General features: G+C 28.8%; 1 protein-coding gene across 2 annotated transcripts; it reads left to right on the top strand.

Moving 5' to 3' along the window:
* Window positions 1-11,884: 11,884 nt before the first annotated feature.
* Window positions 11,885-71,359, top strand: LOC123296832. 2 transcript variants are annotated; one of them, XM_044878500.1, is made up of 8 exons: window positions 11,885-12,209; window positions 64,107-64,263; window positions 64,352-64,484; window positions 65,146-65,276; window positions 65,392-65,647; window positions 66,752-66,959; window positions 70,894-71,010; window positions 71,203-71,359. In XM_044878500.1, exons 2-8 carry the CDS (start codon window positions 64,192-64,194, stop codon window positions 71,318-71,320), a joined length of 1,035 nt encoding a protein of 344 aa, XP_044734435.1. In that variant the 5' UTR covers window positions 11,885-12,209; window positions 64,107-64,191; the 3' UTR covers window positions 71,321-71,359. The 2 variants fall into 2 exon arrangements, with proteins under 2 accessions (XP_044734435.1, XP_044734433.1); XM_044878498.1 differs by lacking the exon at window positions 11,885-12,209 and having other exon boundaries at window positions 64,096-64,263.
* Window positions 71,360-72,089: the final 730 nt, after the last annotated feature.

The following is a 72,089-nucleotide window of genomic DNA, read 5'->3' as shown; positions in this document are numbered from 1 at the left end:
TTATTTACAGTTGAACTAATCTGTTAGTCTACTATATGTCTACCATTTACTAACGTTCCCACATGCCATGCCCGTGCGCCGAGTTAACATGCAGAGCCCTCACAATGACGAGCCGGCATGGCATGGCTTTCCATACATGGACGTGTCAATAATATGTACAAAAAGTTGATATATTTGGTGGACTTTTGAATTAGTAATTAGTCTATCACCATAATTCCTTTGGGATGTGTTTATATTCCTTTTCCATCAATTTTATACAAGTGATTTTTAAATTAGTGACCATTTAATTTAATTGAACATAATTTTAATGGAAACCATGATGGTTAAATTGCAGTAGCGTTAAATTTTGAAAAGTATGTCTCAAAATTAGTGGAATTACATACTTGGTTTATGAAAATAGGATCGATTTTGGGTGCGAAGGAGCTATTTTCCATTTTTCGTGTTGTTAAGTTAATTTACCACTTCTTGGGCCAAATGTCTAATCCATGATAGTCAAATTTTAAAAAGTATTGCAGAAACCTTTAATTTGACCCGAAATTTGAAAAGTATGACCGTAAATTAGTGGGATTGCATACTTGGTTTATGAAAATAGGATCAAATTTGGGAGTGAAAGAGCAAAATCAAATTTTTTGGATTTTTGTGACGTCATAAAGTATAAAAATCAATTTTTTTTGATATCTTGGCCAAATTTTGTTCGATTTGAATGAAATTTATTTTGAAACACACTAATTTTGGGTCGAATTTTCTATTTTTTGTGTTTTTAAGTTACTTATACCACTCTTTGGACCAAATGTTTAAGCCATGATGACCAAATTTTGAAAAGTATTGCAGAAACGTTTAATTTGACTCGAAATTTGAAAAGTATTATTAAATAATCGGACAACCTGTCCTTAAATTTTCAAAATTGATTTAGACTTAGTAGAAAATTGCGTTGCCGCTGGTACATCCTTAATAATAAATAGAAATAAACAAAGGTATTTTATGTTTATCTACTAAATCAATGTTGAAAATACGAATTGAATTTACTTTAGCGTTAATATGATAATTGGATTAGTGAATGCCATTAGATAAGTATAACTATATCTACATAAAATTATTTATTTAAATTTAGTGTATGATGATATGTATACCAAAATGAAAATTATTTAACACAGAAAAGCTTTCATTTGTGCCTAATTTTATAATAACTTTTAAGTAATCAAAGCTAGAAATGAAAGAAATACAACCTAATCTATTTATTTATTATACAAGCTTTTATTTAAACTTGCAATGTATGTTTGTTCGGGTGTATCTACTTAATTTTGAAGCAGATATCTTCAACTAATTTAGATGAAATTTTATATACACGTTTAGTTTGGATAACGATGAACATTTGAGGAATGTTTTTCATTTTAACCCGTCAGCACTCGCATTGAGTGTATTCTATTTTTTCTATTTCTATATAATTTTACTAGCTGTGAACTACCCGCTTTGCTGGGCAACATCCCCACTTGCACCCCTCCCTCCACATTTCCTTGCGTGGGATAACAGTTTTGTAATGTACACGTCATGCTCTTTTATTTGATACCCCACTTAGGTATATTTGTAAATATTCGATAATTCCTTCCCACTTTCTCGCTACACCTTTCTATCCTCCGAAGGTTAAAAGTAGATAAAAACAATAGATCTTTGAAGCTGGTTGTATATCGTGTCAATATTTGAGCTTAATCGATGCATAACTTTTTTAGTTTTTTAAGCATATCCCTTTCAACCCCTATTTCAACCCCTTACTCTACTATAATATGGATGTATTATACATAAAAACCTCCCTCTTGAATCACTCTATCTATTAAAAAAAACCGCATCAAAATCCGTTGCGTAGTTTCAAAGATTTAAGCGTACATAGAGACATAGGGACATAGGGACAGAAAAAGCGACTTTGTTTTATAATATGTAGTGATGATGATTTGCTTTCGAATTTTTCAGATTTGTTAAACCTATCTACAATTTTTATAAATATAGTTTTTTAAAGTCCTTTCAAACTTTTTTTAATTAGCTAATGCATTAAGAAAATAAATTTATATAATTTCATTATGCCCAAAGCATAAATATTACCGAATGGTTTACGTGAGTACTGAAGGGTTAAGATGAAAATAATTCTGATATGTATAAAGTTTTATGAAATATATTTTTCTGAAATATTAACAATACATAAAATAATTAAGTTAATTAGAAAGGTTATTTTCAGTATTTAATTTTTCTGTCTGATGAGATTTAATTCAGAAAGTTAAAAGCCAGTTTTTTTTTTTGAAGACATTCTATATAATAAGCTCTATACAAATATTAATGTCGCTATTATAATGTAGGTATATGTATATGAATTTAATATTATAGATACATATTTTAATGACCCTGACATTAAAAACGTGTTCAAAATACATAAAATATTCATAATACGCAAACAAGTATACCTTAAATGTAAACGGTATTTTTACTTCTATATAGGTACCTAACTAAACGTAATACATCTAGTTATGACGTTATATATTCATTTATTATAAGACGGTCGGCTATTAGCTCCGTCCATGAGTTTTATTTCAGGGAGTTACCATTGTAACAACGATGATGGCCATAATTATATGGACGACCATATTATAAGTTTATGGTTTGTATGCCATGTTTTACAAATTTAAGACTATCTTATATTATTTATGTAATTTTGTTTCTTATTTTCACAATTTCTAAAACAAGTTTAATTAATTGATATTTTTCAATAATTTTAATTTGATATTTACTATACCATTTACATGTAAACAATTGAAAATTAGTCATATTCTAAATAAAACTTTATATAAACGATTTATAGCAAGTTTTATAAGATAAGAGCGCTGCAATCGTTTTAACTGTCTGCTCTACTTATTCTGCACCCCGCCAATATGTGTTTCATATGAGTGTACCTATATGATTGACAGTCCACGTACCATTGAATAAGTCACAAAATAATCAATAGGTTAGGGGGTGGCAAAAAATATTAAAATTAATATTTTTCGATAAATACCATTGTTTTTGAAATATTGATCCCTAAAAATTTAGAGAAAAATTCATTTCATCATTTTAAATATATTTTATTCTTAAAAATTTGCATGGATACTTAAGCTGAAATTTTAAGCACGTATTCTTTGAGTAAAAGTCTACCTATAAACAAATTTTGAGCTTTTAAATCAAACATTGTTGTCATGCTCATACATCCTTAATGGTATAAATGCTAAAAATGTCAAATGAAATAATCTTTTTCTGAATTTTTTTTTGACAATGGCCATTAAAATAAAAATGAAAAGAATAAGTATTTACCTATAATTAAAATGTTGACAAACTAGTATTGCAAGCAAATTAGTCAACATTTTAAAATGATTTAAATAAAACATCAAATGTAAATGTATATGTGAGAGTACTTAGTGTCTACTATTGTGTACAAGAGTGCTGAAATATTGTTCAAAATTCGATTACAGTCCATTATTCGATTACAGCGGATCTAATAACTAGTTTTAAGCCATATGTGACTGACAATACATTTGATCCCAAAATGCGTCCTATTTTTGCCTTATTAGACAGAGTATTAAGTCGACTATATGGTTAAATCAGCTGATGGGTGATTCCATATGTGACTGACACTACATTTGATCCAAAATGCGTCTTATTTTGTGTCATATTATGTCTACTATTATGATAACAGTTTTATGATAACATCCTTCTGTAGTAAAAAAATATGTAATACAGTACACCCGCAGTAATCCGGCCCCTGTCTAATCCGGCACACCTTGTAGTCCGACATAACTATAACGGTAATTACAATGCAGATTTCTTATAAATACATGAATTCTTCGTGGCTGAAATTAGAAAATCTTAATCACTTTGATATGTAATTTGTCGGATTACAAGGCATTCTTTTTCAAAAAGTTCCGGATTACAAGGAGATTTGTGGCAGTACTCTATAGTCCGACAAATTCGATAATTCGACATTACCTTGCAAAACGTTTGTCGGATTATCGCGGGTCCACTGTAAAAATTTTATGATACATGATTTATTTAAATAAAATATAAATGTGATTGACACTACATGCAAAAGGAAGTCACGTTTGATAGTGTTTTTAAACTTCGAATATCTTGCTGGATTTATGGTTTTAAATTGTATCTGGGGACAAATTATTGGAAAATTATAAAATAAAGAACCTTTGTATCTTAGAATCAAATTTATTATAGAAAATAAATCGTAACTGAAACTACCGTACAAAATGTGACGGACACTACCATCACTTTGGATTGCAAAAGAGTTTTATTTTGAATTGTGTTTCATTATAATTTTCAAACTGTTTTTAAAATTTAAAAAAAATATATTTATCCTATAATGATTTATAATAATCATTAATCAAATTGAATTATAAATAAATTATACCATTTTTTTTGTCCACGATAGTACCTATTATTATGATACAAAACTTATAAATATATATAAATTTAAATATTTTATTTAAAATCAATCATTTCTTGTCATTCAAAAGAAATATTTGCATACATATTAGAAATATATTTATATGTAAACGATTTATAATAATTTAAATAAATTTAGCTTGTGTCTAAATCGTCCACCTACAAAAATTTTTACCGTTTTTGAATATATTTTTTTTACTTTTTACTGATGTCGAATGGAATGTTGAAGTAAATATTAAAATTTCAAGGCTATAGGTAATTCAATTTGGATGGAATCTATCTTCTTGAAACACATAACATTTTTTTTTCGAATGAAAAAAATTATGTCTAACAATTTTCTTTTCATACAGTTTTAATTAAATGTGCCTAATTCACACAAAAAAATCATTCTTCTAGTTGTAGTCGTTTGAGGCTAACGTTTCAAATTTTGACGGTGATTTTGAGAAATTTTGATTTTGTTAGAACTTGAGAAAATTAGATAAAAATTAAGAGTAAAATTTTTCGATAAGTACCATGGTTTTTTGGAAATATTGATGCCTAAAGGTTTAGAGAAAATCACTTATAGAAGAAATAACACACAAATGATCTTTCATTTCATCACTTGTACTGTATTTTATAGAAAAACGAGTTCGCTTGTTATAATAGGAAAATAATTTTCATGCTTTTAACTAATGAATATTAGTTTTCGAAATTTATTTATTTTAGCCTTGTAACATATACGCCAGTCAAAGCTGCTTTTGGGTATGTTATTTGGACCCCTTAGGGGATGTGAAATAACGTTTTTCTAGTTAAAAAAAGTTGTGCTCCAAATTTTCGGGCTTTTTTTCAGTTTTTCAGTTATTACGCAGGTAGTACCACTTTTTATAAAGAACATTTTTTATATTTAAACTTTTGTTCTATCTCTAATGATTTAACATAAGCAAAACTCAACATTTTTAACATTTTAACTGAAAATCTTGTAAATTTTTCAAGCATTATATCTCAAACACTATTAGATATGCGAAGCTGTGCCAAAATAATCCCAAAAGCTCGTCGTTTTTTTGAATTGAACTGCAAAAACTGAAAAAAAAGTCCGAACGTCTTTAATTTAGAATAATTGTCGCAAAACACGCAACAACTCAATAAAAATAAAAAAAACTTTGAACGCCTGCTGCAGTGACAATGTTTATGTGATGGCAGGTTACCTTCTTAAAGATTAATATTGTTATACCATGTATATATGAAATATACATAGTATATTATTAAGTTTAGTCCCAAGTTTGTAACGCTTAAAAATATTGATGCTAGGAAAAAAACTTTGTCATAGGTGTTCATAAAATCACCTAATTAGTCCATCCGTCCGTCTGTGGACACGATAACTCAAAAGCGAAAAAAGATATCGAGCTGATTTTTACATCGTATTCAGGACGTAAAAAGTGAGGTCAAGTTCGTAAATGAGCATCATAGGTCAATTGGGTCTTGGGTACGTAGGACCCATCTTGTAAACCGTTAGAGATAGAACAAAAGTTTAAATATAAAAAATGTTCCTTATCAAAAATTAAACAACTTTTGTTTGAAACATTTTTTCGTAAACATCACTGTTTACCCGTGAGGGCGCCAATTAGGCTGAAATTTTATAATATGTACTATACTTGATTATCTGTGATGTATGTGTCACATGTTTGTATGTGTAATGTGATAAAGAAATCAACACTGACTATGCATGGTATTTCAACTATTAACTCAGTCAATTGTTTGTTTTCACTTGTTTTTAATTGTCATAGTTCTTTCTTTTCCAATGACAACAAAAACAATAATATTTCAAAACAAATAATAATAATCATAATCATAATAAACATTAATATTCCAAACTTGTATCCAAAAATACTTAACAAATATCTTCTACAGGAGCTTCATTTTATATTTATTTTATAATTATTGATTTGTATTTTTAATAAACACACATAATTAGCAGTCTTTAAAAAATAAAGATATTTTTTTGCCAAAAATAAAGTTGGCAATTCTGTTGGCTATCATTTTGTATCTTTCAGAACATTATAACTCTTGGAACTATGTTCCTCATCGCACGTTATAATTTGTTTACTGGTTGGAAGGTAATACCAAAAAATGTGCAACAATTTAAAATGACTAAAAAATTCGACGATGTGTTACCTAGGAAACTTAAACTTATATAAAAAAAACTTTTAACAAAAAGAAAACCGATTTCAAAAGAAAAACTTTTCCAAAACAAATTAAAATGCACTAAAAAGTAAAAAAAATAACGATAATATAATGTAGTTAAAATTATTGTTATTTTTGGAGTCGGTGTCAGCCAAGGAAACAACTCTGACAGAACAATTTGCAACATTAGCATGGCTGACACCGACTTCAAAAATAACAATAATTTTAACTACATTATATTATCGTTATATTTTTACTTATTAGTGCGTATTAATTTGTTTTGGAATAGTTCTTTTATTTTTTTGAAGTTGGTTTTCTTTTTGTTAAAATTTTTTTTTATTTTGTGATTTTTAGTGAACCTGAAGTGCACTATCGGTTGGCGTGATATTGAGTTATTCGTCCTTTTGTCGTGCATACTTAATGCAAATTTAAGACTTTTATGATTTTCTCATGGATACCGTTATCAGAAATCAACCAAAATGAAATGGGACCACACGGGAAGCACTATCTTTCAAATAGATAAAGCATTATCAAAATCGGTTCACCCAATCAAAAGTTCTGAGGTAACAGACATAAAAAAAAAATACAGTCGAATTGATAACCTCCTCCGTTTTTGTTTGAAGTCGGTTAAAAAAGATAGAACGTCCTGTATTGAGATTGTATGACTTTTTTTATATGAAAAAACAGGACGCATCAAATCTCGCTCGATTGTACAGCAAGCTCATCATATCTACCATTTTGATATGAACAAAAAATTGCATGAGTTATTTTGCTTACACATACATTCGATGATTGTTTTTGTATGAAAATACAGGAAAAGAGAAGCAGAAAAAAGTTTAAAAAAAGTATTAGAATAAACAAAAAAGATTGACGTATATAAATACAGTGGAACTTGGTTAAGTGGGACCTGAATAAGTGAGAAACGTCCTTAACTGGAGGTCACAACAAACCTCTATATCTTGTATTTCTTCTTTCGATTTGATTTGGATATCTGAGACGGTGAATAAGTGGAGAATACCTTTATAAGTGAGACAAATTTAAAGGCCTCTAGAGGTCTCATATAACCAGGTTTCACTGTACATATTATATGCATAATCTAATATTAATGATAAATTATAGTATTCAAATTGTAAGCACTAAATTGTGTAAAACATTATTTTTTTTAAAGACAATATTTACAGAAAAACAGAACCATATCATGTTGACAAAATGAATGAGAACATTTTGCTCTTTGTTTTTTGATAAATGTATTAAAAAAAGCAAGAAAAAAAAACATAACTGTAGAGATTTTTCCTCCAACTTTACATATATTTGTTCCACATATATTCATGTAAACATATCATTTCATGTATTTCATTCATTACTCATTCTCTTATTTTTTCAGTGTCTATAATACAGGTGGTCCGTCAAAAATATATTTTAAACTCAATGGACTTGAATGAAAAACAAGTGAAAACAAACAATTGACTGAGTTAATTGTTGAAATACCATGTATAGTCAGTGTTGATTTCTTTATCACATAACACATACAAACATGTGACACATACATAACTGATAATCAAGTATGGTACATATTATAAAATTTCCGCCTAATTGGCGCCCTCACGGGTAAATAGGGATGTTTACGAAAAAATGTTTCGAACAAAAGTTGCTTAATTTTTGATAAGGAACATTTTTTACATTTAAAGTTTTGTTCTATCTCTAACGGTTTACAAGATGGGTTCTACGGACTCAAGACCCAATTGGCCTATGATGCTCATTTACGAACTTGACCTCACTTTTTACGTCCTGAGTACGCTGTAAAAATTTCAGCTCGATATCTTTTTTCGTTTCTGAGTTATCGTGTCCACAGACGGACGGACAACCGGAGTTGGATTAATTTGGTGATTTTATGAACACCTATGGCAAAATTTTTTTCCTAGCATCATTATTTTTAAGCGTTACAAACTTGGGACTAAACTTAATATACTATGTATATTTCATATATGCATGGTATAAAAATAATAATTATTAGTTGATATTATATGGGTAATTCCATGAAAAAGTATATCATGAATGGGAAAAATAACAGTACATGTTTTTAATGATAAAAATACTTTAGTATGATGCCAAAACTGTAGTACTTTAAGGTGGTCCGGCTGTTGTCAGCCCACGATTAATTTTTCTAAAAAATTTCATTCTAAAAAACTAATGTTCTTTATTTTACCTATTTTCCAAAAATTTATTTTATGTAATTTGTCTCCACATACAATTTAAAATCATAAATCTTGCAAGATATTCGAAGTTCTTAAAACACTCTCGAACACGACTTCGTTTTGTATGTAGTATCAGTCACATTTATATTTTGTTAAATAAATGATATATCAAAAAGTTTTATGTGTACATTTTTACTACAGAGTGATAAATGTAGAATCAACCATAAAACTATAATAAAACTAAGAGCCTAAATGGCCGAGAGGTCTAAGGTGTTTGCCTTGGACTGTTTGTCCATTTAAACTTAGGTTGCGGGTTCGAATCCAGGCAGCGGCAGTGTGAACAATTTGTGTGAACAATCTGAGTCCAGAATTGATCACATTGTCGTCGCTTGCATAAGAACGAAGTAACCGACTCCACCCACATCAAAATTTAATTGTAAATATGTTTGTAATTAAATAAATAAAGATTAACAAATAATGATGTGGGTGGCCTCTGTTATAGGCGTATATGTCAGAGAAACGGAGGTTAAACCCCATTATTATTATTATTATATTAAAACTAAAACCGTTAAGTATGCAAAATATGACGCAAAATAAAAAGGCATATTGAGTCAAATGTAGTGTCAGTCACATATAGAACCATCCTGTATATATAAATTTAGCTGTAGTCGTTATGTCGTATAATATAATATAATATAATATATAATATATAATATATATATTTTGTATTATACAAACAAACATTAATCAACTTCTGTGTGTCTGAATATTTTAAGAAAAAAATATTACAAGAAAAAGAAAAATTATTTTTAAAATATCACATGCAATTAGCATACATCAATTTTTTTGTTTATTATGTACTAAACATATTTCCGATGAAATTCCAAATTTTGATTTCAAAGAATTTTATGTCAATTGGGATTTTGAACCAAATTTTTGTTTGACAATTTTCATGATAATTTTAAAGTTACAGACAGTGTTAAAAGATCTTTTTAAAAGAGAAACGAAATTCATTGTGACGTACACGATTTTTACGAAGATTTTTTCTATCGGGCGTTTTCGTTTCTCTTTTAAAAAGTTCTTTTAAAACTGTCTGTAACTTCTCAAGTTCCCAAGTTTGTAACGCTTAAAAATAATGATGCTACGAACAAAATTTTGTTCAAGGTGTTAATAAAATCATTTAAGTAGTCAATAAAATCATTTAAGTAGTCAATAACTCAGAAACGAAAAGAGATATGAAGGTGAAATTTTTTAGCATGCTTAGGACGAAAAAAAGTGTGGTTTAATTCATAAATGAGCAAGATAGGTCAATTTCTTGATACAAACTTTTGTTTGAAACATTTTTTCGTAAACATCTCTGTCTAGCCGTGAGAGCGTATATTATAGGACAAAACTTTCATGTCCATTTTCTCCAAAGCTGTAAAAGACAGGGAGGTGAAAATTTGCAAGTAGCTTCAACTAGTGGTTTTGTAAAATTTTAAAAAACTATTTTCGAAAATTTTCGAAAATCAATTAAATGGCGAACGGAAGGCTACCATAACTGTGTTCATTTTTCATACTTTTCCAATTAAAGAAAAAAATGTAAGTACTATCATTCAAGACTTTCTGTATACAGGGTATTTCAACAATTCATTCAGCCAATTATTTGTTTTGTCCTGTTTTCTGAAATTTGGAATAACTTTCTTTATTCTTCATTTTAGACCCATAAAGACTATTTTTCTCGACATTAGGAAACTAATTAAAATAAAAACTTGACATTTAAAAAAATATTTTGTTAATATCTGTTTTTTTTTTCGATAAAATCATTTAAGTGTTTTTAATAATAATACGTTACACATATTGTGTTTTTACTTTCTATTTAAAACTTAAAGTGGTTCGGCTGTCACGTAACTAGTCAGTTAGGCAATTTGTATGACGTAAATGTAAGAAAATGCTATGAAAATAGCGTAAAGTAGGCAATTTTAATATCGAAAAAGCGTCGAAAACCAAAGTTTTTTTTATGTTTTCTTTTTGGAAAACGCTGTAAGGTATTGTTTTTTTTTTCATAAATTTTCTTTTATGAGTAAAACTTTTTTGGAACTCATTTACCGATCAACTTTTGTACAATTAACATTCCTGTGAGTTTTTCTATAAGATGGATATGGGGTATGGGCATGGAGGTTCGCGGGCCATGCTCGAGCATCGGGCCTCGAAGCAATGGTTCAGAGCACCTATCCAAATAGACCCTTGTACTCTATCCCCGCTACGCTTTTCAGTGGCTATTATAACCAACTGATGTACTGAAACCTAGAATCTGCCTAACGCTGAGTTTCCTAATTTCTTCTGGTTCGACTATGGCCGGACCAAACCATTTCCTTCGCTGCTGTATGAGCGCCGGGCAGTAACAGAGAAAGTGGATCGATGTTTCTTCTGAGTTTCCTCCGCATCTGTCACACGCGGGAGATAGTCTTTTCCAATCTGATGTTGGAACTTGTTCAGGTTATCATGCCCTGTCAGTAACTCTACGATGACTCTAATATCAGCTCTGTTTAGTTTCAAGATCTCCTCGGCTCTGTTACCGAGCGAGTTTCACCCTACAGGCTTTTGGCGATTTCCCCCCCCCCCTCGTAGCTGGTCCATGCCTTTAATTGTTGGTTTTTCAGATTATCTCCTAATCTGTTAAGACCTTCTTGGTATGGCATCCTCGCAAGCTTTTCTTGAGTGGGAGTCATGGTGGTTCCCAGTTTGGCCAGCTCCATAAGATACTGTGTCAAAAATCACAATTTAAAATGAAATAATTCAAAATTTTGCACTGCAAGAGTCCTCAAAATTGTGTTTATTGTGATCAAAGGGCTTTGTACTACCATTTATCGTTTAAAAAAATGAACATTCATCGTACTTGCTCAAACAACCGAACCACTTTAGGTGTTAAAATATTAATTATGAATAGCTATAGCTAATCAATTAAAATAATCAAAAATAAAATACATAAATTGAAGACCTTGTACAATTTTTTTTTGTCTTGACTATGTCTACTTGACTATGTTTACTGTTTTTCTTCATTGAATACAATGTACCTGGTAGATAGCAAGGTAGCCGACACTCTTGAGGACCGCTATAATTTAATTTTGCGATGTCCAAGTGAGCCAGGCCAAACATCAGGTCCTGTGTGTAGTCAAGACTCTATCAAGAGGTCGTGATACTCCTTCATTGTTATTAGTTTTTGTTTTTTTGTTAACACTATCTACATATATTGTCAATAATAGTTGTGGTTTTTTGTTTCAACAAAATAGTTTTACGCGAAGAATCCGCGCTCCAAAGTGTTTTTTTTTTTTGTATGTTTTTGTGTTTGATTCTTTTTTGTGAATTTTAAACGGTTTTGGATTAATTTCTATTTAGTTTTTGGTGGTAAGAATTTTTTTTTTAACAAATTTTTTTTGGAACTATCTTCCTTACATATCGTTCAACCAAAAAAAAATGACACCAAAAATCGACCATTTTCATCTAGTTTACCTAGGAACCTAAAACTTTTTAAATCGATTCAGCTTGCTATGAATTTTCAGAAAATATTTTTAAAAATTGTCAATTTGTATTTTTTGTCAAAATTTTATGTTTTATCATTTCATCAGATGTTAAAAAAGAACAGAGGTAATTTAAAGTAAGTACAAGCAAATTTTTATGTTATGTCATAATAAATATCCTGATCAAACCAAACGTAATAAGAGCACATATTAGGTTGACTACTAAAACAGAATTATGTTGTTTTTAAATTAATATTACAGTTAATTCACACAGTCAAAACAAAAAGTAGCTATAAAATTCAATTCTTTAAAGAATCAAAAAAGTATTTGACTTATTAATACCTTAAATTTTCAGAAAAATGTCTTGTAAATAAAAAAAGTAAAGTACGAAATGAATATAGTACCTACCGAGTGTCCCACAACACCTCTCGTTATTTAAAAAAATTATTTTCTTGTTTGTTAGTTTCAAAGCCTTACATCTTATACAAATATTGAATTCGATCGTGAAGTTTAAAACCTTACTCTGATTGGTAAACATTAGATGAACACTTTAAATTAGAAAGTGATTCTTTATAAAAATGCCACAATATTCTTTGAGTCAAAGTCTACCTATACAAAAATGTTGAGCTTTTTAGTCAAACATTGTTATCATGCTCAAAGCTCATACATTGTTATTATCCAAAAATAATATAATACAGTGAATCTTTTATGCTTTTCATACCCAACAAGACTATAAATCATATAGAACAGGAGGCCATCGTATTTAAATTATGTCATTTGTAAGCTACTGTTTCATTTTGATGATTGAAGCGACTAATTCGCTAATTTAATTATTGATATTTTTATTTTAAGCTCTTAACAAACGTTTAAACAAATAACATGTAATTTTTTCGTAAAATTTCATGATTTTTAACCTGTGAAACATCTTGATAATATTTGGGTATTGCATGATACACCGTACAGTTTTCTAGTTTCTTTGCAACCCGAAATGGAAGCGAAAATGTCTTAAAAAAAGTGTTAATTTCCCGGTTTGCCCCCGAAATTTTTCAATTAATTTTATTGTAAATAATATTTTTGAAATTATTATTTACCAAATTTTAAAAGCCCCCGACAAATTTTATGAAATATAGCTAAGAACACTCTCCATAAAATTACCTTTCGGAAACAAAAACAATTAAAATCGGTTCATTCGTTTAGGCGCTACGATGCCACAGGCCGACAGAGAGACACACACACATAGTGGTGAAACTTATAAAACCTTTTTTTTAATTTCTTTAGTTAAAAAAAGAAAGCATTAAATAAATTAAATTAAATAAAAAGTTACTGCACCATATTTCAAGAATACACCGAAAACCATAGATAGTTTTCATGGAAATGAATCGGCCACGAAAACTGGATCAGCGGCTGGAGTAATCTGGCTCTGTATAAATATAATTATTATAAACAAGGATTTGTGTAAATACTAAATCCTAAATATATGCTTAGATACAATGTTTAGTTATATAGAACAAATATATCAGCATCGAATATCACTTATATCCCGTCAGCTATTGTTACCTTGCTGTATGATACTTTATTTCAACCAACGCAACTATTCTAGCGAGCATCGTATATCATCAGCTTTTACATTTGATTTATTTATCACAATTGTTTCTATATAATATGTTTTCTCTACTCTATTTCGAACAAATCCTTTATTTGTTTTGCAGTACCTACATGTTTTGTTCGAATATATCTTTATTTCTTCTCCTCCTTATACTAAAATAGAACGCATAGTGATTTCGTTTCAAGTTTTTAGATATTAATAGAATAGTAATCAAGTCGGTAAATGAAAATTATCAAGGAAAATTTCTCTCTCAGAAGAACAACTGCGAGTAGTTGTTTCATACTGATCACAAATACATTGCAGTCGAATAACGTATTTGAAATTTTGAAACTATGTTCCTTATCGCACGTTATCGTTATGATTTGTTTGCAAGTTGAGAGGTAAAACCAAAAGTGTAACAAAAAATAAAACGACATTTTCATCTAGATCACCAAGGAAACTAAAACTTTTTCAATCGATTCAGCTTGCCATTAATTTTGAGAATATGCCAAAATATTTTTATAATTTGTCAATTTGTATTTTTTTGTCGAAATTTTATGTTTTTTTTCATTTAAAGAACTGAGTTGTGAAAGTGAGTTATCGGAAGTTAAAGATAATAACGAAAATGTAAAGTACAAGGAAAAAAAATGTAGGTAATATATATGCATATTGGGTTGACTACTAAATGAAAAGTATGTCTTTTCTAAACTAATATTACAATTAATTCATAAAAAGTAAAAGTAGCTAAAATTAAATTCTTTAATAAAAGAAATATTTGACTTCTAAAATTAAAACCTTAAATTTTGAAAAAAATATCTTGTAAATAAAAAAATAAGCACTACATTTATAATGTAAGAAGTTACAAAAGGAATATACCTCTTACCAGGTGTCCCACGACATTTCTCGCTCTTTTTTATTTTATCAATATGGAATAGTTGAGAAATTCATTCAACATGTCTGCTAATTTAATATTAAATTAGGGTATAATTTTTTTTTAAATATTTGAGAGGAAAAAATAAAAATTTCTCGAATTTCTGAATAGAAACTTTTCTTCATACGGGATTAAGTTTGCAAAATTCTCTGCTGCTAATTTTTAACAGGAAGGCTATAATTTATTGATTATGTAAATGCTACTAATTGAATTATTTTAAAATATTAGACAATTTGAATAACTTTCATTCTATTAACGTGATTAAAAAAAAAATTTGGAATTTCTTGTCTGCAAATAGAAGTGTTTAATTTTTTTTATAACTTTTTTTTTTTTTTTTTTTTTTTTTTTAAATGATGTGTTCATTTAAAATATAATTGATTAAATTTTTTTAATGTAAATAACCTTTTACACAGAATAAATAATTTTATCAAAAACACAAGAAAAACAAGTTTAATCATTTTATAGATAGAAATAAATTTGAATATTGTAATAAATCTTTCTTTAATAATAGGTACACGAGTCTATAGCTAACGAAACAAAAGTCCTATAGAATTTATTTTCATTTAATTTTCTCAAGTTCTAACAGAATACAGCTTCCAAATTTGATATGTAAGTCAAATTTTTCATGCATTCGTTTTTTTGGGAGTCCTTAAATGATTATTTTTGGTAATGGTTTTTTAAAATCCTTAAAAATAAAAAATTTTATTTGGATTTCTGAACTCGATATTTACGAAAGTCAAGGTTAAAACCTCATTTTTCTTACCAAGCTTGTTTTTAGCCACCGTACATATAGCTTACCAAAATAATCAAAGAAATTTCGCTTATTATGAGCATTATGAGCTCAGGGTCTTTAACATTGCACAATGATAAAATTCAGAATGAATAAATAAATAAACCTTATCTTTCAAACAATTTATTGAGAACATTTTGGTCCTGTTCATAAAAAAACCAGTTCTTATCCTCTCAATTGTCTGCGTGCTGTATTAAAAACATGATTTTCGAAGACATTACTTTCTTTATAAGTCTATATATAGGTAATTTTTTTTATCTTAACTAATATAATAAAGCTGAAGACTTTGTTTGTTTGTTTGCTTGTTTGTTTTGTTTAACGCGCTAATCTTAGGAATTATTGATTCGAATTAAAAAATTCTTTTGGTTTTGGATACCGCATTTATCGAGGAAGGCTGTAGACTAAGCGCGATGGACCATTTTAATATATTACAGCTCGTTTCGTAGTTAACTAATCAAAAGGGAGCTTAAACAAAAGTCACAGATTGATATCAGATTGGACGTAGTTTTTCAGGTTCCTTGAATAGCATACATTTTTTCTCTAAAACATTTTTTCGAAAATCGTTAGCCCTCGGAAGAAATGTGACTTAAAAAATTTGTCAATAGCACTCAATCTGATGTCAAAACATGATGTCCCGTATCAAACTCTGCAACTTTTGTTAGCAAGTTAACAAGTTATTTTTTGATTGGAGATATTAGACAAGATACGAGATATTAGCCATAATGGTCCAGCCATAACTACAGTAGATTATTATATGTAGGTATGTATTTAGTCGAAAGAAAACACGCACAAATAAAAAGTAACATATATTTCAAGTGTTATGCACGGGAGAATAAATGAGATTGTCCAACGAAGCGGGCGGGATACTGCTAGTTATATACAAATATCTTATATATTATTACTCTAGTAAGTTTTTTTCTGTCTTACTCTAATCTTTCTTATTCTTTGATCAAATTCCATGATTCACCTCTCATTTTCAAGCTTGTTATATCGAGGTTGGACAAAAAATATACTCACGGTCCAAAAATGTACTAAAAACACGCTAGACAAATAATTTGTACGAAAAAAATATCCTAAATTGATATTTAAAGAATAAGTTTACTAAGCAATACAGATGCTCTCTTAATACTCTAGACATATAATTGCTATTTATATTACATGTTCATCTAATATTAATTAAAGAACTTTTGACTTTTTTCATCTCTTTCCCACGAAATTTCAGGGGCTACAGTAACTGCGGAAGTGGTATTCCGCACGGGACGGCTAGTATTTATATATAAGTTGAAGTAAATCAATAAGACAAATGATTTGAATTGTTTAACAAATTGGCAACTGAATAATTTGTTGAAATAAAATAATATAATAACATACATAATAAATTTATTATCGTGATTCATGTCAACAAACAAATTACAATGAAATAAAAAGTTATGTGTTTTTATTGGAATGGCTGAAGTTACACACTTTACTTACCAACTTACCACTTACTTACCATATCATCAGTAACAACACGTAAATTTTAATCAGATGAAATTGAAAATAAAACCTTTATTCAATGAAATGTTCATCATAATACATAACTTCAAGAATATAAAAAAAACCAACCCATTGGACATTTTAAAACTTTAACTTATCTACACTTACATATTACATGCTGTTTTATGTAAAGAGTTACAAATGTTTAATATAAACAAGCGAAATAAACGAGAGATGTCGTGGGACACTTGGTTGAACTGTGTTCCTATCATATCTTCGGCTTCGAGACAGATTTGCTTTGATTTTTTTGCTGGTTTCAATGATTGATTACGCACATGTTCAATTTTGAACATGATCATTTTGAGCTTTTTTCTTCCGTCAATTTTTTTAAATATTCAATGTACTTGTAGTCGATTTGCTATAAAACAATTAAAAAAAAAAATGAAAAATATACAACAAGATAAAAATTATTTAATAATACAAATAACTGCATGAGTAATTAATTATAAATATTAGTTTTCTGGTACGCTACCTTCCTGGATTAGTGTCTTATAAAAGGGTTTTTTCAAATTTTTAGCCCTAACGATACTGTTAGCGTTTCCTTGCATTGGTAATTCTTAAAATTAAAAGTATTAATTTAAGAAGTCAAATATTAGTTTTATTGTTTAAAGAATTAAATATTAAAGCTACTATACTTTATGAATTAATTGTAATATTTGCTTAAAAAAGACATACTTCAGATTTAGTAGTCAACCCAATATATGCGTACACTACCTTCATTTAGCTTGATCAAGATATTTACTATGCTTAAACATAAAATTTCACTATTCTTACTTGAAATAATTTCTATTATGTTTAACTTTTTCTGATAACTCACAACTCATTTATTTGAATGAAAAACATAAATTTTGGATAAAAAATTTAAATTGACAAATTGTAAATTATTTTCAAAATTCATGGCAAGCTGAATCGATTAAAACAGTTTTAATTTTCTAGGTAACATCATCGGATTTTGAGGGCACACATTTTTTGGTTTTACCTCCTAACCAGCAACCAAATTATAATATGCGATAAGGAATATAGTTCCAAAAAACCATAGATTCTTTAATTTTTTGTAATTACTTAAGAAACATACTGTATACAAGAATACAATAGGACTGACTATATTCTGTTGTAATGCAAATGATCATGAAAATGTTTTTATATCAATTTATTACTTTTAAAAAATAAAATTGCTTTGGGATGTTTTAACAACAAAACAAAAAAAAACGTAATTGATGAGAAATAATTTTAGGCATAAAATATGAAATTCTCTTAAATTCTCTTGTGACTTGCGGCTGCCTTTTTATACCATTAATTATAAGAAATAAATTTTATAAAATTTAAATTTCACTTCTGTAATTAAAAGACGATTTACTAAATGTTTATATATTTTGTTTTTAGCGAATTTTCTTCTAATAGAAAATATAGCTATTGTAAAGAAATTATTCGAAGCATGATTCCATGAAAAAGTGTACCATGACCTATTTTTAGGTCAAATTTCCTTCAAAAGCTAACGTTTTTCGAAAAAATGTTTTAAACAAAAATTGTTAAATTGACTATTCATCCCGAAGAACTAGCTCCAATCTAATTGCCAGAACATGAGATATATTCAATCAAATTCTATATCTTTTGTTTAAATTATTTTTTTATTGGTTAACTACAAAACGAGATATTTAGGTGTATAGATTAGAATGGCTCACTCTGTACATGTAATATTCTGTATAATTGTTTTCTTTTGTAAGTGTATCTGTCTGTCGGATTATTCTTTATTCATTTTAATATTAAAAGAGATAAATAGAATATCTGTACTAATACTTATATAATGATGATTTGATATGAAATTGAACTTCACAATAAAATCGTTTATTTTTCTTAGAAACTTGTATATTTATTATGTCTGATAGATATTTATTTGTCTTTCGATCTCTTGCGTAACTTCAAAGATAAAATAATAAGAAAATTCTTAAAATGATAAAAAAGTGTTCCAAGTTAGCTTACAATTTCACGTCAAACAAAAAATTGAATTGGTTGAAGACTTCAAGCACCTATATAATCAATCAGTGTTGCTAATTTTCAATTCTCAAGACTACTAAATAGAAGAAAGTAAATCGCTTAAGAAACCAGAATACAATGGACAGTAGTGTTTATAAGAACGTTAAAATTGAAATTAATTTATAGCATTTTAGTACATTTTTATATCTTTAAAATGGTTTTGAAGTTTGCCAAATAAAATATAATTATTTTGCAATCGAAAGTGACGGTAGTGTCAGTCACGAATTTTTCCTAATAAATTTGGTTTTAAATACTAAAGTTCTTTATTTCAGCATTTTCTGATAATTGGTTTTATGTAATTTAATCCCAAATACAATTTAAAATCATAAAACTTGCATAGAGGAAAATACTCATAGTTTAAAAACAATTTCTCGCCTGCAATTTTCTTTTGCATGTAGTGTCAGTCACATATGCATTTAGTTAAACAATTCATATATGATAAAGTTTTGATGAGCACAGTTTTTACTCTTCAAATTTCCCGGTTGCTTCAACTCGCTGTTACACGTTATAAAAAAAAACTTTCTATAAAAGTTTCTTCATATTTTTATTTTAAATCCGTAAGAAAGCTTTGTGCCAGAACGGCATTGAAAATGAAAAAAAATCTGTGTTATTGACAGGATTATAAACTTCTTTGTTTGTAAAGTTATTTTAATTTCCTTGCATTGTTTAAGTGTGTTGTTTAAGTGATATATTAGATGTCTAGAAAATGAAATACAACTCTACAACATTCATTTATTATTAAAATACATTATTATACCATGTATATATTAAATATATCAAGGTATATTAAGTTTAGTCCCAAGTACACTTAAAAATATTGATGCTATGAACAAAATTTTGGTATAGGTGTTCATAAAATCACCTAATCAGTCCCTTTCCGGTTGTCTGTCTGTTTGTTTGTCCTAAAAAGTGAGATCGAGTTCGTAAATGTTTCTTATAAAAAAATAAACAACTTTTGTTTGAAACATTTTTTCTTAAACATCACTGTTCCCCCGTGAGGGTGCAAATTTGATTCGAATATGTATTATATGGGAAAATCAGTCGCATGTGTGTGTGACATGTACTCACTTTACTTACATGATGTGAAAAAATAAACGATTGCGTAATCAACACTGTCTATACATGGTATTTCAACAATTAACTCAGTCAATTGTTTGTTTTTACTTGTAGTACCTACGTTTAACGTCTCTTTCTAGTATTGTTTTTCGTTTTAACTATTCATATATTACTAGGTTGGTAGGAAGGTAGGTTGGTAGATAATAAGTATTTTAAAGCATCTATCAAGATATATATGAACATTAAACATTGTCAAACATTATATAAAACGAATAAAGAAAGCATAATATATCTTTATAACTATATAAAAATCTAATGTCACGATGTTCGTTTACGCTAACCACCGAAAACACTCAAGCAAACGATTTCAATGAAATTTTGTAGATGTTTTATTATGTAACTAGCGACCCGCCCCGGCTTCGCACGGGTGCAATGCTGATACTAAATACACTACAGAAAAACTGTGAACGTTGTATATAAAAACATAGCGTCCCGCTCTGGCTTCGCACGGGTATAAAATATATAGCCTATGTGATTAAAATCGATCCAGTAGTTTTGATTTATTCATTACTGCCCGTGGCCCGCACGCGTTAAATTTGGAGTAAAACAATATATCCCCTTTCCCTATACCATGAAGATTTCCTGCTATCTTTGGAATATCTAAATTCATACACTACATTTTTACTTATTTACTTTTTACATTTTTAACTATTAACCTCAAAAATAGCAGTACTTCCCCACTATTTAATGGATGTTATTATACATATAAACCTTCCTCTTGAATCACTCTATCTATTAAAAAAAATCGCATCAAAATCCGTTGCGTAGTTTCAAAGATTTAAGCATACAAAGGGACATAGGGACAGAGAAAGCGACTTTGTTTTATACTATGCAGTGATAAGGTCAATTTTATATAAAGACTAGCTGACCCGGCAAACGTTGTTTTGCCATATAAATAATTTCCTAGTAATTTCTAGTGTAGACAAAAAATAGCTTACTTATTGTAAGTATGTATGTATGTTAGAATGTGTATATTGTATGTATGTAAGAATGTGGTATATGCGTGAAATAAGCATGAAGCGCTGTGAACGATGAGGGAATATAAAAATAACAAAAGGCAAACATTATTTTTAAGGTATTATAATTTATTCCTTAAAATTATATATCATTAATAATTAAACAATTACGACAGTAACACTATTAAACAATATCAATCTCTTAATGCTATAGCGTGAACAATATTTTTTGTTAGTCCATCCTTAGCTAACACAAACAAACTGGATGGTTTACCCACTCGAGAGCATGCCAGCTTCCGCCGGCTCATGCCGGCTTCGTTTTCATCCCTACTCCTTGCTGTTTACTGGGTCAGAAGTGACACCTGTAGACATCTGGCGGGGATAACTAATTAAATGACGATTGATCAGTTTTCGACCGGAGAGGAAAAATGATTAAATTACTAAAATGGCTATTAAAAAATAAGGGTTGATCGTAGAAGGGTGAAAATTGAGGATTGTATGTATTTTTGTATGTTGTATCATAAAAAAAGAGAAATTAAAAATTTTGTCTAAAAAATAAAAAAAAAAATTTAGGGGTGGACTACCCCTAACATTTAGGGGGATGAAAAATAGATGTTGGCCGATTCTCAGGCCTACCCAATATGCACACAAAATTTCATCAAAATCGGTCAAGCCGTTTCGGAGGAGTATGGCAACGAAAACTGTGACACGTGAATTTTATATATTAGATTAACAAGCGTCTCGTTTTTCAATAAAATATATATTAAAAAAGATGAATTGAACGGCATTTGTTTGTCATTTCTTCCAAAAGTGATTTTCTCTAAATCTAAAAGCATCAATATTGGTATTCATGGGTATTCATCAAAAAATTTTACTCATAATTTTCATCTAATTTTCAGAAAAATATCTTCTATATAAAAAATTAAGCGCTACATTTATAACGTACGGTGGGAGGAAAGGATCAGATTTCCTACCAAGTGTCCCACGACATCTCTTGTTCTCTTTTTTTTTTTTAATACAAAACAATTCTAATACTCGAAATTCTGTACGAAATATTATACAATTGTCACTTTATTTGTATGTTATTTGACATAGAAATATTAATAAATCTATTTATTCTTATTTATGTATAATATTAATTGTTTGTATTATAGCTGAGGCCGGGTCAGCTAGTATACAAATATATATATTTAATGTTTATTAACTGCGTTCAGGTTGCTCACAGTTATTTCGCACGCGAATCAAACGTGACTTACATACAAATATACAGATTATTTTATGTATCAACTCTTATATACAGGATGTTTTTTTTAAAGTTTAAAATGGTTTTCAAGCTCAATGAAAAGCTCACTCTATTTCATATCTGGTAATCGATAGATGAACACTTTAAATTAGAAAGTTGTTTTATGTATGTTTATGTATTCTGCGGAATCTAGGCACTCTTAGGTAAAAGATCTGTATAAATTTTCTTACAAAGAAACAATTTTGTTCAAATTGAATGAATTATTGAGAATTGAAAGCTGGTAGCACTGCTATTGAGTCATTGAACTATAAAATAATCCGAAAAGAATTTCATAACATTCGGTCGAGTCGTTTCGAGCCCAGTGAGAGTTTCTTAAACATTTTCCTGACCGATGCATATCGACTTTGTTGGGGTGCTGATCGAAGCTTATTAAAGGCAGTAGGATCCGAAAAGAATTCCATAACATTCGATCGAGTCCAGCGAGTTTTTATTTTTTTAATTTTTAAACTTTTTTATTATACTGGGAAGTTCTTCGTGTGGACGTCAAGGGATTCACGGGAATCGGTCCACGGCTTGTTTATATTTTTTGTTTATGGAGTTACACAAACGCGCTGGCTTTTGAATAGCTTAAAGCGATAAATTTCTTTTTATTTTTCTCGCTTGTTTATTGCGTTTTAGGTAAATAAAAAAAGCTTCTTTTATATATATATTTTGACAAATATATTTGAGGTATAAATAATTTAAACCAAAAAATATGTGTTTCTTTTGTAAAAATTTATCTTTTTTTCATCAATGTTAACAACACCGTACAAAAATATATATAAATATAAATCTTTGTTGTATTTTTGTGTTTATTTTTTCTTCGACATTCATATAATCGTTTCCTTTTTTCACAAATGATTTATCATAAGCCATATAACACACATTATTTCAAATTTTCTTTCTTTAATATTACATACAATGTTTGTTTCACAGAAGCGTAGTTAGAAGGCCACAAAAGTTTGGTGTGTTAAATGAAAAATTGATGGGTTCATTTCTATACGATAGCACTAACCTTCTAGCTATCATTATTCCTTGGTACCTAATTGAGATTTTGAACCAAATTTTTCTTTGACAACAAAAATTGAAAGATCATAATTAAGTTTTATAACAAAAATATTTTTAAAGTTTCAGGCAATTTTAAAAGAACTTTTCAAAAGAGAAACGTAAACGCCCCACAAAAATAAAATGTTCGTAAAACATCGTTGTGACGTAATAATGTTAATTGAATAGTATAAACTGTATACAACTTTTAACTAACATTATGACGTAACAAGATCTTCTACGAACATTTTTTTTGTCGGGCATTTTCGTTTCTCTTCTGCAAAGTTAAAAACAGTTTAAAACACAGTTTTAAAAAATGAAAATAGTTTTGTTATAAAACTTATATATGTTTGTGTCCATTTTCCAAAAAATCGTATGTAAAACATATATTAAATCCATAGACTTATATGTTCAAACAATTATTGATAAATTAGTGTGTCGTGTTACTATAGTAACTCCATGAAATAAAACACACATGCATGACGCGAATAGATATTCATTATTTGCTTTTGCCTTTTGTTCAATTGATTTTTAATTTGTTTGTATAATTTTCAGCTTCATTAATAAATAAATTGAATGGATAAGATTTAATCAATAATGTGTAAAAATACAAACGATAATATTGGTACTCAATGAAAAAACACATTGTCTCTATGTGCTTGAATTACAATGAGTGGTGATTCCAGGAGCTACGTTCGTTCTGTTTTAGCTCTCTATTTGTTTGAATTAAGGTGTGTATAGAATATGTAAGTTCAAACATATTCATTGTGTACAAATACACACAAGCTCCTCTTAAAATTATTACCTCCATATAAAACTAATAAATAAACAAGTCTGGTGCGACCCTTGAAGTCCACACAAATGACTTCCCAGCATTATAAAAAATTAAAAACTCGAATGACTAGAAACGACTCGATCGAATGCTAAGAAAATATTTTCGAATCATGTTGCCGTTAAGAAAAAATATTCGGAATCGGCTCTATTTGTTAATTTGTAATAGGCTGAGTTTAAGGTTCAAATTTCGACCTGTTTGACTGTGAAAAATTTCAATTCAAACTATAAAGAACGAAATAAAGAGGATGTCTTCATCTTAAATGCGATACACTGTATATTTTTTTACTTTTAAGTGAAAAATAATGGACAAGCTTTTATTTAACTCAAAAGTAATTTTTTCTATGAGTCACTCATACAAGACGTTCTCGTAAGAGTTGGAGGTATTCAATTCCAAATATCAACTTTTTATAAATAGTCGTGTATGAGAGATTCGTAGAAAAAATTGTTTTTTACTTTTGAGTATAATAAAAACTTCTTCCTTAAACAGTATTGTTATTAAAAATTTTTATTTACTTATTATTTACAGTATACTGATTTATTGTGGCGTTCACATTAGGTTCTTTCAAAGTACAAAAAAAATTTTTGTTCTTTTAAATCGGTGTTTTCACTGAGTGTAAAGTATAGAAAAAGCTAGTGCTTTGATCCTTTTCTACTTACACTCATTATAAATATTATATCCCATAAACAAACAAAAAGAACAAAGTTACAATTTTATTTTATTAAAGAAAATTTTTTTTTTATATTTTATTTTATTAAGAGAAATCTTACAAAAGAATAAAATAAATGTCAATAATTTCAATCTGTATCTGTATTATTGTACAACTGGAAAGCTATCGTGCGCTATTAATCATATCAGTAATGAAAATTCAATATGGCGACAACCAGACGCCCTACTATGAAATAGAAATTAATGAAAAGTCGACGAACTATGTTAAGTGGGGAATGCTGGACTTGTTTTCTTTCGATTAAATGCAATAATGACATATTTTAAAGTTGCATTTCCTCTAAAATCTAACGATTTTCGAAAAAATATTATAAATAAAACAATTTTCTTTTATTAGGATTAACTTTGTAACTTAAAAGTGTTTTATCTGTTCCCTTTTAGAATCTAAATTGACTAATAAAACCACTCGGAGAAGTCCAATCTGATGTCCCTCATCAAATTCTGCTTTTTTTTTTCTATTTTTTGATTGGTTAGCTACAAAACGAGTAATTAGATTAAAAAAGACCACTCTGTATATAACACTTAATCGACTCGTACAGAATTTTAAAAATAGTGTTAAAAATCAACAGTAATTTACTTTTTTCGTATTTATAGGCAATTTTATTACAGATATGATATACAAATTACTTCTCTAGCTTGTTTTTTCCTTAGCAGTACATTTTAAGATCGTTTTGCGTCAGTAGCTAGCACGATAATCTTGAAAATGAGGATTCAAGCATGGAATTTGAAAAAGGGATAGAGAAGATATCGTGTGGACAGATAAAAATTCAGATTTAAGAAATAATGTATGGGATGTTGGGTCTAACGACAGTTAAATTTTGTCCCGTCAAAGTTTCTTCTTTTTTACAATTTATTCTGCCGAAAGAGAATTGCGATACAGTAACATAGTGCAGGTAACGGAATCCTAAGTTTGAGCTTACGCACGATTTTTCTTGGAATGGATTTTTAATTAAGTTTAATTGACTTTTATAATTAATTTTCTTGTTACATTATATAAATAATAGAATACCTCTTGGGCAGCAAAGATAATATTTATGGAACGGATATGAAAGAGATGTAGAAATTTGTAAATAAATGTTAAATTACTATAAATAGAATTGAAGGAATGTGAATTTACATACCCAGAACTGGATTTAATCTTAGCGTAGCCCTGGTTAACTGTGAAAAATGCCCCCAAATTTTTTTTTTTTTTTTTATATTCAATTTTCAATAAATAAAATGACTCAGTCATTTCATTAAATTTTTTATTTTTCAGTCCAAGGATTATGATATAAATTTCAATATAATGTGACTCTCTACCTTATTGTCTCACTCTACCTTTGAAGTACCTACATTTGAATCAATGAACAGAACAGCCAAAATCTTGTAAGACTCATTAGAACACTTCAAAATCTTAAAAAATAAAAAAATTATTTTATTTATTGTAATTTAAAGATGTTTCATCCTCTGAATTTTGTCTCCTTTGAAAATTCGCCGTCCTTACCTCTAGACTCGAGTGCTTTTAGTATAAATCCAGTCCTGCACATAGGATTATCTTTAATGTCAATACTTAAAAAAAAAAATTATTAAAAGCTTGAAATAATTTTAGGTACATATCTGATTAATTTTATTTTAATAATTATCATATTAAAAAGTTTATTAAAGTGTCAGACAGATAAATTGTCAATGAAGTTAACTGGAAACTAACATTACATAAATCAAAGTACCATGTAGAAAACACGTATCAATTAATTCCAAAATAATTTCCGGGGATCCTTTCGCCGCCAGATAAAACAAAATTATGATCTGAAATGTGTATGCTTTCATTGAAGTCGAACCGCTCTATGGAAAACTTTTTAATCTTCGAGGTTTCTCTCCTGATAATGACAAATTTACTTATCTTAACACATCAGAATATTTTCTTATTTCATACTTTTTAGAGTGTGATTTTGTAGTAATCGGGGTTTTAGTTTTTTGAATTTTATTTTTTAGAAGTTTTGATTGATATTGATTGAAGATATTTCGTTTACGACTATGAATATTTTTAATATTGTCTGTTGTAACTTTACCGACTTATTATTATATGTTACATACACACCATAATATAATTACAAAGTAATAAACCTGATTTAATATAATAAATACAGTTATATTAATAAAATAAAAGTACGATCATCCATTCAATATAATTTGATAAAATATTTTAATTTTAATTTGAACACAAAAATTTACATTAATAATAATTATTAATAAGTTTTTATGTAATGAAAATAAACTGTTAATGATGAAACTCATTGAAAGATTATTGGCATACTCTTGGGTCTATATTAAATTTCTGATTTAAATATCCTTTTTTACCCGACTGCACGATGGAAAGGAGTAGTAATGTGTTTATGAGTCTATGTATGTATGTTTTAAAGATTATTGACATATTATTTATTGTTTTTTGTTTACTTATAATCATGTATACGATATTATTTACATCATGGTCTATTCGACTATATTTGATGAAATATGATACATACAGGCGTAAACTAAATATCCTGTCTAGTAATCTTAATTGAAGAGAATTGAAGAAAATACACTCGAACCCGGACTTCTTGGATTCATGTCAAGCGCCCAACTTAGGGCATAGAAACAACTCTGACAGAACAATATACTACACTAGCTTGGCTGACACCGACTCCAAAAATAACAATAATTTTAACTACATTATATTGGACAAGTTTTTCTTTTGAAGTCGGATTTCTTTTTGTTAAAAGTTTTTTTTTGTGATTTTTAGTGAATGTGAAGTACACTAAGTAATTTGCCACTTAAAAAAGAAAAATCGAAATCGGTTGGCGTGATATTGAGTTATTCGTCCTCTTGTCGTGCATACTTTATGCAAATTTAAGACTTTTATGGTTTTCTCACGGATGCCGTTCTCAAAACTGGACCGAAATAAAATGTGGCCACACGGGAAGCACCAGCTTTCAAATAGATAAAGAATCATCAAAATCGGTTCACCCAGTCGAAAGTTCTGAAGTAACAAACATTAAAAAAATACAGACGAATTGATAACCTCCTCCTTCTTTTTGAAGTCGGTTAAAAATCTAATAGAGCAACAACCAGACACCATGTTGTAAAAAAATACTCATTTTAAGCAAAAAAGTACTCATTTGATTTTTTCGCTAGATGCTTAGTTTTCAAAATAAAAATTCTTGGAAAACTAAAAATGCAATATTCGATTTTTAGAAAAATGTGTTATTTTTTCAATCTCGGAAGGAATTCGCTTGACTAACGTAGCTCTTGCGCTACGAATTTTGTTTCATAAATAAATATAGTTTGGAAAAATCTTTAAGTGATTAGTCAACGCTTAATTTTTTTTAAATTTCTTCTTTCTGACAGAGAACAGTAAACAGATAACATTTAAGAATATTTTATTTATTTGTAGTAGGTATATAGAATATATTTATTTATTGTGTATTTTAATTAATTATTGAATAAATAAATTATTAATTGGTTTTTAATTATTAAAAGTTTCAAATATTTAATGATAATAATATTATAAATAAAGTACTCAATACAAGTTATTAGAATCACACACAATTATAGGTTTTAATCTATATTTATAATTGAAAATACCTACCTACAGTCATTCATACATAATTATATACAAAAAGTTTGTAAAATGAAATCAAATTAATTTAATTATTTTAAATGAAAATTACGATTATGTACTGATTTTGTGGGAAATTGATGAATTTGTGTGATAAGGACGTTCCTAAAAAAATTTGTATGCAATTTTGAGCGTGAATTTATTAAAGATTAAAATTTTTCAATATATACCATAGTTTTTGAAATATTGATGCCTAAAGATTTATGGAAAATCATTTTTAAGTGAAATAGGACGCATAGGAGTGCATATACAAGATTAAAAGATGTTCCTAAGAAAACGTTATTTTTTAGAAACTGTACCTTAAACGTTAAACCAATTTTGGAGAATCATTCAAAGATTAATGTTAGATTTACTCAGATTTCCTCATGAGACCAACTTCTACCAGTTTTCGTATCTAAGAGAATAATTTTCTTAAAATTAATTAAGAAATATTTCTATTCCTGTGAGATATATTGTAATAAATTCATATGCTCTTAACATTTAACCCATCAGCACTCGCTTCAACCGTTCGGTAATTTTTAGATATCAGAGATTTTCTCACGCATTCTGCACATGCGTTATATATTTCTCGTGATGTTAAACGAACGAAAGTACACGAACCGACCCGAAAGTTAATATTTTTTTATTACACCTTTACGATTGTGATGACAGAAATTCTCATAACTTCTCACAGGTTTTGGAAAGAAAAATATTTAAAAAAACTGAAAATAGACTGAACAAGTCTGGAAAATTCATATTTCGAAATCAGAAATACCATTTTAAAAATAAAAATTATTTTTGTTTTAAATCGAACATGAGCAAAATGCTTATAACGCGAGTGCTGACGGGTTAATTCTATAGAAAGTTTCAGCTTCTTAGGTCTTGAATACATGTATAAATAATGAAAGACATAGAATAGTATACGGAACATGATAATTCTATGCACGTTTCACCCCAAAATTATAAATTGTGTTAACAATTTCTTTGCCTAAAGGAATTATTGATAACATAATCTTGAAGGACAAACAGACAGAATACTTAATTATAGGTGTTATGTAAACTTTCAAACGTCTAACACAAACATTCAAAGTATTTCTTATATAGTTCTTGCATAGTTTTGATGTTATATTCGCTTCGTGCATGAGTTTTATTTCAGGGGGCTACCATAGTAAAGACACACTTCTTCTAATATAATTATTTGTTTCACATAATAAATTAATAAATTATCTTAATTATTTCTTTAATAAATTGATTTGGTCACAAATGTGGCAAATAAATAAAGAATATATTATTATAATTAATTATTTTAATTATAATAATTTATTAATAAATTTAATAAATCTGTCCGTCTGTCTGTCTGTCTGACTATAAAGTAATTATATAAAACGCGTTTATGCATATAATAGATAATTTTAATCGATGCCACCAAGATTAAGTTGTAATAACAACATCCATTTATAAATTATTGAATAAAATTATTATGAAATTATTGAATATTTTAATATAAATTCATGAAAATTCATAATTATGTAATTAAATCTATCAATATTCATATTTTTTTAACATAATTATTTACTGTAGGACAATACTGATATATCATTTCTAAAAAGAATTTCATCAAAATTATTGCTTACACTTCCTTTCAATTACGAATTTTAAAAAAAAACAACGGGAGGTGTCGTGGGACACACGGTTTGAACTATGTTCCTATCGTATCTTCGTATATTATAAATATAGCGCTTACTTTTTTACTCAGATTTGCTTTGATTTTTTTGCTGGTTTCAATTTTGTAAGATCATTTTGTGCTTTTTTCTTCTGCGTATTTTTTTTAAATATTCAGTGTGACTTATAGTCGATTAGCTATAAAAGAATCACATTTCCGGAAAAATGAAAAATATACAACAAGATAAAAATAATTTGAAATAATTAACTGTATGAGTAAATACACATCATCGAATTTTGGGGTGGTTTAAAATTGTTGCACATTTTTTGCTTTTACCTCCCAACTAGTAAACAAATGATAACGAAGGATAAGGAACATAGTTCCAATAATACGTATTGATTGAAGAAAGTGGCGCTAAACCAATTGGATTAATAAAGATTTGAAAATCTAATGCACCAATATATCCTGGATTAAAAACTCATTTCAATTATAATATCATTAATTAAAACTAGTTTTAATGTGTAATGTACTGGATAATTTAATGAATTAATAAAATCGATTAAACTCATTTAAATATTTTATTTGGTGTGATTGAACAATGTTAGTAATAATGCACACTAAAATAGATAACCATTTTACGCCAGTTAAATTCTACATTAAAATCGCAAAGCGCGATATAAAGCTGTTTTTGTGCTTTATTATTAGGACCGCTTAAAGGAATGTAAAACTTCGTTTTTCAAGAAAAAGAAGTTGTGCTACCTTTGCAATGTTTTGTCCTATAAAAGCAGACTTCAACTTCCAAAAGTAATTGCAAATTTTTTGCTGAATACAATTAGAATCTCAAAATGTGTTTGAGCTTCAGAGGTCAAGTGAAGTATCTATTCAAGTGTTAAAACCAATATAAAATTTGGTATGATGAAATCACTTTTTATGAATTCGAATGTTTTGTTCGAACTATTTGATATTAATTACTTATCTATTGATGGATTTGAAAACAATTTACAGAGTAGGATTACCCAAACCCTTAAACATAGGTATTTGCATTGAGTTAACCTGTCTATTAACTTGATGGATTGCAACCATCTAGCTATATATTTATCTATTAATCTAATATCTATACATATTCCGATGTTACTTTTATTTGATAATTTTTCGAAACCGAAACCGCAGATGTATCAAAATGTATTGAAATACAGTTTCGAAAAATAAAAGTTTGTGTATTTCTTATGAACTCAAAAAGTTTTGGATCAATTGAGTTCCAATTTTTACACGATATACAATGTGCTTCGAAGATGATTATAATAATAATCCTCCGGGGATTAGAAGAGTGAGGGTAGAAGTAGGGATAAAATTTTGTATATAAAAAACTCATGTAAATAATTGTATAGACAAACTAGCTGACCCGGTGAACTTCGTATCACCTGCAACTTTTTTTTTTACAACTTTTGGTTCGTGATTATGTCAACCTTTAGACTCTAATTTATTTTTGTCAAAAATTAACACTGGTTGTATTATCTACGGTTAAAATGGTATTAGGTTATTAAATGAAACTTGTTGGTCATTTTAACATGTTTTATGTGTTTTATTAACACAACAAAATATAATCAATACATAACAAAACATAATAAATATATCTATTCAATTTAAAGCTTTTTGATAAACTACGTTTTTAGTTTGGTTTTTAACTTTATAAAAATATAAAGACGATGGCTTTCCTACACGTGAACACGCGACATATAGTTGTCCATGCGAGAAACATGGAAATTCTAAATTAATCCCGCAAACTTCCAACGACTGGCCTTGCGATTTGTTTATGGTCATCGCAAAGGCCAGGCGCACGGGTATGTTAATAAACATACACAATATAAACAATATGGGAATAAACACACCCACACCCACACCCACACCCTACCACCACCACCACCACCACCGACACCAAAACCACCACCACCCGAATCTGACTGTAGAGCCAACATTTTCATTCCGTTCAGTCTCTGAAATTATTCCGCATTGAATCTAATTATTCCGAAACTGTCCTTTTCATTTCAATTACGATTCATTACTGTTGCGGACACACAGTAATAAGTTGGACAAAGACCTAAGATATTTGTTATTCATTTTATTACATTAGTTTTTTAAGAAACTGTCCGAAACAAAAGGTTATCAATTTTTAAAATGAAAATGATTTTTTTTCTAAACCATCCCTGAACTATAGCGAACAAAACAAAAACAAAAATTTGAAAATCGGTCCAGCCGTTTTTGAGTTTTAGCGAGACTCTAACGCACAGCAATTTATTTTTATATATACAGATATTGATGAACGTGACATGTTACTATAGTTTTTTTTTTTAAACTTCATATGGTTTATAATATTTATCAAAAAGAAGTTTAATTATTCTTCTCACAAGCAGTATGTTAGGAATGCTTCTATATAAATCGAAAATCTTAAACTATATTTTATCGTTGTACGAAAAATTGTTTTTATCTATTTTTAATCTTCAGGGGATGGGGCATGAAAGTGAGGATGAGCAATCGAATATTTTCATATATACCCAAGTCTAGTATCAAATAAAAGAAACAGCTAGAACGGAATCACACATATACCTTGAACTAAGTTTATATTTTTTTAGATAAAATTACTTTCGTGTGATGTGTTTGTTATAATTCAATTTGTTTTGTTATGTTATCTTGATGAAAACGATACATTTATATAGTTTTTTAGGTTGTAAATCTCTTATAATTACTCTTATCAATCGTCTTTGACGATCTATTACTTTATTATCTTTTACTTTATGTGTATTCGCTCCGTGCGTGAGTTTCGTTTCCATGGTAACGATACACTACTTTAATTATAGAATTGTATGGATGCATATATAATTGTATGGATTGCATTTAAGACTTACATTTGAAAATTAATATTTGTTCAATTTGATTTCTTATTTTCACAATTTTTAATGCATTAAGTTTACTTAATTCGTGTTTTTCAATAATTTTAATTTAACATTTCTATAACATTAACATGTAAAGAATTGCAAATAAGTCATAACAGCCCCCTTTAACTCCAAAATTTTTCGCTTAAAGCGCTGGCATCGATTTTATTGTCCCTACCATGACTACGCACGCAACGAATAGTTTAACACGTTGTTATAAATATGTATTTGTTACACGAATGAATGAATAACTGTGCATTCTGTGGAACTGAATCATTTGAAACAAAACCGATCTGTTAACCAATCGAAATTGATTTCAGAAGAAGAAGAATTTAATTAAAAATAGCCATGAATACTTGTGTGTTGATCAATCAATAAAACTTTCGAAGGTTCGACTTTATAGCGTTTCCTGTACTATTACGTAATGTTAGTATATTGCTAGAGGCGAATTAAGAAATTTTACAGCCGTGGGCAGTTTCAAAATTAGCGTTAATTATCAAACATTATCAGACTGTCATATATTTTAATAATGAATATCAACGGCCTATAATTTTTCGTATACTTACACAATTAATTTTATGTTTGTTTAAATACACCCACGTGCGCCTTAGGCACGCGCCTACTTTGTCTCATAAATAATCGACCTCGTTATATTACAATAATATACAGCGTAGAACATTTTAATCTAGGACTTATAATTAACCAATAAAAAAATAACCTAAAGAAAATTGCAGCATTTAATAGGGGATACGTTCTGACAGATTGTACCTAGTTTTTCCATAACACTTTAAATTAGCATATTTTAAAAAATCGTTAGATTTCGATAAATATGTCATGTCAAGGTCAGTAAAGAACATTCACCTGTGTCCATGATGTTGACCTGAATGTCTAGTTTCAAGGTTATTTATCCTTTATCTTCAGATAATCTTCAAAATTTACCTGGGATTAAAAGTTGTTACCCCGACGAATTGATTACTTTGCTTAAAACATTTTTCTAAAGCTAACGTATTTTCTTTTGATTTAATGCAACAACGATATTTTTTTGATTTGCATTTCCTTCGAAAGTTAACGACTTTCGAAAAAAAGTTTCAGATAAAAAATGTTAGTTTGTTTATGAGAATCGCCTTTCTTGATTAAAGTGTTATTTTATTTCTTACCTTTTAGGATTTAAATTGATAATTAAAGCAACCTGAAGAACTAGTAATTATTGTTCAAGTGATTTCTTGATTGGTTATTTATAAAACAAGCTATTAGCCATAATAGATTAAAATGACCCATCCTGTATAAAGGCTTCAGATAAATTTGTATGATGCTTTTACGTTAATAACATCTGCGGTATCTAGCAATAGTTGTATATGCGGTTAATAATACGTACCTATGTATTATAATTATGAAAGTTTCTAAGAAAATATTTACAATTTCCATCAAAGATAAAATTACATCCTATAACATAATATATCAAATAAAACAAAATAAAATATATTTCATACTCTACTTACTTACATACTTACTTTATCGGTTATAAATTGAACTTTGTTTACTTACTGTTCCACCTGTTTACTTGTTTGAATCAGAATCTACCAAGAAACTATCAAGAAATTTATAATAAATATATTATAATTAAATTATAATTTATAAATAAATAAAACTAATCCATAAAAAACTAAATTCCTTTCTTTGTAAATTCTACATTTATCCTTTTTTAGTAAGAAATGTCCATAAAACTTAATGATGTATTATTTATTTAACAAAATGCAAATGTGACTGACACTACATGCAAAAGAAAGTCACATTCAAGAGCGTTTTTAAACTTCAAATATCATCCTCTAGGCAGGATTGTATCTGGGACCAAATTATTAGAAAATAGTAAAATAAAGAACCTTATATGTATTTTAGAATCAAATTTGCTAGAAAAATAAATCATGCCTGACACTACAGAACAAAACAACACCGAATCTACTGACACTTTATTAGTATTGGAAAATAGTTCTATTTTAAGTTGTATTTTAAAAGAAACCTTAGAAATTAATATTTTAGGGTATAATATAGGAATGGTGACCATATGTGATTGAGCCAACTACATGAAGACTGTTGTTACTAACTTACAGAAAGTTTGAAATAAACTTATTGATCATTTTTATAATATATACCATTTTTTGGCAACAAGCATCGATAGCGCAGTTGGCTAAGCTATAGACTTAGGACACCGAAATTAATACTAATCCATAAGTCGCTGGTTCAAATCCGACTCGAAAAATCCTTTTTTTTTTTAAATAAAGCAATTAGCAGGTATAAAGCTTTTTTTTTTTATATGCCCATGTAGTTGTGACATCAATATTTCAATTTTTTAGACAATACATTACTTTCATAGAAACGACTCATGCGTTTGTGTCAACTTCACCACTCAACCCCGTAAGGTAGTTGTATCACATTCATGGCACCATTCGCCATATTTAATCTCACGATGAGGTTGAGACACAGTTATATCGGGTGGTTTTAGGAATTTTTTTTTCGTTGGCCTTTTTTGAGTACAATTAATAAGAATCGTTAAAAAGTCACAAATAAAATTTAAAATAATTGGTACTTAAAAGTACTACAGTACATCATATTAAAGTTTTTTTAACTTAAAACAATTACATAACTTTTCCATTCCTAGTACACTTTTTCATGGAATCACCTTTATACCAGAAAAAACTCCAACTCCAAGTCAATTATGTATTCACAGATATACATATTTAAAATTAATTTTGTATGGTTTTTCTTATGATTAATTAAAAAAAATAAAAGTAATTGGTACTTTTTTAATTAGTAATCAAATGTTTCACCTTTGTGGTAAACTGCTTTGTTACAATTTTCCAATAATCTTGCTATTTGTTGAACGGTTTTAATTGAAATCTATAGAATGTTATTTTTCAATAGAAACAGTACAATACCTACTCAAAAGAAAGAAAAACATATTCGAAACCTTTCTAAAACAGTAAATTATTCTTGTTGTATAAAGCCAGCTCATCTCATGTAGCTATATCCTAGTAATTTGAGAAAAAAATATATAATTTTTAATAATTTTCATTTAATATTCAGGAGGTGTTAGTTACGGACAGAATTTCTAGCGACAGTTTTCCATATAGAAAATTCTATATATAACAACTTATTTGTATAAGAATGACAAATTAAAAATAATTATGTAAAAAATTACAAAAAGTTTGATGGTCTTGAAAAAAATTTTACATACAGCATTGCAACCATTGTTTCAAATATTTCGTACAACGATAAAATATAGTTTCACATTTTCGATTAATAAAGAGACATTCCTAACATACTGCTTGTGAGAAGAATAATTAAATTCTCTTTTGTAAATGAAATTTAAAAAAAAAGTAATACGAAATTTAGACAAACGTTAATCTGTCTATAAAACTATTTACATAGTTTTTTCAGTAAAATTTCATTATCACAACCACCCCCTGCTGTTCCTATTCCTAGGGATTAAATATAGATAAAAAAACCATCCCCACTTCTACCCTGTCTCTTCTACCCCCTGGGGGATAAATAAAATGCATAAAAATCATCCTCGAAGCAGGTTGTATATCGTGTAAAAATTAGAGCTCAATCGATGCAGAACTTTTCGAGTTTATAAGCAATACACAATAAATTTTTATATGTGAAATATTAAAATAGTTTAAACAACAGTTTATTACAAAAACAAATATTAGCATCAATATGCAATTGCTATTTACCCCTTTGGGAAGTCCACCAATAAAAATAATAAACATGCAACGATAACACAACAAAATCAATTAACCAGAAATGTTAATGAAACAATACTTATGTTTAATTTACCTACAACAACTCAAATATTAATTTTTGGTAAAAATACACCATTATTAAAGTTTAAATACAAAACTGGTTGGTAAATGTTGATGGCTAAAGCTAATAATTTAACAATTATAATTGTGTGCTTTGAACAAGCTAAATATTTTTTTTTTTTTTTGCATAATGATGAGCAGTTTTTTTTGGTTTTTTTTGGAGGTCAGAAAACTTTAAACCAAAACATTTAAACAAAATATTCTTTTAAAATTTATATAAACAAGTTATTTAAAATATGAATCATTTCATAATGATCTGACTATTTTTATGATTACTAATATAAGAAAAAAGAAACCTGATAGTCCTCTATGTTTATATTCAAATAATGGTTTCTGTAAAAATTTCGTATTTAGATTTGGGCCAGTATACATTTCGGTTACTCATTTTAATGAGCACAAAAAAAAATAGTCGGCTGTTATCAAGATCGTAACTGCCAAAATTATCATACTCGAGAGTTTCTCTTTCAGAGGCCAGAAAGCCTTCTTAATAACGACAAAAGATTCAAATCAAATAGTTATTAGCAACTACAAGAATAACTATTTTGTATCCCCTACTTTTGTGGCTTGTTATTTTTGGAACTATGTTCCTAATCGCAAGTTATCGTTCTGATTTCATTCCAGGTTGTAAGATACAGCTAAAAAAAGTTTACCAAAAAAAAAAATGGTAAAGAACTTTTTCAATCGATTCAGTTTGCTATGAATTTTGAGAATATACAGACATATTTTTATTAGAATACAGACATATTTGTCAATTTGTATTTATTGTCGTAATTTTATGTTTTTTCGCATTTATAAAATGAGTTATGAAAGTGAAATATCAGAAGTTAAAGATAATAGAGATAATTTAAAAAAATAAAAACTTCTTTAAATCGGCAAGAAAATGATATAAAATATATGATATGTTCCTATGTAACAGAATCTTTAAAAGTAATTTTCACCCACTTTAAACCGATTAACTAAAAAAATATTTCATGGTGGAAGCGCAGATAACATTCTATAATATTATTATAGTTTAAAAATTTTTTTAAAAAAAACACCCTTTTGTACAGCTGCTAGCTGAACTTAAAAGTAAAAAAGTTTTTAAAAATTTGAGTGATAAAGAAAAAAATCATTTTATCGTAGAAAAGTCTAGAAAATCTTAAATCTTATACAAAATTTTAACTCTTCAACATTAATTTTGTAAATCAATTTTTATATATAGAGGTAAAAAAGGCATTTAGTATAGTCATTTAATACCTGCGTTTAATTATTATTTACGATCGATATTTGATCCGAAGAATATTTGTCAAATTTTTTAGTAAAAAATTTTGCAGCTAAAATAATAATTATACCTTTAAAATAAAAGACCGGACATTTTTATGATATCGTTGACTTTAACCACAAAATTTTTTTAAATAAACCTAGGTAATAAAATTATTGTGAATATCATTAAAATTTGGATAAATAAATGTCAACATGATTCATCTAATTATCAGTTGAAAAAATATTTAAATGAGTCAGTTAATTTTTTTCTTAAAATTCCATATCCATTATATGCAATATTTGAAACAAAATTCTTATAATTACGTTTCCATATTATTAATGCAATATTTTTAAAAGTATAATTCAAAATGATAAGCAAATAAATAAGGGAAAATCCAAATATATTTAATTTTGGCAATCTGTTTCTTTCAAAGTTTATCATTTTACTGGGTGGTCTAATTAATGGCGTCTCTTAACTTAAATGGTTTTGAAAATCCTATCTTGCGTCTTTTAATATTAATATCTAAGGTTTATTTTCAAATCCAAAGTGAAAGTAGTGTCAGTCACGATTTATTTTTCTAATAAATTTTATTCTAAAAAACTAAAGTTCTTTATTTTATCATTTTCCAGTAATTTGACCTCAGATACAATTTTAAATCATAGATCCTGCAAAGAGGAAGATATTAGAAGTTTAAGAACACACTCGAAGGCTACTTTTGCATGTAGTGTCAGTCACATTTGAAATTTTTAAATGAATCATATATCATCAATTTTTATCAGCACTTTTATGGAAAAAATTTGTGTAACTTTTGATGAATTTTAAAAAGATGCACGAGGTCGCTATTCCATTTAACTTAAAAGGAATGGCGACATGTCCTTCGTATCCCTAACTTACATCGATATTACAGTAATAAGTACGTTTTTGATAGTACAATTACAAGCAATTTATATAAAATATATGATACTTCTAAATTAATTTCTTAGTCATTATTCTCGTTATATTATGGTGTTAGTCTTTGTATAAGTAGCCCTTCAAGGTATTTCGAAAATTTATTTATTCATGAACAAATATTTTATAATAAATATTTACTGTTTTTGAAATTTCACATAATTGTTTATTGAATATTAAATTTTTTGTTTCATTTAAGTCCTTCAAGTCTAGTCTAGACTTTATTAGTTTATTTTATATTAATTAGCTTAATTTATAGTTTATTAATAAACTTACTAGCTCGACTCGTGCGGATTTCCGCTCCTATAATTACCGTTGGCAGTGGCTAACCTGTATCCGTGGTTAAAACCTTTGACTGCCTTTCCTAACAGTAATCCAGTCTGTCTGTACAGATTTAAAATATGAACAAAAAAGAAATATAAATATTATTTCTTGAGAAATAAGAAGAAATATTTTTGAAAATAGCAATAAATATTTTTTATTTATTTACATCTTAAGTTTTGTGATAAATAAACTTTTGGCCAGGTGTTCTTTATGAATTATGTATTTATTTATAAAATCTAGTGTTCAATACTCTCTGCTCGTAATCAATAAATTCAATGAACTCGACTACCATATCTTTTTTTCAATACTATTAAGTATGTAATTTCTTTAATTTTCCATAAAATAAAAGTTCAAAAGAATGACTTTTTCAAATATATTTCTCTTCTAATCGTAAAAGTTAAAATAAACTTAAGTTTATAGTTTTATTGATCTAGAGTTCGTATACAAGTTACAGGGGCGTATTTGCAGTTAGCAGCCTACCGAGGCCTTATAGTATGGTCTACTTAGAAAAACGGTAATCGGATTTCCGTGACAATGATTTAACCGATGATATGTATTATTTAACAAAATGCAAATGTGACTGACACTACATACAAAAGGAAGTCACGATCGAGAGTGTTTTTAATGAATTAAATTTGTAACTGGGGCCAAATTACGTAAACAAAATTATTGGAAAATGATAGAATAATAAATCTTTGTATTTTAGAATCAAATTTTTTTTAAAGGTTGTATTTAAAATGTGTACTGTGGTCTTTTAACATGAATACATGACTTGTATGAATTTAAATACATTTTGAAAAGTAAGAGTTCATTTATAATTCATGAACATTTTATAAAACACATATACAGTCAAACCTGGATAAGCAAGAGTTCAAGGGAGCACAATCTCATTCTCGCTTATATAAGTTTCTCACTAACCCGAGTTTCTCGCTAATGCAGGTACATGAGTAGCGTTTCTCTCTTATATAGAGGTACGCAGCAATAACAAGTCACAGCAAGTACGAATGTAGTAAATTGTAGCTATAGTTCCTCCTAAATAATATAAATAAATAAAGCTCGACTGTCGCTTATAGAGGTATAGATAAGTAACAGTCTCACTTACGGAGGTCCATGAGGGAAAAACGACTCTCTCTTATAAAGGTTTCTGTTTCTCGCTAATAGAAATTGGGAGCTTAAAATGACGGGTTCTGGCTATTACTCTCACTTATAGAGTTTTCTCATTTACCCAGGTTTGACTGTATACATAATATCTACTTACATATTTTAAACAAAACAGTGTAACCTATTAACATAATCTTGACTCCTAGATAAGATAGTGAGAGTAAAGTCTTGGCATCACCAAATATCTTGGTAACAAGAAAATACAGCAATCAAATTTTCAACCAAAATTTGTTTCTGTCAAAATTCGTTTCAACTCGTTAATTTATAAACAATATTTCAGGGAACTACCTACAAATTTTAAACTCTCAATGTTTTATAGCAACGTAGGAAATTGCTAGGAACACGTTATTGTGGAAACGAGATCTAAAACTTGAAGAAAATTTTTATTACCCGTCCTTGAACCACATCCTAAAGTTTCATTAACTTCCCGGTAGGAACTGTGTTCCTTTCGTATCATCTTACATTATAAATATAAGACTTTTTCGACACCTAGAGTAATTTTCAAAATATCAAAAATTGTAAATTTTGTTTCATAATTTAGCTTTGGATATTTCAAAAACCAAGGCAGATATTGAAAAACAGTAATTATAACTTTGTTATAACAAAATTCATCATTAAAGTTAAAAATAAGGTATACAAATAATTTCAACCACTTGGCTTGGCGCTTGTACTACCTTAAGTATGATTTTATGTTTACTTGTCTTTGATAATACAATGACCCCCACATTCATACAAATTAAAATATTGAATACTAATAATAATTATAAGTGTACTGTCAATGTTTATTTAAACATCAATTGAATTGAATTGACTTGAATGAATGTTTTTATTGGTTAGCAATAATAAAACAATTCAATATTATTACATGAAGCCTAACAAATGTAAAATTTCCTTTGCAAAACAAAAACATCTTTCACCCTTTTAGAAACATATATTACGCTAGGAAGGCACGTGAAAAACAATGGTAATTGAATCATCGGTCATTGGTTATTTCAAAAGTCTCTTAAGGACGTTCCCCCAAAAGTTATGAAAATATGAAAGTATTTGAAACTTACGTTTCAAATTTTGAGGGTGGTTCGGTTAGAATGTGAGAAAATTAAGCGAAAATTAGGAGTAAAATATTGAAGCCTAAAGATTTCGATAAAATTACTTATACAAGAAATAACACACAGAAATGTCCTTAATGTATTTAATGAAAAAAACTTGTTACAATTTTCTTTACAGGAAAATATTTGTCATGCTTTTAACTAATTAGTTTTCCAAGTAAACTTAAAGAAGATTAACCTTGTTACATAATAAAGTATACTTTTAAAAACACTTCAATATAGAATTTATATGATTTAAAACGCAAACTTTAAGAGCTCAAATCTGCGAGCGATATTAAAAAAATCTGCTTAATGAGAATGTATATAAACGATTTAAATATAATCCTAATAAAACCTGATTTCTTGGGAACGTCCTTAAGTAATAACTAGAAGTATATTACGAATCGGAGTTAGGAACATCCATTCTGACTACTTCGAAAAGTACATATATGTATATTAAAACCTGTGACATGATTTTTTTAATCTTTCATACAGAAATGTTCAATGAACTGTAAGAAATTATAGTCAAGCATATATTTTTGAACTGTAATCGAAAATCACAATTTAAGACAGTTCATTGAACATTTCTGTATGATGGATCATAATCTATCCTAGTATCTATGCGTCTCACGCATTTATAATGGTGAATTCACACCACAAAGATTGGGTAAACAGCGACAGGTTAATGTCAATATTATATGTTATCTAACGAACTTTAAAAATTTACTAACTGCCAATTAGATATACATTCGAAAAAATCGTATTTATTATTTTGTAGATAACAGAGCTTCATCTTTTGGACATACTAAGTTTTCCCAAGTAAAGCAAGTTTTTGTGGGCGCTTCTAGAATCATGGAAACATTATTATTTAACGATTCAGTCTAATAAATTTTTATTTACTAAGCCAAACTTGCCAAAAGATTTTGTACACACGAATAGTAGCTCAAAATAAAACATGTTATTTAATTAGCGAAGTTTGACATAATTTAGAACCTTCATGCCAGTCCGCGTGTATCTTAAAGATAAAACTATATAAATAAAAACACTGCCTGCCGATAACATTTCAAACTGTTACATTTGAAAAATTAATAGTCGGTTTTTTAATTATAACTCCAGGTATATAATAATTAATGGTTTTATAAGTCTAATTTTATTAAAAATAAATAAATTTGAATAAAAAAAAAATTAATTTAATATGTCTTTCACCTTCGAATATAAATCATATTATAGTAATCACCTAGAATATTATATAAATTATGTATTAATAATTATTACAGTTCGAGATTCAAATTCAATTCTATTTTATACAAACATTGTACAGAACATGTCATAAAAAAGGTATGGGGAAAATGAAAGAAAGTGGGAAAACCATAGAAAACCACAGGTAGGATAACCTGATACTAAAGATCAAATGCCTCCCGAGTATATAGCTCATATAATGATTCGATTTAGGATGTGGAATAATTAACAGGGATTGGAAAAATAACATTTCTTAAAATCGAATGCAGTCAAACCTGGGGAAGTGAGAACTGGATAAGTGAGAAAACTATAAGTGAGAGTAATAGCCAGGATCTGTCATTTTAAGCTCCCAAAACTTGTATTAGCGAGAAACAGAAACCTCTGTAAGAGAGAGTCGTTTTTCCCTCATGGACCTCCAATTTCAAGTGGAATCTCTGTATGGTTTACGATAAATTAATTAATTATTAAAACGTCGTAAGTGCTTTTAAAAATGTTTTACCTTTAACATAAAAAACTTTTTTCAGTATTCCTCAAGTTTTAAGCTTTAAAATCACACCAAAATGCATAAAAAACCAAAACTTTTTTGATAAAAACACTTTGAATGTTAATTTCTCCTAAACCGTTCAGAGAATCGATATAAATTTTTCACAAAAGACGTATAAAAAGATTAATTGATAAGTAAAATTTCAAATTTTTTGTATCATTTTCTCTTTTTTTGGTATCGAAATACCTTAAGAGTTTCCAGTTAATTTTTAGTTTTCATTTATAATAGATAATGTTGTTTCAATATTATTGATCTGGTGTATATGTGTTAAACTTGAACCATCCATGTATATTGACCTTAAAATTTGTGTGTATTCTTATTTTAAAGGTGTTGGTGCAATTAATCTTTTTTAAATTTAAGTACAAGTAAAAAAAAAAAACAACTTAATGTAAAATTGCTAATTGTAATACATAAATCATATTTATAAAACTTTAAATTATATTCAAATATGATTGATATAACTAATTATATTTTGTATGTAAATTTTTTTTTTTTTTTTATTAAAACAGATGTATTTAATTAATTATTTTTAATGCTAATTAAGTTTTAGTTGAAAATATAAGTATATTCAAAGTACTGCGGGGTATACTATCTTTGCAAGAAAAAAAAATTGAGTCAAAACTTCTTTTATAAATTATTGTAAGCAATTATTGCTTCCTAATTTCAAATATTATCGTGTTGGCGAGAAAATTCAATTTTGCATTTTAAATGGAAATATGCATTTTCACCAGTTTTGAGGAGACGACACTACGTCAGTATGTACTTTGGGTGCACATCTTAAACAAACATTATATTTCACCTTCGCTTTCTATAAAATATTTAATTTGTTTATTGTATGGGTGTTTCCATATGTGACTGACACTACATCTGACCCAAAATGCGTTTTATTTTGGAGTAAAAACAAAAACGGTTTTAGTTTTAGAATATTTTTATGGTTGATTCTACATTTATTTCTTTCTCTATAGTAAAAAATATGCTAATAAAACTTTATTATATATGATTTATTGAACATGCACATAATCAATCATTCAAACCAGCAAAAAAATCAAAGCAAATCTGAGTAAAATAATAAGCGCTACATTTATAATGTTCGAAGATACGATAAGAACATAGTTCATACCGGGTGTCCCATGCATTCTTGTCCTTTTTACACCATGTATATATGAAATAATGCTACGAACAAAATTTTGATATAGGTGTTCATAAAATCATCTAATTAGTCCATTTTTGGTTGTCCGTCTGTGAACACGATAACTCGAAAACGAAAAAAGATATCGAGCTGAAATTTTAACAGCGTACTCAGTACGTAAAAAGTGACGTCGAGTTCGTCTTGTAAACCGTTAGAGATAGAACAAAAGTTTAAATATAAAAAATTTTTCTTATCAAAAAATAAACAACATTTTTTTATTAACATCACTGTTTACTCACGAGGGCACACATTAGATGCAAATTTTATAGTTTGTATTAATATGGGATTATCAGAGATGTATGTGTGGCATGTAATCAATACTGTCTATACATAGTATTTCAACAATTAACTCAGTCAATTGTTTATTTTCACTAGTTTCAAGAATAAATTATATAGTTTGTATTTATTTAAGGTTACAAAATTAATGTCTGTTGCAATAAATAATGCGATCGATAAATGTAGGTATATTGAAAGAACTCAAACATAAATACACATTTAATGAATGTTAAAGTTATCTCTTTCTTTGATTGATATTAAATAAATGTCTACACCCGCAGTTCTTTAAAATAATAGCTTTAAAATTTTTCCAGTATATAATTATTCATTTTCAAAATTGCTTAAAGAGTTTTATAAACAAAATGTATGACCTTTGATAATATATGATAATTATTAAATTCGAATTAATTTTTATATATTGGACCTTGATTTCGGTTTACAAACTGTTAATTATATTTTAAATTTAATTTCAGTTTTTTTTTTCGTTTAATAATAATAGTATTTATAAGAGTAGTTGATAGAAAATTCTTTTGGCAATAATTCGAAAAGGGATAATATCGAATAATAGAAGAAAAAAATTATTTAAAAAGGCTATTTTAAATATGTCTAGCAACTTATAGTACATTCTCTATAACACCTACAACATTACACACAATATTGTACATATTATAAAACAAAGTCGCTTTTTCTGTCCCTATGTCCCTATGTACGCTTAAATCTTTGAAACTACGCAACGGATTTTGATGCGGTTTTTTTTAATAGATAGAGTGATTTAAGAGGAAGGTATGTATAATACATCCATATTATAGTAGAGTAAGGGGTTCAAATAGGGGTTGAAAGGGATATGCTTCAAAAACTAAAAAAGTTGTGCATCGATTAAGCTCAAATATTGACACGATATACAACCAGCTTCAAAGATCTATTGTTTTTATCTACTTTTAACCTTCAGAGGGTAGAAAGGTGTTGCGAGAAAGTGGGAAGGAATTATCGAATATTTACAAATATACCTAAGTGGGGTATCAAATAAAAGAGCATGACGTGTACATTACAAAACTGTTATCCTACGCAAAGAAATGTGGAGGAAGGGGTGCAAGTGGGGATGTTGCCCTGCAAAGCGGGTAGTTCACAGCTAGTATTGTATATAGGTAAAATATTTTTCTACAATTTTTTTTTCGAGTTTTCTAGCATGGCATTGTGTTTCAGTCATTTTTAATTAACAAATATCGAGTTATTTATCTATCTACATTCTGTACGTTTCGAACACATTTAGTATTGTGATTGGTTGCTTATGTAGGTCACTTATTGATAAATCATACAAAAAAATGCTATTCAAATGATTTCACAGCAGTATAGTTTGTATAAATAGTGTAGAAAACTAGGTTTTTCTGATGAAATATGAATATATACGTATACGTTGATGCTATTCGGAAATATCTATAATTTGTTAAATAGTTTCGATTTGATTTCGAAAATTATAAAAATTTCTTTTATTTTTAACTTTTCATTATTTAATAAATTGTGTAAAATAAAGCGTGTGGTTGCTTTCGTTGCTATAACAAGAATTGGAAAAGTTTTTAGATAGCAACACGATGTTTGTTTTAGTTTATAAAAATAATTTGAATGAAATAGAAGTTATTCGTAGTTATTTTATGTATAATTTATAATTTTTTGCTTGTATTTTAATAAAAGGGGTGATTCCATGAAAAATTTTACCCGTGAATGATTTTTGATGGTAAAAATACTTTAGTATGATGCCAATACTGTAGTACTTTTAGCAACTATTTTACAATCCAAAAAGGGTGACGATTTATTTTTGTAATTTTGATTCTAAAATACTACGTTTCTTTATTTCCAGTAATTTGTTTTATGTAATTTGGTCCCAGATACAATTAAAAATCATAAATCCTACATAGAGGAAGGACTTCTTTTTGCACATTTGCATTGTGTTAAATAAATCATATATCGTAAAGTTTTATGAGCACATTTTTTACTACAGAGGGTACATTTTTTATTACTGAATCTAAACCGTTTCATAAAATGGCGCAAAATCATAGAATTTTGGGTCAAATGTAGTGTCAGTCATATATGGAATCACCCTTATAATAATAATTTTATATTCAACTTCAGGTCATAATGAATGGACAGATATATGACGTTTTGTTGGAAACAGGAATCTCTACTTTTTTTAAATTTAGTATTTCTACCCAATGAGTTTTCTTCGTAAATACAGAACAATTAAAAAGTATGGGAACAGTCAAAAACCTCGATAAAAGCACTTTATTTTAAAAAACGAAGAAATATTTGGTCAATAGTTTTAAAAAAATCCAAACTCGCCCCCTCCCTCCCACTTATCCACTGAGCTGGGAAACTGGGACAGGATAATCAAATTCTCCATAAAAAAAGTCAATTTTTGTCGAAGACCTTTTTTTGATTCGCATTGTAGCTAATATTCGCGAAAAATTGCTTTTCGTAATTTAAAAAAATTATTACATATAGAGTCATTAAAAATTATAAAGTATTAGTTCTATTTCATGAAATTACCATTCAAAAGCTTAATTAACGTACATTTTTTCGGGTAGCGTTAGCTAACGATGTTGTTGTGAATTACAAACAAAATTATTTATTAATTTCTGGAATATTTTTACAGAGTTATGAAAATTAATAAAGTAGTACTTAATTCATTTATATAAAATTATTATACAGAAAAAAATTTCAGTAATTTTTGAAAATAAGCACAAAGACTTGTGCAAAATAATAAATAGTCGAAAATAACTATTTCGTAGAAACATCTACATGATAATTTCATGGAAATGAACTCATATTTGATTATTTTTCATTATTCTATGGTCCCATACTTTTTGATTGCTTTGTATACATGCATACTAAATGATTTATTTGTAACATTTTCCTTTGCATAATCATACAACTGGAAAATTAAAATACCGACATTGTTATATATTGTAGTACGTATCTATCTGATTCTTAAAAAATGCTAAATAATGCTTAGTCTTCATGGCAATGCGCTTCTCATGGTTAAATAACATGGATAAATAAAGTTATTTGGTGAACTTGATGATTCTATATGTGACTGACACTACATTTAATCCAAAATGCGTTCTATTTTGTGACATATTATGATTACTCTTATGTTAACGATTTTAGTTTTAGTGTAATTTTAAAATTTCAAAACCATTTTACTTCGAAATTGGTATCAGAAGAAAGATAATTTAATTACGAAATTAATAGTATAGGCTATGCCTGTAAAATCGTTATGAAAAAAATTATTAAAATGCAAGCGTGTTTATCAATCAATAAAATTTCATTAAAAAATGTTTCATTTGGTTATCAGATGGGTGAACCTTATTCATTTGTGAATAGTATGTCCATTTACGACAACTATTACTCCACAAAAGTTTATGGAAATACACCCTTCTGGCTCGATTCTTTTTCTACACAAGAAACACTTTATAAAGCGCTAAAAGAACGTTAATATAACTCGATTAAAACGCTTGGGTATAAAAATGTAAATTTATCTATGTTATTTGTCTAAAACGTATATATTTGAAAGATATCCAAGTGAAATATTTCATTTAATTTGAAATTTAACGGACATATTAAATATTTTACATATTTTTCTTAAAAACATATGTTTATAATATCGATTCTATCTATCTCAATTCATGAATAGAACATACCTTTTTAGATAAAATTATCCAACCAGCCATTTATCCCTGTAAATTCCACAAAAACATTCAAATACGTACATGAATGATTTGGATACATCTAATAAGCAGCATATACGTATATACGTAGTTCCATCACACTTTGGATATTTTAAAAATTTGAGGGTGCAAACGGTTTAGCCATTTTTTTCTTTTCACGTTGTCAGTTCCACGTAAAATGAATATTTATCGAAACAAATAACTTCAATTTTCTAATTCTTACTAGCGTGACCATTCCTTTTAGAGTCTGGAGAAAGAATGTTGACTAAAAAAGGCTCGGTAGATCCCATATCTATATACTATTAAAATTTTGCCATTTTTCTATGATTTTATTAAACTATATCTGAATGAAACACAATGATGTTTTCACGGATATAGGAAATATTTTTAAATAACTGATACTCAAATACACCTACTATTCTGAAACTCTCTGTACATTTTAGAGAAAACGTAAAATAAAATATTTGGTAGAAATTCACAGATATGGATTAAATATGTAACATTTTAGATTTTTGTATAAAATTTTTATTAAAATATAGAGTGAGGCATCGCATCGGTTAATATACCCAACCAAAAAAATGACTTAAACAAAAGTTGCAGAGTTTGATGGGGGACATTACCTATGTTCTGATATCAGATTGAACCTATTTCATCGAGTTGCTTTAATAGTCGATTTAGATCCAAAAAGGTAAGAGATAGGATCACACTTTAATTTAGAAAATTTACCCTCATAAAATAACCAAAATTTTTTCGAAATTAATCGAAAGAAAATACTTAATGGCTTTAGACGAAGACCCAACCTTAGTAGTTACAATTTCGACTTACAGATGGCAATACTTGTACTTCACAAATATTCAAATTCAAATCAGATAAATGCCGCCAACGGGCGACACAAATTAGTACTATTAAATAGTAAGTGGACCGCTTTTTCAGTAGTTTTAGTTTAGACCACCTGATTACTTGACCACCCTGTATGTCCATTTTCAGATGTATTCAATATCACATCATGCAGTGGATTATAAAATGACATGAAACAAACATTAAACAAATTTATTTGTAAAATGGTTTAAATAAATAAATAAATAAATATTACAAAAATTTTGATTCGCTACACAATAAATTATATCCTTTTCTCTTCATAATCTTTTTCTTGTTATAAACGGTCGTATACCTACATAAAAATTCGTATAACCAAGCGAACAGAAGCTGCGTTAACTGAGCGAATTCCCCCAGAGATAGAAAAAATAACACATTTACAAACAAATCGAACATTGAATTTTTATTTTTTATTCGAAAACTAAGGGTTTAGAGAATCACAAGAGTACTTTTTTGCTTAAAACTGGTCAAAAACTAGAAAAATATTTTTATTTTAACCACCTTTGTGGACCACCACCCGCCCCCCTTTCTTTGTTTATCGGACGATTTTTCTCATTAACGAACTTGACTTTTCAAATACTAAAACCCTTCTTAATACCCAAATTTTATTCAAATCGGACTTAAATTGCGACCGCTAAAGACTTTACAGATACATAAATGTATAGATAAACATACATATGTATATAAATGTTAACGATGGTCATTTTTGACATCTTGTAGGTAGGATCGATGACAATTAGAAGAAAGATTTTCAAAATCATCAGTATGCAAAAGCAATAGCTCCATTTCCTTCGGAAATTCACTAATAGAATTCAATAAATTTTCATTCAAATGCAGTGTCCCGTAACACAATGATCCTTAGGGATTTCTAACACGTCACAAAATTTAATAATAGGACTGCTATCTTTATTTAACATTTCTTTTTGTAAATTTTACAACATGCGTGTAAAAACCTAATATAAGAACCACTTGTCGGAATCTCTACGTAGAATATACATTAAGGATGTATGAGCATGGTAGTGGGGGCACAAATTTAAAAATAGATATTTTCAATTTTGATGATAAATTTATATTATTACTTGACGATATAAGACGAAAAGTAAGAATAAAATTTTTCGATATCTGGCTTAATTTTCAAAATATCGAAAATTGAAAATTTTGTTTAATTATTTAGCTTTCGATATTTCGAAAACCAAGACACATATCGAAAAATTGTATTCTTATTTTTCGTCTACATTCATGAAGTTATAACAAAATTAATCATCAAAGTTGAAAATAAGATAAAAATAATTTCAACCCTTAATCTACCCTGCTCTTACATCCCTTATATGGACGGTGACACTTAGTTTTTTTCTTTTCTAATTCATTGCTAATATGTTTACTTTCTATTAAAAAGTTTTTTTTTAATTTGTTTTCATTCATTCCAAATGAAAATTATCAAAAACTTCCAAAATATGTCGTTTTTTGAGATTCCTCCATAAGAGCCAATGTATTTTATATCGATTTTTAATGACTTTTTTCTTAAAAATTTGCACGGTTACCTAAGCTGAAATTTTAACCACATATTCTTTGAGTAAAAGACTACCTACAAACAAATTTTGAGCCTTTAAATCAAACATTGTTGCCATGCTCATACATCCTTAACTAGCTCGATCCGTACGGAATTCAATAACTAACATGCTTGCCTAATAATGTTTTGAGTATTCTAGCATCTGTAAAAACTAACATGTACACTTTAAAAACCAACAGGTACATTTTCAGACGTACAGTAATAATTTATAAGTTTATTATATTGTCTTTAATAAATTGAAATAACTTTATTTATAAAGAAGTCATTTTTGTCGCATATAGATAATAATTTCGTTTCTGGATTCACAACATGTTTCATCTGCATCAGACAGCAGCAACGTAAAATTCAATTTGTTGTTTGGATCAGTCGATATCATCTTATATTATTCATAAGTATATTATGATTGTTATATCCATGGGTATAGTTGCATATCCAGGTATAGATAGTACACACATAGTTTTAAGATAGTATTTGTTTTTTGCAAAATTATATGAGAAACTTCAAATCTGTGGTAAACTTATAGAATTTGCAATATAGTTTTCTTATATAAAACTTATATTTATATGCACTTAGCGTTATTAAAGTTTTATAACTTTATAATGACACAATTGCATTGTGTTCTGTACAGTGTTATTCGTTTGATGTTATTGCACGACTAACGTATTGTAATGAAGAATTTATATATTACAAGTGAAATTTACAAAATTTAAAAAATCCCCGATAAAAAATTTCGGGTACGGAACCCTAAACTCGCACTTGAAACATAGCTAAGAACACTCTGCGTTAATTTACCTTTCAGATGAAACGAAAAAATTTAAAATCGGTTCATTTGTTTAGGCGCTACGATGCCACAGACAAACAGACACACACACATATATAACACCCCTTTTGTTTAGTTCGGGGGTTAATAAAAGAAGAAAGTATACTATCAGGGTTTAAAATTTGTATTTTTGTGTTTTTTTAAAACCATTTCATGAATCATAATAATGGAAAAACGCTATCCTTATGCCACTATTATTCTTCAATCATTCAGTTCTTGGAGCTATGTTCTTTAGCGTAGGTTTTGATTTGTTTGCGGGTTGGGAGGTTAAACCTAGAAAAGTGTAACGCAAAAAAAAACACCCAAAATCGACCAGTTTGACCAAGGTCACCTTATAAACTAAAACTTTTTCAATCAATTCAGCTTGCCAGGAATTTGAGAATTGAATTTTTTTATTATTTGTCAAAATTGTATGTTTTTCATATTGTAAGAAATGAATTGTGAAAATAAGGTATCAGAAGTTAAAGATAATAGAGATAATATAAGTAATTACAAGGAAACTTTATGTTATGTCATAATAAGTATCCGGATCGAACCAAATGTAGGTATTGTACGCACATATTGGGTTGACTACTAAATCAGAAGTATGTCTTTTTTAAACTTATATTACAATTAATTCATGCAGTGAAGAGTTAATTTAGCTATGAAAATAAATTGTAAACAAGTGTTGAACTTCGAAAATTAAATCCTAAAATTTTCAGAAAAATATCGTGTTCTTAATTTAATCATCCGATAACTCTTTCAAGCTGAATCGATAGAAAAAGTTTTAGTATCCGAAGTCACTCAAATGACAAAGACCCACATCTTTAAAATCGAATGGTATTGTATATAAAACATTGGCAATTTTGTAAATAATAAATGAACGAGAAACAAACATTCAAGAAATTAAATACAGCTTAAAACTTTTTGTTTTCCTATATTTCAGAGTAGAATATCATATTACATTATTATTAGAAATGTAAAAGAGACTTCTTAGATACTTCTTAGAATAATACCATCAACATAATCATTATGCATTTGTTGACTTAAAAACAGTTATGACCTCCGTATTATAGTGAATGATCCACAAAGTTATTCATGTGGAAGGATCAAAAACAAAAAATCACGTCTTAAGATCATCTTTAAATCATTTATAAGTTTTTTCCATAAAGCTCTTTATAAGCAGGTAAATTTAATCCCCCTTACGGTGTCAAATTTATAGATCTCTTTAACTTTGCATTTTAAATCATATAAATCCTATATGGAACCATATAAATCCTAATTTTTACCTTCTCCTAACTTCGGAAACAGGCTCTTAGAAAAGATCCTCTCCAAACAGGATTGGAATGAGAACTTGGTCAAGCCAAAAGGCGTCGTTTTTTACACGGGCGGATCTAAGTTAGAGAAGAAGGTTGGCTGTGGGATCTTCTCTGAAGATATTAATCTGCGTCTATCATTTCGGCTGCTGGATCACTGAGCGTGTATCAAGCGGAAGTGATGGCTATTCAAGAGGTATGTGAATGTATAAGACTCAAAACCCTTAGGCGCAAGGACATTAGAATCTTCACCGACAGCCAAGCAGTTCTTAAATCCTTCAGCTCAGTCTATGTAACTTCAAACTTAACACAGGACTGCCGTACGTGGTGAGGAGGAGGAGACAATGCCATCTTCTCTGTCACTGCCCAGGTTCTTAAACAGCTCCTTGTTTTAATATTATCAATCGTCATATTGAATTTCATTGGTGATTTTCAGAGAAAATGAAAATAGAAAATCAAAATGTAAGCTTTTTTCAACTGAAACTGAATTGTTTTTGTTTTTGACACATACCTCTGTGGAGATATGTCAGATAAAAAGTTGTATCCGACTGTACAGCATTCAACTACTCGAAAATTTGCCAAAGCCCCGAAGTATTTTAAATTTATAACTTTGGTAACTTGGTTTGTATATAACACTAATTTTTTAATCAACAATTTAAAACAGAATGAAATTCTATAGGTACACAAAATACATATTAAGAAAAACAGAATAAGTTTTTAATTAAGTAAATGATATACCTACTAGCTCAACCCGTGAAGAATTCTGCTCCCGCAGGTACCGTAACCCAGGGCTAATCTGTACCCGTGGCTAAAAACCACAAACAAACAACAAATTTCGTTGACAAGTGTGTTCAAAAAAGTCAAAAGCCCCTATTTGTTTAGCGTGTTTTTTCCTAAGCGGCACATTCTTAGACCTTGAGTATATTTTTCGTCAAACTTGGACATAACAAGCTTGAAATGAGGGATGAATCACGGAACTTGATAATGGAATAAGGAAGCTAAGGGTAGGACAGCTAAAAACGTGCTAGAGTAATAATATATAAGGTCTAATTAATTTTTTGCTACACGTTTACGTTCGTTTTAAATATTTGAAAATGTTTGAAACGAAAAATAATAAAAGTTATATAATAGTGAGTGAAAGATTTGCTGATGAGAAACGTGGAATAATTTCCTATTAAAAGTTTATATAAAGATGACACGCATCACTTGGGAAAAAACTTTTAATAATGAATAAACTATACTAGCTAGTTATTTCTGCATTAATTCACTAGAACTACGTAAGTTTTATAAGAGAAAAAGGAAATTATTCAGTTTCTTCCTTTTAACGGAAGGAATTCGAACGGAACCCTAGAACTACATTAGAATTTGATTTTTATTATTTTTAATATCAAATAGATATATTAAATTTATTATTGCTGTTATTATTTTTTTAAGTAAATATTATTGTTTACTTTATTTTTTAATTATTTTTGTTAGCGAATTTCCAAAGGAAATTGAGCTATTGCTTTTGTACTGTTGTACTGACGATGAACTTTTACTTTATACTTTATACTTTAGAATTTATGGGCACTATTGAATTAAACGAATAAATTTAATGTTTACTTTTCTACCAAATGACCACTTGACCAAATGAACACTTGTTTATTAGGAATTCTTCGATCAGAAAACTACCGTAGATTTCCTAACGCTCTTGCATTTGCGTCACAATATCCGTAATTAAATATTATTGATCTGTAAACGTAGCCATTAAATTAATCTTAAAATTACAACTTAAAAAATAAAAACACAATATGGCAAAAGAATAACATGGCCAAAAAGATTAAGTTATTATTAAGTGTACTCATCTTTATACCGTGATATATACCATGTATATATGAAATATACATAGTATATTAAGTTTAGCCACGCTTTAGCCAGTTTGTAACGCTTAAAAATAATGATGCTAGGAAAAAAATTTTGTCATAGGTGTTCACTAAATCACCTAATTAATCCATTTCCGGTTGTCCGTCCGTCTGTGGACACGATAACTCAAAAACGAAAAAAGATATCGAGCTAAAATTTTTACAGCATACTCAGAACGTAAAAAGTGAGGTCAAGTTCGTAAATGAGCATCATAGGTCAATTGGGTCTTGGGTCCGTAGGACCCATCTTGTAAACCGTTTGAGATAGAACAAAAGTTTAAATGTAAAAAATGTTCCTTATCAAAAATTAAACAACTTTTGATTGAAACATATTTTCGTAAACATCACTGTTTACCCGTGAGGGCGCCAATTAGGCGGAAATTTTATAATATGTACTATACTTGATTATCAGTTATGTATGTGTCACATGTTTGTATGTGTTATGTGATAAAGAAATCAACACTGACTACACATGGTATTTCAACAACTAACTCAGTCAATTGTTTGTTTTCACTTGTTACTATTATCTTTGGTGACATAATAGTGACTTTTTAACAATTTCGTTTTTGTTACTTTCGACTAGAAAATTGTCCAATAAATACGCTCTTAAGTTATGTTCATCAGAGGACATTCTGTATATTGTATAATGCTACCTTCATTCACACCCAAATTCCATTTGACAAGGACGTGTGGTAACACTTAAAAATCAATTTTTACAGTCCACATATTTAAAAAATCATTTTGGTTTATCTCTTATTGTATCATATTAAAAACAAATACAACTTTGTTTTTATTTAAATTAGGTAGTTGATATATGTACATTCAGGTTTATAAAAAATTGTACCGACTATGTATAGGAAATTATAACTGTGTCCTGAACTTTCCCATTAGCCAGCTTATTGTTAAAGTGGTTCGGCTGTTTGAGCAAGTACGGTGAATGGGGTAAAATTTTGCGTTATTTTATTTTAAAATTGTGATTTTTAACATGGTACCTTATGGAATAACTCACAATAATGCTTATTATCGTGAGAACTAAAAAACTGACATCACAACTGAAAAGAGTGATCCAAAATTAGTGGATTTCAAAAAAAATTCGAATTATTGAACTTTATGACGTCATCAGAATCCAAAAAATTGAATTTTGCTCTATCACATCCAAACTTTATCCAATTTTGATGAACCAAGTATGTAATCCTACTAAATTTAAGTCATGCTTTTTAAATTTGTGATCAATATTAACGTAACTTCAATAGATTTCAAGAATGTGGAGTCGTGGTCCCGAAATGAAGCACATTAGTGATAGCTAGCAAAAAACTGACATCACAACTGAAAAGAATGACCAAAAATTAGTGGATTTCAAAAAAAATTCCAATAAGATCGGATCAAATTTGCCTGTGTTATCAAAAAAGTCGAATTATTGAACTTTATAACGTCATCAGAATCCAAAAAATTTAATTTTGCTCTATCACATCCAAACTTTATCCAATTTTGATAAACCAAGTATGTAATCCTACTAAATTTGAGTCATACTTCTTAAATTTGTGATCAATATTAACTTAGCTTTAATAGATTTCAAGAATATGGAGTCGGGGTCCCGAAATGAAACACATTAGTGATAGCTAGCAAAAAACTGACATCACAACTGAAAAGAATGACCCAAAATTAGTGGGTTTCAATAAAAATTCCAATAAGATCGGATCAAATTTTCCTGTACTATCAAAAAAATAGGAGTTTTTAACTTTATTGCGTCATCAGAATTCAATAAAGGAGGTTTTTGTAATGACCGATTCATTTATTTATGAAATAAGTAGTACAATTAAATTTTGATGCTATTTATAGATACAAATTTAAATACCTTGACATTTCTTCACACACACGTTTTGAATGTCAAACCAGCCACAGCTACGACTGCGGACTGACTACCAGGTGATTACATCTGTAATCATAATCTTGATATTGAAATTATTAATAATAATAATAATTATGCAGTTATTTTTATTTTAATGCTTTCACACCCCACTTCACATATCAACAAATTTGTTCTGCTGTTGTATTTCATTAAAAAAATTTTTAATGTCAAAATTGTCATGAAAAAGGCGTGTCATAATTTAAAGATAGTACGCAAAAAAATAAATATTTGACAAAAATTTTTATTGAGATTGTCCACAAAATCCTTATCCCTATATATATTATAAATTTGTGAAAGTAAGACTGTTTGTTTGTTTTTTACGCTTTCACGCAAAAACTACGAAATGGATTTGAATGAAATTTTACAAATAATATAGCTCATACATCAGAATAATACATGAGATTTGATTTATAGAAATATGTTTAAAAGAATCGTGTTAATCTAGTAAGTCCAGCCATGGCTATTAATTTTAAAAATATCAAATGTTAATCATACGATGTATGATGGGTTCCTTTGTACATCCAAGTTCAAATCGCACTTTACCGAGTTTTTAAACACAATCTATTATAGAAATGCATTTTTCGATATATCTTTCTTAAGGGTAAATATAGTTGCATATAGTTGCCTATGGCTGTTCAATATTTTCTATAAATATCACAAAGGAATTGGAAAACATATATGTTGTATTTGAATATCTACTATAAATACACATCTTATTTTCTGACCAAACAAAATCATTTATTTCCAGCGACAGTCCATGTTAGTGATGTTACGCATATTCGTTATTCGCCTATTAATTAATATTCGCAGGAAACGATGCTAATATTTTGCGAATGTTTATTGACAAAAATAAATGAAATTTTCTACGAAAAATGTAATGAAAAAACTACTAATAAAATTTTTAATTTTTATATCACTTTTTAATCACAGTTAATGTAATGTTGACTGTTGGATAAATGCAATTTTAACAAACTAACCATGGGCGCCGTCATCATTACATTCAGGGAGATGCATCTGCAGGTGTCTGAAACTTTTTCCACAAATGTAACCATTTGAAGGTTATCAAAGGACAAAATTAGAAAATTTTTCTTCTTAATTTTACTCGCTAATTAATAAAACTCATAAAATTGGCAATACATATTTTTGAAGAAAATTAACAGATCTACAAAAGCATTTGAAAGATATTCGTAACCAAAGTTCAATGCATCCCGATTTTCGATGTTTTTAATAATTTCCTTAGAAAATATGATTTTAAATATTTCTAAAAAATGCGAGTTTTTGAAAGCTTTTCAAACTATTTCTAGATAGACACAAGTAAGACAAAGTGAATGGTGATAAGTAAACAAAAACCAAATGCTAATTAAGAATAAGATCAAGAGAGTTGTGACCCTCGCAAAGGTAGCTTTTAATAAATTCAGGTCGTTATATTTCTAAAAGAACAGAGATTTAGGTGTTAAAGTGTTATGTGTGACCTGTTTTATTGTATGGGTTGTGATAAAAAGAATAGAAAAACTTCTGAATGCAGCAAAGATATGGTTTTAATAACGAATTAAGCGTATTTACTCTAGTAAGACGGATATAGAAAAGATTAGAGGAGGACAATGAATTCCTAATCTTTTTTCTGTGTATTTTCCTTCTCGACAGGGGGTGAAAGTGCACCCTTTTGCATCCCCTCTGAGCTCGGCTGAAACTAATTACAAATTAAAACACCGATAACCTGATGAGACATATTTTCTAGGAAATTTTATTATTTCATAAAAACGACTATGGTCTTTTAAAATTTTAATCAATTTTTTTTTCAAAACGATTTTTTGCAGTCAAGCTTATACCGTTATTTTCGTAATTAAATTATCCTGATGAGTATTACGAGGCATGAATACGAGGGAGTAAAAAAAACAAACGCTTATCTACCTTATTGAAAATATTTTTAATAAATATAATTAAAAAACAGTTATCTTTATGCATATTACATAAAGTTTAATTTAGTATAAAATGTTGCTATTTAAAGTTGATTCAATGTTCATTTTTTTTGTCTTTTTAAAGTGATATTTGTTATTATTAGCCATTAAAAACTCATTTAAGATACACAAATGAAGATTGTCTTTATATAAAATTAGTTCATGCATACATAAAATAATAGTTAGCTTCAAGTATTTCTTTTGTAAAATCTTTTTTTGTTTTACATTGTTTTAAAAAGATATCTTCATGAAGTATCTTACATAATATAGTAGTATGATGTTAAAGCATCATATTCTGTTTGTCAAAGAAAACGCACGTTTATGCCATTGAAGTGAAACACAAAGCGCGTTCTAATGTCTCAATGGAAAAACGTAAGAATGCCAAGTAAATATGTCGGATGCAACTAAGCAACCATCACGTCGACGATACCAAGCTATTGTTTTATTTTCTATGGCTTCGCACAGTGGAGTAAGAGTATTTATAACAAATTTCCGGACAAAATATAAAGAAGGAATTTTTATGTTAAAAATTGATTCAAAAGACTTCATCATATTCTCAAACCCATTTCCTACTTCAATTTTTTTAAATTTTTTGCTTATGAGCCACTTTTTTTCCTTATCTTTGCTTGCTTTTGTTTCCACGTAAAGTGATTTTGGAATCATAAGTTATAGATTTTCACTGGAAAACTGCTTGTCTACCCATATCTTAGTCTTAAAACAAAAGGCGCAAATTCATTCAAATTTATGATCATAAACATGTTATAGAATATTTAAACTATGCGCTGTTACAAAAAATTTGACCGGGCAAAAATCTACGCTTTCAATATAAAAAAAATCCTTACTTAAATGCACTAACAAGCACAGTAAACATAAATTGAATGACACGGTACATCGAAAGCAACAACAATAATAATATGTATCGGTAAGAGCCGGTGAATTTAAAATTGATTAAAAAACGAAAAAGCTACAAGCATTCAAAGATTGTTGCCCATCTTATTTTAGCAAAACAAAGTTTTATATGTATTATATTCATATATCTATAAAACTTAAACAGCTTAAATCTATAAATTGAACACCGTAAGTGGTATTAAAAATCCCTCCTTATAAAGGGCATTAATGAGGATGTATATATTTATATATAGGTTGCGTTAATCGTAAATTTATTGAATTTCATTAACAAGTATGTAAAACATTTTCGTGTATATTTTCTCAAACATCGAAGTGATTTATATTTACTTCAAAATAATTTCTTTTTGAACAATTCGAAAAGTGTAATAATGGCTTCTGAAAATCATTTTCAGTTTTTTTATGTATCTATTGTTGGAAAATTCGATAAAAAATCTTCTTTTTGAACAATTCGCAAAATATAATAATGGCTTCTATGAAATCATTTTCAGTTTTCTATGTGTCTATTGTTAGAAAATTCGATAAAAAATCTAATACTACACGTATAGTGAACTTTTCTATAGATTTCCCAATTCATATAATAGTACTTACCAACTACATTGATATACGAAAAGTTTTCATTTCAGATAAATTGATTTTCATATAACATATCATATATTGAAGATAATACTTTTAGTACAGGCAAAGATGTTATAAATTGAGAAAAATGATAAAACCTGGTGAAATGTGTTAAATTGATTTTCATATAACATTCAAGCTGAATACAGAGAATTACAAAATTATTCCCTTTTTGTATCCAATTATTCCATCTGGCAGTCCTGGAGCAAGCCCCTAAATCAACAGCCAAACCAATGTTTATGAAAAATAATGTGATTGGCAAATTCCATCTATGGGGTATGGGTATGGAAGTTAGCGGACCATGCTCTAGCATCGCCAAATAGACCCTTGCACTCTATCCCCGCTACGCTTTTCAGTGGCTATTATAAACCAACTGATGTACTGAAAGCCAGTTTTTGCCTAGCGCTGAGTTTCTTAATTTCTTCTGGTTCGACTATGGCCGAACCAAATCATTTCCTTCGCTGCTGTATGAGCGCCGGGCAGTAACATAGTCTTTTCCAATCTGATGTTGGAACTTGTTCAGGTTATCATGCCCTGTGAGTAACTCTACGATAACTCTAATATCAGCTCTGTTTAGTTTTTTTTTCTTAACCATCCCTGAACTATAGCGAACAAAACAAAAAAAAAATTTTGAAAATCGGTCCAGCCGAGACTAACGCACAGCAATTTATTTTTATATATACAGGTCAATAAATTTGGAAAAAAAACCCAACTCAACCCACACCCACACCCACACCCACACCCACACCCACACCCACACCCACACCCACACCCACACCCACACCCACACCCACACCCACACCCACTCCCACTCCCACACCCACACCCACACCCACACCCAAACCCACACCCACACCCACACCCACACTCAACCCAGCCCAACCCAACCCAACCCAACCCAACCTAGCCCAGCCTAACCCAGCCTAACCCAGCCTAACCCAACCTAACCCAACCCAACCCAACCCAACCCAACCCAACCCAACCCAACCCAACCTAACCCAGCCTAACCCAGCCTAACCCAACCTAACCCAACCTAACCCAACCTAACCCAACCCAACCAAAAATTACAAAAATTGTGTTTTTTTGAATTTTTTATGATTTTTTCGATTTTTACAAATTGCAAAAAGTGTAAAAAAAGTTTTTGTTTCCGATTTCGATAAAACTAAGTTTATAAGGTAATTTTGACCCGAAAATTACAAAAATCGTGTTTATTTGACCATTAAATGAGAAATTTTCGAGATATTTTATGAATCTGACTGTAGAGCCAACATTTTCATTCCGTTCAGTCTCTGAAATTATTCTGCATTGAATCTAATTATTCCGAAATTGTCCTTTTCATTTCAATTACGATTCATTACTGTTGCGGACACACACTAATAAGTTGGACAAAGACCCAAGATATTTGTTATTCATTTTATTACATTAGTTTTTTAAGATACTGTCCGAAACAAAAGGTAATCAATTTTTTTTTTCTAAACCATCCCTGAACTATAGCGAACAAAACAAAAAAAAATTTTGAAAATAGGTCCAGCCGTTTTTGAGTTTTTGAGCGAGACTAACGCACAGCAATTTATTTTTATATATACAGATCATATATTGATGATAATACTTTTAGTACAGTCAAAGATGTAATAGATTGAGAAAAATGAAATCAACCGCTCATTTTTTTGGTAAAACCTGGTGAAATGTGTTTCTTAGATGTCAAATATCATTCGTAAATTATGAATTAGTTGCGCAAATGTTTCTATTTGTTAATAAACAATAAATTTTTAATTTAATGAAACAGTTCATGTAAAATTTAACTTAAAAAATTAATAATTAAACAACTTGTATTGATTAGTGGCTGAGTATTTGTCAAAAACTCTTATATTAGTATGACATATACGTAATAAAAGTTGCCTATATTACGTATATGTCATACTACATACGAATTAGAACTATGTCCCTTATTGCATCTTATCGTTCTGATTTGTTTGCATGTTGGGAGGTAAAACCAAAATTCTACAAGTTTTCTTAGTTTACAAATACACTGAACAAAATCTTGATCATGGCGTCATATATTTTGGAAACTACTCCTTTGTAGGAATGCACTATATCGATCATGAGTGAGTTCATTCCTCGTTTCGCACTTGACCGATTTTCGGGTGTTGTGCCGTGACCATCACCTTTTTGTTAAATCTTTGACTGTACTATTAATGGTTATAGATTGTACATTATATGTCTAGTAATATCATAGATTATCCACATGAGTTGTTCAATATTAATTAGTAAAATCCATTTGGTTCCACTAAAGTGTGAAATTAATTTATATCTAGTACAAAGTGACAAACTAACTAACTAACTACTTAGACTTACCTCATCTCATCGTTACATAAATAGAATTGTCTTTTATATCTTGTAAATACATTATATAAACTTCTTCATGCAAGAGCTGTATACCTAATCTATGAGGCTTATAACAGCTTACAGAATCACGCTTGAAATGCGTGTTTAATTAGTTCTTTTATTTCGATTGAAATTCGAATTGAAACGAAAATTTAACAGTTTTATTAAATTTGTACATTGAATTAAATTTCTACTGTAATAATCTATTTATATTTCGAATAAATGTTTATTCCAATTTTATTAAATTAGGCAATTTGTATGACATAAATGTAAGAAAATGCTATTAAATATCGTAAACTAGGCAATTTGTATGACGTAAATGTAAAAAAAGGCTCTAAAAATATCAAAAAAGCGTCAAAAAACAATGTTCTTTTAAGAACGTTTTAAGTTCGTGTAAGGCAATGATTTTTTGCAGAATCTATGATAAATTTTCTGCATGGTGAAAATATTTTGGAAACTCATTCACCGATTAATTTTTTTACAGTTAACATTATTGTGAGATCTTCTCTGAATGTATCAGAAATGCCTGGTACCTAAAATTTGGTTTACAAAATATGATTGTGGAAAAATAAATATTGCAAATTAAAAACTAAATACTCATAATAAATTTAAACAACCAAAAGTTTTCAATTAAAGCAGGAAGTACTTATTTTATATTTGATTATTTAAATAAAATTAATACAGAAACTTTAATAAATATTTAGTAAACATATGAATATTTAACTTCGTAAAAGCTTCATAAAACTAATTAAAAGTTATTATACTCTGCATATACATACAGGGCATGCAAAAAAATACAAATCAAAAATCAAAAATCAAAAAACCCGACTGCATTATTGGGAAGATTTATAAAGTTATTTAGGTACTTGCTGTATTCACTTGTTCATTGATACGTTTTTGAATTTTTACAGGTATCATCTTTATGCTCACGTACAATTCAACAATTTACGTTCAACATTTTGATTTCAATTAAAAATAACGTAACAATTATTGACAATGTTATTGCAACATCGCCATCGGCAAAAGACATCGAAAAATGGCCTATTTATTGTAGAAATCTTTTTACAAGTAAGTAATAAACTTATATTATTTTAGAATTTAGTTTTCACAAAACTATATTAAATTTAACACCTAATGGATTTATCCTCCATTGCAGTTGCTGTTTGTATATGAAGTATTAGGACATGGACGGTTAATGGACCCTCCAGCTAGGAATTCAATGTGGCGCTTTGGATTTCCAACACCTGTTAATTATAACGACAATGAGCTATTTTGTGGGGGTTATGCTGGTAAGTTTAACGTCTATTTTCATTTCTAACACTTTAATCTATACACGGAGATCATTGAAATGGAATTTTTCAATTAATTTTTATCACAGCCGATTTTTAACGCAATAATTTGAACAAACAGAATGAATGGGACTAGTTGAAGTTTATTTTCTCGGCTTGTATGACCCGCAAGAAATCTATTCGATACTCAAAAATGGGTGCATCGGAAAAACTGTACATAATCGGTAACGAAACATCCTGCAACAGTTTAAAAAAAGAATTCTCTTCGTCAAAGGTTTCCCTACAATCTCTACATAAGTTATTAATAAACCTTGAAAACCTTGAAAACGCAAAGAAAAGCGGGAATTTACAAATTGTGCGTAGCATGAACTATCTGGTGTTGTCCACCAATTGAATTGTCGAGTAATAAATATACAAGAAATATGGGATTCGTTTCTTAAAAAATGATACTCCGTGTCTAGTGATAATTATTATCACTATTAATATTTCAATATTAAACTATTTAATGGAAAATGCAAATAAAATGACCATAATTTTCTTATGGTTTATGATGTAATGATAAATTATTAAACCTTTGTTGATAGTTAATAGTTTTACGTTATAAATAAACATTTATAATATATTATAATGCACATACTAAACTTAATTACTTCCCTTATAGTGCAATGGGAACAAAATGGTGGACAATGTGGTATTTGTGGTGATCCTTATCATTTAGAAGAACCACGACCCCATGAAGCTGGTGGTTTGTATGGAAAAGGCATCATTGGAAGACATTACAGTGTTGGTCAGGTACCCATATCTTTATTTATATATATATGATTATATTTTAATCACCCATGAATCACCCATCTATCTTTAGGGAACCTTTTTCAGCAACAACAAAAAAACCCATTATTTTTTGTAGGAAATTGACGTTGAAGTGGAATTAACAGCAAATCATTTAGGTCGTTTTGAAATAAATTTATGTCCCAATAATAATCCTCGACAAGAAGCCACACAAGAATGTTTTGATCGTTATCCATTATTTATATCTGGTACACGTGAAAATCGTTATTTAATACCAATGGATTCGAAAAAGAAAGATGTTTTCAGATATAAAGTTCGTCTACCACCATACGTTACATGTTCTCAATGTGTGTTACAATGGACATATTATACAGGTACAATTTATTTAAGTTATTATATAGTAATCTTCGAGTCGATGCTGCTTATAAATTTGATAATATAGATATCTCTCTTCAATCATCAATACTCCTTGTTCATCAAATGATGGATCTTCGATGAACTCATAATTAAATTAAAATTTTCTTGTTATATCATCGACAACCTTATATTTTTATGGTATCATTATAAACTAAAAGATTGTCTAAATATTTTAGATAGTTTTTTATCACACTCTCTAGATTTTTTGATATAGAAATATCCAATTAAAAAGGAATAACCTTATATGATTCATCATTTTTTCAGCCAACTTTGAACGATGAAATAATAATAAAAAGCCCCAATCACCTAGGAATTTTTTGTGATTTTTGCAAACTTTGTTATTCAAAAAATCATCATCAATACATAGTATAAAACAAAGTCGCTTTCTCTGTCCCTATGTCCCTATGTCCCTTTGTATGCTTAAATCTTTGAAACTACGCAACGGATTTTGATGCGGTTTTTTTTAATAGATAGAGTGATTCAAGAGGAAGGTTTTTATGTATAATACATCCATATTATAGTAGAGTAAGAGGTTGAAATAGGGGTTGAAAGGGATATGCTTCAAAAACTAAAAAAGTTGTGCATCGATTAAGCTCAAATATTGACACGATATACAACCAGCTTCAAAGATCTATTGTTTTTATCTACTTTTAACCTTCGGAGGGTAGAAAGGTGTAGCGAGAAAGTGGGAAGGAATTATCGAATATTTACAAATATACCTAAGTGGGGTATCAAATAAAAGAGCATGACGTGTACATTACAAAACTGTTATCCCACAAAAGGAAATGTGGAGGGAGGGGTGCAAGTGGGGATGTTGCCCAGCAAAGCGGGTAGTTCACAGCTAGTGTATCTATAAAGTTTTATTGAAATCCCTAGTGTTATTTAATCCTTGCATATCTCCTTAAATAACTAGTATAACAAACACACTATTGAAGTTAAATAAATAAAAACTTGTAATAAATAAATAAATATTTCATTTTTTGTTAATGGAAGATCAATAACTGTAGGTGAGAAATAATTATAGTTAATATATTGTTTATGTTTGTTTTGTATTAATATAGGAAATCAATGGGGTATGTGTTCAAATGGTACGGAAGCAGTTGGTTGTGGTCGAGCAGAAACATTTAGAAACTGTGCTGATATAACAATAGTGACGAGTACTGGGGGTGCTTTACCACCCATCTTCATCGAACAAGACAATCCATTCTTATTATATTATAAAGATCTACGTATTTCCGCACCATATAATGTTCTGCCATTAATTGTCAGGTAAATTAAATTATTATAACATCTATCTAATACTTTTATTATTAGTCGCAGAAACGAAGCAATACAGTTCGAAAAATTTGAACAGTAAGTCGAATTTTAATGCGGTGAAGAAAATGATTCCAAACTTGTTACACGGAGGGTTTAGGGGTCGCTTAACACTGAATATCGCAACAGAATTTATTACCGAGGTATCTGCTGCCCATTGTAACTCGAATACGCTGGATACCCGGGACAGCAAGGACCTGGTTCCCGATTCTGTTTCGATATTCGTGTTCAGCGAGCCCAAAAACGAGTTTGAACCGGTTATATAGGAAATTTCCCAAAAACTCCAGGAGACACCGGTGATTCCGCTTACCCTGGACATCAGGTACGCTCTAACGAATCGAATGTCAAAACCGCATTCAAATTCGACTTACTTTTCAAACTATCTGATGCACAAACAAATCTATGAACTCTAGCTTTCTGTCGCTTGCCAAATGACTTCCATAAAGACCGCGCAAACGTTACGCAATAAGGCATGCATTACATTTTTTGAATTTTTCGTACAAAATATTTTTAATCGCATATCCTTACAAAGAAAATGAGCCCCTGTCGTGTGTTGAAAAAAGTCTAGCCAAACAATTCAAATAAAATGTTACACACATTAGGGGCCTCTGTAACCCGGAGACCTCGTATCATTGATACGACTGATGCAGCGATAGTTCCTGCTTCAGCTAAATTCAACTATTTTAATTATTTTTCTGGATAGAAAAATCTGGCCCGGTCATACAGCGAACTTTTTCTTTAACAAAATGTAATTCATTTGATCTACATGAACAATATTACACACCTAGAGAGCCAAAAGGCTTGACTTTGCTTCGAGCGACAATGAACATGAGATCTGAGACATTCTTTACTTGCTCCCGTGGTGTGTATACTATTTTTCTTTCCGACGGAGACGAAAAGCGGCAACTTCGTTTTGTACAGTGGGCAGAAAGTTGAATAGTTTGAATAGTTTGTACAGTGGGCAGAATCTGATAGGTTTTATGAATGGTTTATTGATATATTTTCTATAAACCAACTTTATATACATATTTTCACATTCATTATTTTATAATTTTCATATTTCCAATAATTTTTTTGTTTCATAATAATATTCATATTTTATAAATAAATAAATTTTTTTTGTTCGTTCAACATAATATTATGTATTGTTGAACACACGACCGACGTTAATAAAAATATTATGCACGTACATAAAAACATAAATAATAGATTCATAAAATAATTACATTATTATATACATGAATATTATTATATTATTATTATTACTATTAATGCACCAAGCACAGTCGCTAGAACTTATTTTATGTCTTTCTGTTGCACCAATAATCAATAAACTATATAGTACAATTAAACTAAAGCACCTGGATGATCGTTATTTGTTTTAAATGAAACCTAGCTAGATTGAATTTTCGCCCCCGAAATCTCCTACATACTAAATGTCATGAAAATTGTTGAAGCTGTTTCCGAGATAAAACGGTGTTGAGATAAAATGATTTCTAGCTGGATCGATTTTTCGTGTGAAAAACCCCCTGCATACTAATCGTGAAAAAACGCCATCTACTGAAACCTACCTTTAATGTTTCAGTGTTGGTAAAGGAGTTAGTTGCTTCCTCAGTTGTTTATTACCTAACTCCCACTTTTGGGGGGTAGTTCAGGAGTTTTAAACAGTTTTTTACAAATTACACAAAAATTATGCATTAAATAAGGAAAAAGTTCGTACATTTTCGTTTATTTTCGTCATTCTAACTTCAACATTGAACGAGATATGCCAATTTTAAACTGGAAGTTTTTATGGTCATTCAAAAAGTTTCCATCTTGTTAACCGTTAGAAAAGATCCAAGTTAACAACTTTTATTTCAATCATTCTTTCGTAAACACCACTGTTTAACCGTGAGGGCGCAACTTTGAAATTTTTGAGACGTAATTTGGAGACGCCCTCGCGTCTAAAAAGGATGTTTAGAAAAAAGTATTTCAATCAAAAGTGTACAGCGAATGGGCTAATAGAAAAGTGAGGTGAAGCCATATTATTTTGGTTCGTTTCATTCACATAATAATATGTATAGAATAATATTTTCATAAAATAATTCGAACTCTTTTAGTATAACATTATTAGAAGATACAGAAAAACAGTAACGAATAATTTAATAATATAATTTCATGCATAATAATAGGAAGTATTTTGAGGATATATTTCATTTTATTGAACTTGTAACTTCCGTTATTCAACTTCAACGTTATTGATCAATTGGGTATTTGCTTTTTTTTTTTTGCTTTATTAAAAACTTCTTCATGTAACAAACAACCTCAGAAAATTTTTTTTTCGAATAACTTTAAAAACAACCAAGATAAAAGCCATCAAAGTTTTCTTTTTATCTTATTCAAGCAGAACAGAATTTAACGCGGAGTCGCTGTGGTTTATATGTATATTCTTAGCCAAACGTAAAAGAGATTTGCGGAGAATTTGGGGGCAAAAATTATATAAATTTGGCCCTGCTAAGATTTGGTATCATTTTCATTTTAACGGTATCAAAATAGCTTAAATAAAAATGTGCTGCATAATATTTTTGTAGTTTATAATATTGGAAGTCAATATGTTAAAAGTCACGTATAAAATGACTTTTTTTCTTTCTTTGCTATCCTATTTCTATTCTAGAACACATTTTGCAAAGCATTACATTACATTAAAAGAACACAAAATATAATCCAACCACCTCGTTCTAGACGAAGAAATGAAGCATTAAAAACGGATCTACTGCCGATTTAGTGAGCGGTATGACAGAAAGGATGCGGATTTTTGCATTCGATTCGTGCCCACGACGGGTAGTTTAAGAGAATATGTAACATATTTCGTCCCTGGACGTCCCCTTTTCACCCGTCTTGGGAACCAGATACTTCAGGGCCTATTTACGCAGTTATATTCATGTTTAGCGGCCCCCAAACCCTGAGTAACGAGTTTAGATGAAATATATTACATATTATCGACACGACACATTCAAGACACGAAGTTTTTACTATCCACCTTGGACACCAAATACCTCGGAACTCATTTTTGTTATGATATTCGAGTTCAGTGGCCCCAAAAGCCGAACAAATCGAATACAAAAACCGCATCCCGATCCGTCTTACTTCTGACGAAATCGACAATTAATTTCTTTATTTTTTCGACTATTCATACTCATGTTTATAATCATGCAGATGCCTGGAGGATGTAACTAAAACTGTTACAGTACTTCTACTATATTGGTGTCATCAAATATTTTCATTGATACATTATAGTCCAGTATCCAAAGGAAATTTTATCCGACAAAGTAGTCACATTTTGCTACTATCTTTAAACTCTCAACCCAACCCCACACTCAACCCAACCCAACCCAATAATCGAATACAGATTGATTTTTTTAACGATACTTATTTTTATATCATGCCAAGTTTATTAATATCGAAAATTGTATGAAATCCTTAACACTTCCATTCTTTTTATCTCTACTCGTATGCATTTCTTGACATGTTTAATATTGAATATCTCGGAAAGTTTGCGTAAAATTATTTTCTCCTTCTATTGGTATAAAAAAAACAGATGTTAAGTTTGAAAAAATTAGCATCCGAAATACCTTATTTGTTATTTTTCGCTGGTAATGCTGTAGTCTATTTATTATGACGAACTATTTGAATTTTATTTGAGTACTCTATGATTTCTAGCATAAATTTTTCCCAGATTTTTCCTACTTTGTCGGACTAAAAGTAGATATATATATATATATATATATATATATATATATATATATATATATATATATATATATATATATATATGATTTATTGGCGTTATTTAGGATACAGTAATATGTAGGAAGCAATGTACTTAAAATTTTTGTTTTATTATTTTCAGAGATCAAGTTTGTGTGGCATCGGGCTTGTATAGAATAATTCCTGGTATGTCAGACTGGTGTCAAACAAATTGCTTGCGTTATCCGCCCAATTGCCCACCTGGTATATGTGAATGCCCGTGAGTATAAAATTTTCCATCAATTTTCTAAAATATTCATAAACGTTTTAAATATTTTTTAAAAATCAATTAGTTTTCTTTTCTCCAGGGCAATTAAATACGGTCTTTTAAGTAAAGAGTGGTCCAATTACAATTCCCAATTCCCGAATACTTACTTAACTCTACTAAAAATAATTTTTGCATCTGTTACAGGCAAACTTGTGATGCTATTGGTGAATTAGAAGGTCGTGATGGTGCAGATGTTTATTGTATGGATCAATGTATTGTTTATCCGCCACGATGTCCTGCAAATCGTTGCCAATGCTACTAAAATAAAAAATGTTGTAAATATTAAATGTATAAAACAATTTTTATTCGATAATACAATTTTTTTAATTAGAAAATTAAACATTTATTCTAGTCATTTTTTAATAAAATAAACACACAAAAAATTACATTTTAGTACCGGAGCTGTGTTGGAACAAGTGGTCATGATAATTTCCCATGACAAACGTACAAAAAACAAACTTTTAACAAAAAGAAAACCGACTTCAAAAGAAAAACTTTTCCAAAACAAATTAATATGCACTAAAAAGTAAAAAATAACGATATTATAATGTAGTTAAAGTTATTGTTATTTTTGGAGTCGGTGTCAGCCAAGCTAATGTAGCAAACTGTTCTGTTAGAGTTGTTTCCTTGGCTGACACCGACTCCAAAAATAACTATAATTTTAACTACATTATATTATCGTTATTTTTTATTTTTTAGCGCATATTAATTTGTTTTGGAAAAGTTTTTCTTTTGAAGTCGGTTTTGTTTTTGTTAAAAGTTTTTTTTATTTTGTGATTTTTAGTGAATCTGAAGTACACTAACTAATTTGTCACTAAGAAAGAATCATCGAAATCGATTCGCGTGGTATTGAGTTAGTCGTCCTCTTTCCACCTGGTTTTAGAGAAATCTATGAAAACATAACATCCATCTACCATTTTACCATAAAACCAATCTTAAAAATGCCCAATTTTTACACCCCCCCCCCTAAAATTTACAGAATTAGTCCCAAAAAACAATAAAGCATTTTATTCAAAATTGGTCTGGCAGTG

Source organism: Chrysoperla carnea, chromosome 3 (assembly GCF_905475395.1).
Source record: "Chrysoperla carnea chromosome 3, inChrCarn1.1, whole genome shotgun sequence".
NCBI classification, from domain to species: Eukaryota; Metazoa; Arthropoda; class Insecta; order Neuroptera; family Chrysopidae; genus Chrysoperla; species Chrysoperla carnea.
The sequence above is the reverse complement of the archived record's forward strand: the minus strand, read 5'-3'. Positions and strand labels throughout refer to the sequence as shown.

What these genes read in the sequence shown, in the direction of transcription:
- LOC123296832 (XM_044878500.1), top strand. Translation starts at nt 64,192, where the DNA reads ATGTTATTGCAACATCGCCATCGGCAAAAGACATCGAAAAATGGCCTA. An exon ending in ATTTTGTGGGGGTTATGCTG is followed by an intron (nt 64,485 to 65,145) that starts GTAAGTTTAACG and finishes CTTCCCTTATAG; the next exon opens with TGCAATGGGAACAAAATGGT. An exon ending in CCTGGTATATGTGAATGCCC is followed by an intron (nt 71,011 to 71,202) that starts GTGAGTATAAAA and finishes CATCTGTTACAG; the next exon opens with GCAAACTTGTGATGCTATTG.